The sequence below is a fragment of the Clytia hemisphaerica genome, unplaced genomic scaffold, assembly GCF_902728285.1.
Source record: "Clytia hemisphaerica strain Z4C2 unplaced genomic scaffold, Clytia hemisphaerica genome assembly, whole genome shotgun sequence".
Classification (NCBI taxonomy): Eukaryota; Metazoa; Cnidaria; class Hydrozoa; order Leptothecata; family Clytiidae; genus Clytia; species Clytia hemisphaerica.
Window position 1 is genome coordinate 358471 of NW_027103268.1, and position 72089 is coordinate 430559.

The window sequence follows — 72089 nt, forward strand, 5'->3', positions numbered from 1 at the left end:
CCGGATAATCAAAACACCGGACATGACCAGTCCGGTGGCGTCCGGTGTTTCTTAATTTTTTGTTTCATAAATGTCCGGCGTAAAAAATTCCCTGTATGCAACACCGGACTGACACCGGACTTATTGCGTCCGATGTAGCGAAAGGATACTTTTTGCCACCGGACAAATACACCGGACAGTCCGGTGCGTCGGCAGGGTCCTGGCTGGATATCCAAGCTCAAAATTTTAGGAAAAACAAAGTTTACCTCAGTACAAAGTTCTAAAATTATAGAGCTTGGTCTCCCTAGAGAATGAAACTGAAAACCCAAAACTTTCCTAGCCAACCCAGAGCAGCAAAACAGAAATCAATAAAAAGCAGCCTTACAAGATCTAAACCAGACCCCCGCGCTCGATAGGATCGATCATCGGAACGGCTCGATGACGGATCGATATGTGATCGATGGATTACTTATCGATCCGGATAGGAGATCGATGGAAGATTCAGCCATTAAAAAGTCTTGAGTATCGATCCTTCGTTGATCCATTATCGAGCTAGTATTTCAATCGAGTATATCGATTCGTCATCGATCGTTAATCGATTCGTCATCGATCGTTAATCGATTCGTCATCGATCGTTAATCGATTCGTCATCGATCGTTAATCATTTCGTCATCAATCGTTAATCGATTCGTCATCTATCGTTAATCGATTCCTCATCGATCGTTAATCGAATATGCACCGATTATAAATCGAATATGCATCGATTATAAATCGATTATGCATCTATCATGTATCGATCATGTATCGATCATACATCGAGCCCGTAAATTAATTAGCAGGTTGGGGACGCTTATTATATTAGGTACCCGAGAGTACCATATCGGCCATTTTTAAGCCGGCCCCCTCCGCTTTTTTAAGTTCGGAGCTAGGGCTCAGGCGAAATTCCGTAATCTAAACCTTCCAGCAGATGTTGAAAGTTTCCCCGACCTTTTCCCAGAGCTTTCTTAGCGTGTCGAAAGAAAATTTCTACATCGGGGATGCCAGATAAGTACCGATAAGTAAATCCGGTTTTGACGCCATTAGATCGGTATGGATCGATTAATCAATATAAAAAAACGGTCGATATTTTGATTGGATCGATAGAGGTGTCGATAGGTAATCGATAGGTAATCGATAGGTGTCGATAGGTAATCGATAGCGAGAAAGATCGATTAATATTAGAGCTCGATTTTTAGAAAGAGTTGATAGGGTCGATAAGATCGATAAAAGATCGATGATAGATCGATGATAGATCGATAACTAATCATAAGCTTAAAAAAATCTTGAGTATCGATCCTCTATCGATCTCCTATCCGGATCGATAAGTAATCCATCGATCACATATCGATCCGTCATCGAGCCGTTCCGATGATCGATCCTATCGAGCGCGGGGGTCTGGTCTAAAACCATTAACATCCAAAGATTACACCGAGTCCATGAACAAGTTTGCATGCATTATCATGACTAACCATGTTTTCTTGGAAAATGAACTTGCCTCTGTTTTCTTCTTTTTCATGTTTTCATGTAACCGAAAGTTCTACCCCCATATGGAAAATAAAGTAACAAAAAGAGCCAACACGAACGAACAATTTATCCTTTTCGCCGCCAAAATTTACTTACACTTCAAAGATCTACCATTTTGGTTTTAAAAGTTTATAAAGCGCGCATGCGCATATTATCTTTAAAGATAGAAATCTAATAGTAATCGATAAAGTATCAGATACAACTTGCTCTCCAAGCAGTAGGGAGCAGCGTATACTGATGGGCTATCCATCATACAACAACAGCGTAAACTGATGTGCATCGTTTACTAGTTACATAAACGGGTGTTCAGCAACAGTCAATTCAAGTAAGCAAGTTGACAAAAATACTCCAGTATATTCTGCTTTGACATTGACAAAGAGATTCTGATCCTTTAATACATTCAGATTATCTGACCCAGTTGAGTACTTTAGCAATCCTTTCAATTCATTATTGTTCATTCGATGTACGACGTTTGATAATATTGGTCCGTGTGCTAGGTTAGCACTGGAACAAGATATGTTTCGTAACATATTTTCAGGACTCATATCATCAAATTTTGTTGTGTTAACAGGGGTTTAAACAATTCTTTGTGATCTTTTATAGTTTGCAATACACCAACCATCTCTAGGCCTTGTCTTAATTGGTCAAAAGACGTGCGTCGTTTGATTAAAACATCATAGACGATTAATGATTGGAGTATGTGTTGCTTTGTGCTTTCCTTAAAAGGTAAGAAGAATCAAACATAACTCAATGATTCATAGCAGCTTTTAAAAGCCACCAGATATGATCTTATCCTCAGTTATACTTTCTTCAAAGGAGCTCTAAAGAACAAATAAAAAGTCTCTTATAATTATTCCTGCAATATTTCAGTTGCTTCATTACTGTCTTACTTTCCCAAAAAGCTCACAAAGATAAAGGACAAACAATACGAAAATTAATCCCAATATTGCTCACTGTGTACAGAGTGCCATGACTACATCCTAAAGAAAACAGTTAAATGAAATTAGCATTACTGTTAAAACGGAGGTTTCTCCCGACTCTTCGATATATTGAAGTAATTCTGCGTGTTTTGCTCTTTCAGTGTTTGTTGATCTGCATTGATGATCTATTGAAGGATTATTTTTGATAGGTTAAATACCTTTACAACTGACTGTCGTGGTGGAAAAACCATTTTTTCTTTTTAAAAATACGAAAACTTTAGGTACAAAAAATAAATTTTCCCTCCATACAAAAAAAAACTTTGGCTCAAATAATAGATTGTGATAAAAAATATTATAATTAGGAAATAAATTTCAAAGGGCGCTATAGGAAATTAATGGACGTCAGTTAAAAAATAAGAAATATAGAGAAATCTTCGTTACCTGGTATAAGCGAGTCGTCCTCATCGTAATCTTCAAATTCATTGTCATTTTCATAACCAACAACATCCCGTTTTTTCTTCAGCTCCTCTCTCAAATTGTTTGATTCCATTGCACACGTGCAAGAAAAGTATGCCACAACATTTTCAAAGGAGTCAACAATATTCTCCAGTTCGAGATGCTTTGTATCGATATTATATGCAGCTACTCCTAGATCTTTTTCAACGACGTCCCATAAACATCGAATAGAAACTATGTAGAACCGATCTTTAAAAATTGGAATGAGGAAATTCCTCAATCCATTTCTTACAGTGCCATCTCTCAGTGTTCTTTGAACTGACATCTTGTTCACGCGAAGTGAACACTGTTTGATACTATGCCTTATAGGGATTGATTTTCGCGGGAACTTATTTTCGCGAAACTATTTTTTCGCGAAATAATTTAATTCTCGCGGGACTTATTTTCGCGAGGATAAAATTTCGCGAATCAGCCCCTTTTTGACCGAATTTCTTTCATTTTCCTAGGGATTCAGGCATAAATTATGATGTTAAATTTTTCGGGAGGATTATATTTTGTGAATTTCGCGAATCCAAAGGTTTTTAAAATTTTCGGGAGGATTAATTTTCGCGAATTTCGGAAAAACTCGCGAAATTCGCGAAATATAATCCCCGCGAAAATTAATCCCCTTAAGGTAGTACAGAACAGGAAACTTTAATGGGATAAGCTTTCGCGGGGATTAAATTTCGCGGGTTTGGGTGTCATCCGCGAAAATCCGCGAAATTAAGTCCCAATGGAAATTTGGAAGGGCCTCATCCGCGAAATATTTCTAAACAAAACTCAAAATATGTGAAAGAAATACTATTTGAATGTTTACTGGCATCAAAGAAGCGCTAATAATGTGTATTTCAACAACCAAAATGCATGATTTGACAGTCACAAAATCGTGAAAATATTGCCACCCAATAGTGCTACCCGCGAAATTAAGTCCCCGCGAAATTTTTGAATTTCGTGGATAGGCCCAACCGCGAAATTTAATCTCCGCGAAAGTTTATCCAATTAAAGTATGACCCATTACATTTTATATCCATATAGAAGGGTAAGCGAACTTTTCCCTCGGGTTATCTGAGTTATAGTTTTGACATTTTCAAGGGGTATCTAGCATCTACCCATTTTAACAAATTATTATTTTTTGCTTGAAAAGTTTTGTCCACCCACTGTATGGATTTTAGATGTCAGAACACCCAATAAATAGTAAACAAATTAGTGCAGTCAATTCGATTAAACTCTCAAATTCAAATGTTCAATAAAAACCATACCAATTTCTGCATTTTGAAATCTTGGAGCTTTGAATTCATGTCCAGGTCAATTCTTTATAGCTGAAATAAAAAGAGATACCACATAAAGATATATTACTGTGTGTACATCTTAAATAGTATATTTTGCAAACAGTGACTCGTATCTTTTCAACAACTTCGATTGAAAGTAAAGGTATTCATAACGTGAATACTTTATGAAAAGTATGACTTACTCTTTTCATCCCCTAACTAGATTAAAAAGTTTCATCTCCAAAGAAGTGTCAAGTGCAATGCCAAAGTGTTACTTTCTGCTTGACACGTTTAAAACCTTATTATTGATGTCAAAAAGACAATCGTGACCACTATGTCAAAAGATGCCGGCTAACTTTATTGGGAAGGAACTTTGGTTTTTAATGTGGCTAATATGTGTAGCCGTATCGATTCATTTAATGATCCCTTTGTAATCTAGCATAAACCATCTCATTATTTTTAGTTATCTAATATATCTTTAAAGTATTTCTCCCCTTTGTGAAGGGTTTCAGATGAACCAGTAATGAAAAAGTCTCAGATAAAGAATTTGAGGAAGTCATAAATGATCTAATTGATCATAAATATCAGAATCAATAATCAATAACTAATCCAAGATAATGATGCAAAATCAATTGTTATTGATGAGGTATCAATTACTATCGACTACCTTTCGGAATAGGTTCTGACGATTAACAATCGATCATTATCAATTAACTTCCAGTGTATCGATGGTAATTGATTTTTCATTAATTGTTATCGATTTGTCATCAATCATCCATTGATTATTAATTTTGGTTTTATTGATAACACACAATGTCACATACTGTGACACAAGCACCATGGCAACACAATCCCAATTTATTAAAAATCTGATCAGATGTTACCAAAGATTAATTGTTAATTCCCAGAAAATACAGTTTGTCATCAAGAAAAGTTTCTTGATTGACATACACAATAATGAACTCTTAATATACGACACATACGTACAGCTACTTAGCTGTGAAACTCACACAAAAATGTTAAACAAAATCTTCAAAGTCCAAAAGGTTGATTAAAACTTTTACATTGAACTTTTACTAATCCAAAAAAAGTGTAATAATACCATAATATTTAGAAATATTTTAATCATTGGCACAAGAAATTATGTACAAATAACATGGACCAGACTCTCACTAAATACAATCTGCAGCTTTCTTTCACTTAATAACCAACCGAAAACCAATTGATGGATTGGATATCAATCGACGGATTGGATATCAATCGACTTTGATACTTCAATTGGATTAATTTTCACGAGGATTAAATTTAGCTTCTTTGATTGTGGTAAACATGTTTAAAGTGGTCCTTTGACATTTTTTGAAATTTAAGGGCGGTCTACTGCGAAATTTAAAATCATCGTAAAAATAATTGAATTTCGAATTTTGGATGTTTTTAGATCCTTAAGTCTTTCCAAAGAAATGTCTTTCTGAACATCCCCTGAAAATTTCAGAGTGATATCTTTATTATTCAGACTGTGGTGAGCATTTTTTTCCTGCTTGGTGCTTAAAAAATCCCCCTAGCAACGGAAAAAAATCTCTTTTTGATGGGAATGATTTATTTAAATCAAGAATAGACTCTACAGAAGCTAGAAAATTGCTGTACTTTGGTTGTATGTGGTTATGTTTGATTTCTGCGTAAAACTCTCAAGTTGCCACCATTTTGTTTTGCGCATTTGGGCATTTGGGCTATCCCCCCCATAGGGGGGTTTAACAAAAGTATCAACAAAAATTGATAAATAGAAAAGAAAAAAAAACAGAACAAAACAAAGCCTTTCTGTGACATCAGTTTACAAAATAATTACGCCTTAAACTTGAGCTGTCTATGCAAAATTAGCGTATAAAGTTGCTACAAAATCTCATCAAAATTGCAAATAATTTCTGAAAAAATATAATACCTTCGTAAATCTTTTTTTTCTTACGAGAGTATGTCCATTTGATATGAGATAACTGAGAAAATAAATTATTTTTGCTACTTCATAATATTCTTTAATATATAGTTATGTTTTATCACGCTTATGTAAAAACAAGAATCGTGATTGACAAAAATACCAGGAAATAACTGATTGTGTACAAAAGTGTCTCAATATTTTACATAAGTTATGGAAATAATCCCCTCCAAAAAAGTGGTTCAGACTAAGAAACTGTAATATTAAATCATGAATAAAAACCTTGATGCTTTTGGAAATGTACTTGGATTTCGAAAATATTTCTTCATTGTCATGGATGTACTTGCGTTTTGAAAATAATCTTCTATTGTAATTGGGGACATGTTGAACCTAAAAGAAGAATGTGGTAGTATTTCAAGTTGATATTATTTTATACTACAGTATTGTGTTCCAGCCATCGCATTCTCATTTTCGAATTCAAAGTTATTGCATATCAATAAATATATTTCTATATTCTTCTCATGGTTACAAATACCAGGTGCGCCAGAAAAAAGTATACAAGTTTGAGAGGGTGGTTTGAGCTTTCGGGTCGTATAGAGAATAGCCTAACTTAAACTTTGGTGTATCATACATCAAGTTTGAAAAAGAAGATCAAAAGTTATCTCAACAAACCCACATTTTTACTTTTATCAAAATGTCAAAATTTCCAAAAATACAGCGAACAAACTCAGAGTCAGAGTTTTTTACAAAGTGGAAAGCGTCATAAACTACAAAACAACACACATACAAAGACATTATTAACTATCTCATAGCATTTTAGTTTATTCTCAAAAGAATCCTAGGTATGTAAGTCCCAAAGATCCTGATATGGATATGTACTCGCACTGTACTCGACATATACATATTTATTTCAGGACCCACATAGGGTGTATGGGTAAGGGATGAAATCTATGCACTTTTTTTATAAGAATAGTTTTTTCGTTGAGAATGAAATATTCTTATGAATTTCTAAAATATCCTTATGTATTCTGATTTTTCTGTTTGAAGGTATATTAGTTATTGTCGTGTCATTTCATGAATTTAAAAATTTGTATCTTCTTGTTTCTTTGGTTTTGTGGTTGATAAAAATTCTCCTGGGAATATAATAATTCTCACAATTTGGGCAATTTTAACCCAAATACTCTTATAGAAGCTAGGGTACCTTAAGGGAAGAAATTTTTGCGGGAAGAAATTTTTGCGGCATTTAATTTTCGCGGTGTCAACCGCGAAATTAAATTCTGCGAAACACATTGAATCTTGAATTTTGAAATTTTACCCCTAAAATTGGCACTTTTAGGCCAAAGTAGGTTATAATTTGGACTAAAAATGCCCTCAACCGCAAAATTAATTTCCGCGAAATATTTAATTTGCAAGGTCTAAACCGCAAAATTGAATCCCGCAAAAATTTCTTCCCGCAAAATTCCCTTCCCTTAATAAGGTATATCACTTAAAGGAACTAGTTTCGGCATGAATTTAATTTGGTAATTGCTGAAAATTTTAACCATAAAATGGCGGAAAATATTAAATCTGGCGGGAACTTAATTTGGAAAATCTGCCAAAATTAGTTTGTTTATGGTATCAAAAATTGTGTATATCAACATAAAATATTTACTTGTAGTCTGGTTGTTTAATCGCAGCTTTGACAAGGTCATCAGAGCTGATGATTTGATTTCTCATGACATCTTTTGTCAGTATCCTGAGTAAAGAACAATATTATAATCCAAATAAGTGTTCATCATTACAGCAATAGAGACAAATAAAAAACCTGACAAGTTTTCATTGTTACGTACTTCTACTTTATAAGAATAAAGTTAACGTGCATGTCTCTCAGAAATAAAAAGCTCATTATCCCAAACAGAGGGTGTAAAGCACTTGAAGCCAATAGACTCAGCTTCGCTTGTTTGAATGACTTATCTTTTCAACTTTGTATACCTTCGAGGTGAGCTGTTGGTTAAAGTCAATTGTACGCTGCTTTCACTAAACGAAATAAATAAATGAATGAATTATAACATTAATCTATTCCTTATCAACTCATTCGAACATATTATTATTCCAGGTTTGCATATAATGAGTTGCATAACCCTCTTCTATATCTTTGGCAAGAGTTCTTTAACAACATCAAACAACATTTAGTCCGAACTAGCGAAAAACCACACACAAGTTGTTCCATGAATGGTTTTGCAGTATCATCTTATAATTAATTTTGCCTACCTTAAACTTGATTGAATGATGCTTTCTTTATACACTTCATTCTAAAAACAATACATTGGCGGTGAGGGAATTGCTAAGTTAGATAATCTGTCTTCAGATGGGATTTTAAAAGCTATTGGATTCCAGGTGGGAATATGGTTTAGCGAGGACTTAAATTCTTAGGTGAGTCTTTGCGAGAGTGAACATTGGGGAAATTATATGGAGAGCCTTTTGTCTCATATGTACCTTTTTAATAGGGGTAGGTGGTACAATATCATTTTCTTCATCTTGGTTGTCATCTTCAATCTTAATCGTATTGTTTGATAATCGATGAACCACATCAAAATGAACTTTGGTTATTGCATTTTCCTTTTTACGTGTCATTAAAAAGAACAATTTTTACTTGGCTTGGGATGAATTATAAGCATGATTAATAAGCATATATATAATAAGCATAAGCAAAGCCTTGATGATTTGATAAATTAAGCATACACGGCATACACTTACTTACAAAAAAACATGTACAAATTTCGTCAGCACTTTTATGTCTCTTTAAGATAAACCTCAGACTTACAAAGAGAGATTGATTTTTGAAGAAAGACAGTTGTAGCTGTTATCAAACGAAAATACACCATAACAAACAATAGCACACGGATGGAACCAAAATACCCAAAAACTTACATTGATTGACCTGTGAATCCGGGCCAGTTTATATTTCCACCAAATTGATTGCTGAAATGATAAAAATCATACATGTTTTTTCTGTGATAAGGGGCCGTCCACATAGTACGTATGCACTAAAATGTCGAAAATAGAGTACCCCCTCCCCCCCTGTACGCAAGCGTACGCAAATGGCTATACCCCCACTGGTAAGTACGTACTTTTTTATTCAGCTCCCTCCCCTCGGTTGAAGAAAATTTCGAATTCAAATCGTTTGGATTATCTATGTATTTTATACTTGTATACATGAAACTCAATGTTTATCAAGAATAAGTAAAACAAGTGTAAAAGTCGACAAAACAACAGAACAAGCGAAAAAGGGTTACGAGAAATTTTTCTCTGTGTACGTACATTTTCCTTTGACCCCTCCCCTCCCACTGTATGCAACCATACGCTTTTGAGAAGACCCCCTTCCCTTCTAGTGCGTACGTACTATGTGGACGTCCCCTAAGCATAACAGTTACAAGCATATGCAGGCTCAGTTTTTGCCACCCAGACGAGACATGGACACTGTCATTTAAATGGTACAAAAAATAGCTGTTTTTGCACCATTTTTGGCATGGTGCATGATTTGTACCATTTAAATGACAGTGTCCACATGGCACTATTGTTTGAGAACAATAGAATGCTAACCATAATGCAAGCCTGATGATATAGGAGCAGACACTTGCTTATAAAAAAACCATGTTTCGATAAAAGATTTGGTTTGAAGTCGAAGTAAGAGTCGAGAAGGGGTACCTCAAATCAAATTTATATTTCCAGTGGTAACAATTTCAAAAATGAAACCTACTTATAAAGTTGAGCATTATTGGTGCTTGTGGCAAAATTTTGTTGATGGTTCGTAGGTGTCCTGTAAGGAAAATAAGATTTAAAGAGGTCTATGGTAGATAATGACTTTTCATTCAAATTCACCAAAAGTAGTTCTTGCAGTGGCGTAGCCAGGATTTTCAAGGGGTGTCGCAAATTTCAATTTTCAAATGGGCGGTTAGAGGGCGGTTTTTAATTTCATTAGGGCGGTGTTAAGATTTAACGCCCAAATATTTCCAAACAACCGGGGGACGTTATGGGCTGCAGATCCCAATACCTGTGAACCCCAAACACAGGCCACGTTGCACGTGGTTAACCGGCAACTCACCATTAGACGAGTTTACCATTTGTTGAATGGGTGGCAGAGCCACACATTTGATCGAAAATATTCAAAGAGTGAGTGTCTCGTTCGTAATAATAGCTTGTGGTTTCTAAAAGAATGATATTGCCCTTTGGGAAATTCCTTTTGTCCTAGGGAAATTCCCGGACGAAACTAAAATGGTACCGCTATATATCACTCTCTCATATGTACTATCAGGTACTATTGGGAAACGTGGGTGGATGAAATTATTTCGAAAGGTTTTCAAAAGTGTAAGTTTTCGTGGGCGTGGACGCCCATAGCTTAAATTGGTATAGAAGTGGGTTTGATGGAACATTTTGTATGGGGCGTGTTTCAAAATACAGGCCAAGGTGGAACTGGAACGCAAAGATTAAAGTCTCGGATCTTAGCTTGTTTAAATCATAGAAGGTATGTTTAAATCCACTTGGGTTTAAAAAACATAGATTGTTGCTCTACTAGTATCTTCTCCATCTCATCATTAAACAATTCGGGATAGAAAAATTCAAAGTAATTTAATACAATGCATAGTATTTTACTATCGAAATATATATTTTCATTAAAAACAAATGTCAAATAAATTAAGATTGTCCAAATTGATCGTTGGTGACTTCCGTTTTGTATACGTTAGCTTTATCCGTCAATGCATATCGGCTCGGTTGTACATAAAACGAGAGAAAAATAAAATATATTTAAGATATGTCTGATGTGAGGCATTTACATTAAGATCTGTTTCGCTCAATATCAGAGCTCATCAGTATGCCTAGAATAATTCTGCCGTGATCTAATATGAAAAAAACCATTTTGAATAATACTAGTAAAACAATACATAGTTTGACTAGATCACGTCAGCATTACACGGACATAGACAGATGATGGAAAGACGGAAGAATATACAAAGGACTACAAAGGCACGAAAATTTCCCAGGAAAACCACCAGCTAGAATTTCGTTCTATTGTGCCTGCTGGATCTTTCCATTCTTGTAGGATAAGTGACACGAAAGTTTAACCCTGGTCAGCACCTAATAAAGTGTCCATACACTCTCTGTGTCATAGGATCGACCGTTACTTGGCGGGTTGGAATGGAGAAGGAGAAGCAGTATATAGAAAGAAAGAAAGAAAGAAAGGAACAAGAAATGAAGAGGAGATTTTTTTTCAATTTATAATTTTTTAAATTTTTAGTTGTTTTTTAATTTTTGTTTTTTTTTTTTGGGAAGTAAAACAAATGAATGATAACTCACTTATTAATTCGTCTTTGATTTTTGGCTAAAAAACTTTTCACAAACTGCCATCGGGTCTGGAGTTTTGTCAAGATGAACATTCAGAAGGCAAAGACCATTAAGTCTATCTTGACTCATTTTACTCCTCAAACTATTTTTAATTTCAATTTCATGTTTGAAAACGACCTTTCGCATTCACAAGAGGTAATTGGAATTGGAATAGTTGCCAAAATTCTAAGAGCAGTTTTAATGTTAGGAAAACCTGAAAAACCTTTCAGTGTGCGTTTAACGTCTCAGAAATATCAGTTGGTAAGTCGTGTACGAAAGTCGACCAATAAGTCTCCCAAAGATTTATTTCATCTTCCAAACGTAATGGAAAAGGCATATCGTCAGAGTAAAAGTTAAAAAAAGCGTGAACACGTTCACGGAGTGGATATTTCTCTTGCTTACTCAAAAGATTTCTAGGTAATAAATGTAAACCTTTGTAAGCAATTAAAGAATTTTCAGAAAACCGACTATTCAACTCTTGATGCAGAGTATCTAGAAGAGGAATCGTCAATGAAACTCGATAAAAATCTGATATGGTTTCCGCTTGATGATTGTCACGGAAAATTTGCCGCTTATTAGTTCTTGGTTTAGAGGCATTTATATTGAGCCTATTGGCAAGTTTTAAGGAAAATTGGTACCAATCATCATGATATTTATCAACATTTTTTCTCATTTCTGAAACTTGAGTAATCAAAGAGGTGATCATGTGAACAGCATTTGAAATATCATTAAGTTTAGATTGAAGAAGCTGAGTGATCTGCAATGAAAGCGCAAGAACACGGTAACAAATGACTAGATTCACAATGAAATCAAAAGTATCAATTGCTTTGAAAAAAGAAAAGGCATCTTTCCTGGTATTATCATTATACTCTCTTTTTGAGTTAACTTTCATCTCTTCTAGAGCAAACCAGAGAGGTTCAAAAAGTTGAATGAAAATTTCGAGGTCTTTGATCCGTTCAACCCATCGAGTTTTCGAAGGATCTCTCAATTTTTTTACTTTTGAGTCGAGTCCAGAAGAAAGCCATTCAGAATCTAAATCATCTGAAACATGTTTTTGAAGCCTAAACGATTTCACATGTTTTTCAAAGCATCTTTGTCTTTGCTCTGAATTATGGAAAAAATATGACAGTTTAGTAGCAGTTTCTAACATGTTGCTAACAGAAATAACTTTAAAGCCCTTTGAAACAGAAAGATTCAGTCTATGGGAAAAACAATGGACAAATAGAGCTTTGGAAACAAGTCTGAGAATATGGGCAGCAGCACCACTTTTGTAACCAGCAACGTTACCTGCACCATCATATCCTTGACCTCTACACTTTTTAATGTCCAGGCCCAAATCAGAGACTCTACCTTGGACAGAATCGGCAATAGCTTTACCAGAGAGACCATTTTTCAAATGAACAAACCCAGTGAACTCTTCGTGGATGATGTTTTTCTCATCAATAAATCTCAACACTAGAGAAAGCTGTTCTTTTTGCGAACAATCCATTGCCTCATCAGCAAGAATGGAAAAAAAATAACTAAAATCTTCATTCGGTTTGATTTGAATCAAAACCTTTTCAAGGACAAGAGCACCCGAAATTGATATAAATTCATTTTGGGTTGGTGGAGATAGGTAATGGGCATTGAGAGGAGCACATTCATAGTGATCTTTTAAAATTGTATCCCCTCTTCGAATACCAAAATTAACTAATTCAACAAAATTTCCCAGCCCAGCCCTAGAGGAATACTCCCCAGAAGGTGGATGATTACTCCGATGATCCCTATGACCTCTAAATGAAATCCCCATGTGGCCACAAACAATAACAGTATCAATGATAGATGGAAGTATTTGTTTGGCTTTTTCAATAGCTTTCAAACTTTCTTTATTGATAAGCATATCAACATCTTTAGATTTACCCTCAAAACGACGTTTAAATGAAAGTGACAATGCTGCACACTCTTCGTGCAAGGTCTGATTAACACACCCAGAGTTGTTACCAATGTGGCGTTTGAAAGAAGTAGAGAAAGATTTTCCAGGATAAACAGCCTGAGAGATAAAGTTCTTGTGAGCACTTAATCTCTGACTAAAGCATGCAAACAGGGAACAATCTATACAAAATGCACCATTGAGAGATTTAGAATACCTAGCCCATGGATAATTACTTAAGTACTCTCTGTCAAAACGTTTTTTTTTTTTTTTTCTTTCAAGGGGAAACTAAAATTTCTATCTGGTTTGAAACAGTTCATTAATAAGTCATATCTTTCCTCATGTGTTAAGTTTTTGGATATGGGAAAATAAAAGGCAATGTCATATCTGTCACTAATAGGAACATCTACATAATAAGAAGGTTTAAAGTCCATAGCAGACCCTTTGTTGAAAAGATTTGAAACTTGAGAAACAGAAGAACTTGAAACAGGCACCCTAGGCTGATTTAGAGAGGAAATTGAAGCCCCTGACCCACTAGGAGAAATGGAAATTCCAGGCTCACTAAGAGAAGAACTAGATGCTCCAGGTTCACAAAGAGAAGAAATGGAAACCCTGGACACACTAAGAGAAGTAGAAACTTTAGGTTCACTAGGAGAAAGTTTTGTAATACAGCTTGCACTCAAAATAGGATCTCCTACAGCAATAAGAGATTTCTGAGAGGATGGAGGAATGTTTGAAATCTTACTAGAGGAAATAGTATTAGAAGAAATAGAATTAGTCATGGATAGAGATACTGTTGAATTTGACATAGTTGTCAAAATAGTTGATGAAGATGAAGTAACAACTGAACATGAAGAAGAAGTAACAATAGTAGATGAAGAGCTAGAACAGGGCAAAACACATGCTTTTCTATCAAAAGAATCGTAAATTGTTCTGCCTTGAAAAGGAGACTTTTTTTTAGACAATTTGAAAGAAGAATTCTTTCTGGAAGCTTGCGACGTAGAAATTGTAGCGGTTGGAAAAGTAGGTTTCTTAGGAAGAGGCTCAAACTTTATCTTACTTTGATTAGGAGAATGGTCGGAAACTGACCTTTTCAAATTCTTAATTTGATTTTGAAAACGATATTCACCTAGTGTAATAAGGGGTACAAAGTGGTTAAGTGTATCTCCAGAACCCTCCCTACAAAAAAGTATATCAAGCCAATCATTGGGGTCTCCTTTTAGAGCCTTGCTCTTGGTAAAATAAACGTGGAAGAATCATAGAATTAAACATAACTTCATATGGATACTTCCTTGCTTCAAGAATGGGACGATGGACACGTATGCGTTGATTAACAACAGAAGAAAAAGAGCTAAAATACAGACATAAGAAGCCCATGATTTATTTGAACACTTGCTAATGGCTTCAGCAACAATCACATCCTCAGAATAAGGAACCCCATCATCAGGCTGAGATGAGAGAGCAAAACTAAAGACATTTTTATAATTCTTGAAAGTTTCACGAAAAATAACAAAAAAAGTAGAAAAAAATTTGGATGACTAAAATAAAAATTGGCATTAAGAAAAAGCTCAAGACATGATACTACCCGCAACTTGTCAGCTAATGTTGAATCTCCCACCAAATGGATTGATACTGAACTGAACAGACAATTTCCATCGGATTTCGAGCTAGAAAAAGGGAAAGAAATGAAATTTAGTTTAATAGATGTGATCAAGATAATTTCCAAACCCCCACAATTTCTGAATGCCCCTTGAAGTTAGTTTATCTGACTTTCAATACATTCAATTCAAACGGTCGTAATCAAAGAAATCGGTCATCAATTTGAATCGATATAATCGGTTATTATCGATTATATTTATCGATAATTTACTGCTCATCAATTATCTATCGTTGGCCAACCGATGGCTTGTCAATTTTCACAATATTTTTTATCCGATGAAGTATCGATTATAGATTTTAATCAATAACTGATCGATTGATTTTATACTAACCATCTCAATTTCATCGATTACAACCGTCTGGAATAAATGTGCAATCTTATTACAAAAATGAATAGCTCGTGTTTCAGGTGATAATTTTGAAAAAAAAATCTAATTCAAAATAGAACAGATTTAGCCTATGAATCCTCACTAAGTAAAATAAAAATAAAAATTTAACCCTTCAAAAAAAAAAGTTGTCGTCAAAACAAAAAACAACATCGTAACCTCTCTAATTTAGTGCTAACCAAAATAAGCTCTAACCAATCAAACTTTTCTTTTTGAGAAAATTCAGCCAAAATATAATAAGTACGTAAAACTACGTCCCTACGGGATGCATGAAAAAAAACACGACACAAGATGTAATATCCTAGCCCTGCTCTCCTCACTCAATAACATAATAATTGACTCTTTTGTTTCAATAAAAAAAAGTTACCATGGTAAATCAATCACAGTATTTAAATCTCAATTTAAAAAATGTTGTGGTTTTTCTCTCTATTTCTAACAAAAAAAAACACCAACAAAGCTTTGTTGTGAGATGTCAAATAAAGCAAGTAATTTGATATTTTTTTCATCTGACCACAATAAATAACCATCATGATTAAGTCAATTATCATAATAATGAGTAAGAAAAATTAAATCACCATGATGGTGTCAAACAAAGAAAGATAACCATTACCTACCTCAAGGGAATTAACTTGTGAACTGAGGGGTTGTCAACCAACTTCAGACACCAATCAACAGAAAAATTTCTGGAAACTTTCTTCACAGTTGATTTGATCAAATCTCGTTTCTTTACCGCTTGTACAATTTCACTCAACAGGTTATCATACAGACGTTGAACTTGCAATTTATCACCATTTTTAAGTGCAAGTGACCCTTCTTCAAAAACATTGACCGAAGCCATGGCTTTTGAGTGTAGAAGAGGCCTTTCAAACATGCGAAACGATTCTCAACTCCAGGTTTCCAATTTTTACGGTCACCGACGAGACCTCTTTTGTTCTGCTAACAATTTAACAAAGAGGATAACAATAAATATTAAAGTCGGTAGCCGTGTCATTGTTTTTGTGCAGACGATGAAGGCCAAAGTGAAGAAAAAATTCTTATTTTACGGTCCCGGAGAGCCGTCTTCATTTCGACTGAGCTCTACTAAGCTAAGGAATCGCAATACTGAATTTTCATTCGGTGCCGTAAATTTATTAAAATCTAAATATCTCCGCCAATTTAAAACATCGCCGCCAATTGAAAACCGCCCATTGAAGGCGCGTGATTTTCTAAAAAAGCCGCACGCCGCGCGTACGAGCGCTAGTCGCCGCGCGTGTCCGTACGAGCGCTAGTCGCCACGCGTCGTCCTCTTACCAGCGCTTTTTATTTCTTGTCTTTCAAAAACTTTTGTTTGTCAAAAAAGGGTGTCGCTGAGTCTTCAGCAGCGACACCCTAGTGACGCCACTGATATTTGCGTCTAAAGGAAATATTTTAACACCAAAATTGGATAAATATTGCATATAACTCACTCTAGCTCCTTGGATATCTAAAATAAGTTATGAAAACGGGGTATAGGAAACTTTCTACACCTAATGCCGTTCAGAAAATGCAAATACATCTGTGACTTTAGAGGCTGGGTAAAAGATATAGCATCTTGAAGGTCAACCAGTATTTTGGAGCCCTAGAATCAGCATTGACAAACCGAAAATTCTAAATATGAGAAAAAGGAAAAATTCTTGGAATTCTATTCCTATCACCTTGAGTTAATAATTTATAACAAAAAATTAACATTTAAAAATTTTTGCTGAATCAGCAAAAACGGCAAATTATGTCATTTTTTTGCAAAATATAGGAGAAAAATATCTTTAAAGCTTAATATTTTCAGTTTCAGTTAAGCTTTTTTTCTAAAATTTTCACAGCTTATTCCATACATGAATGGAACTATTTTCAAAAGAGATTTGTTTTCAAAAACTTGATTAAGACGTTGTTAAATCAAAATTGTCATTTTGAAAATTTCTAAATTTTCAGTTTGGACTTTGCAATATTGAAAATCTTGAAATATTTCATAAAAATCATAAATTTTACATCCATCGGGTCGTAAATTTAAGGGAAAACACAAATATGTTCATAGTTTTTCCCCCTTTTACCACCGGGCTTAATAATTTGATTTTAGCTACACCTCCGTTTTGGGGGCCCCAAACCTGCATTTTGACAACCAGGGGTATACTGTAAAAATTTTATCAAATAAATTTATGCCCAAAACCCTCTAAATCATATTTCAAAACTATGGTCAAAATTTTGTAAACATATCTTAAAGATATCTCGAGAAATCGCTAAAATTTCAAACCTCCGTTTTGGGGGCCATTAGAAAAAAGCTACCTATCTTTAAGCGATTGAAAAATATTGTTGAAATTGAAAATTTTGAAAAAGAACTTCCAGGAAATAAAGTAGAGATGTTAAAGGTTTTCATGCAGCAAAAATTTTTGTAAAATCTCTTTTCCTCTAGATTTGAGAGAAGTTTCAAATTTGATTGCCGTTTTGGGGGCCACATACTGTATAGACTACACTCACCCAGACCTTACTAATTGATAAAATTGATTATTATCCATATAGCCAGTTTAGTCACACTAGGAAATCTAGCTTTCAGAAAAAACAACATCAGTCATCTACAGGATGTATTTCCAACAACAAGGATGAGAGTTACCTGAATCAAGTTCGCAAGACAATTAATCAAAACTTGAAAGTTTGAAACAAAATAAAACGTGCAGCAGCCAAAATCAACCAACCAAAATTTGTCATTCAATTCCCGAGACAGCGCTTCGATTTTTAAGGCCTAGTTTATACGCTAAAGTAAAAACAATTCCGCACATGTAAATGGGTCAGTGTTTGAGGTCCGGCAAAATTTCCGAGAAATAGCCTATCCGGCAGTGCGCTGATCTAGGTGGGTTCCGTCTCCTCCGCAGATCTTTTTCTTGGGAAGTTGATCTTCAAATTAGTTCTCAAGGTCGGCTTGGCTAAAATTATTTCATCTATGGCTCAAATTTTAGGCAATTTCTCATAGTTTTTGAGATTGTTAATTTCATTTAAAAGCGCCGGGTTATTTTTCCATGAATCCCTTTAGATGATGATAAAGTTGTTGAATGCGTCCCCAATAGGCAATACAAAATGTCTAGGCGTGACAATAGACCAGCATTTAAATTGGGAAGCACATATATCTGAATTGTGTCAACAATTTTATGCAAAAGTTAAGAAACTCTATACTATGAGAGCCATGTCAAAAATTACCTTATTGACAATTTATTTCCAAGGTGTTCTGCCGTCTGTCCTCTATGCAATACTTATTTGGGGTAGCTCAAATCATCTTCAAGACTTACAAAATATTCACATGAAAGCTGCTCGTTTTATAATGCGTATTAAAAAGTCTGTACCCGATTATGAAGTCATGAAAAAGGCAGAGTGGAAACCAATTGAGTATTATTACAAGCGCTCAATAGCATCAAAGGTATTCAAAGTTTTCTATAATCTGTCACCAAAACCACTTTCTTCACTGATTTCAAGAAGTGACAAACGCAAAAACTGGAATTCATTTAAGCTTGAATTGCCCAGATATAATTATGTTGGTTACAAGAAATCATTTTGCTATCGAGCTACTAACGTTTGGAATGTTTTACCAGTCAAACAAAGGCAAAAGACTTACAACCAATTTAAAAAAGGTTTGACTGAAAAAGAACTTGATAAAATCACCTTTGGCACCTTAGCCACTGGTAGAGCCTTACAAAATGATTTTATATATTACTAGAATCATCAAATTATTCTAACTCTTCTAGATTATTTATTTATTTCTCTTTGCCTCGGTGCAGTTGTCAAAATCCAAGTTCTGTAGGTTGTGTCTCAAGTTTTGCCAAATTAATTCTATCCTAATACCAACTTATTAATCAATCCTCTTGTTCCTGTGTCTGGTCTAGTCAGGACAATCTTAATTCTTAAACTAATAAATCCAGGTTTATATATACTTTTTTATAAAGACTTTAATACTAATTGATTTTAACATATTTATACAATTACTTATTTTATTATAATCATGCAATAAATATCATCCATTTATTTATATTTTTATAACTATCTTATATTTTATTTTACAATTTTAGTAGGTCCACATCAGTATTTTACTGCATTGTATATTTTACAAAACTTAGACCTTCTTTACCAAATAAATTAATAATAATAATAATAGAAGTTTTGCAGCGCAATTTTTGCTTGAGAGTCAGGTAAATGATATAGCGCTTTCACAGCATTAATCTTTGATACGCATTTTGGCGGGATGCTAGTGTGACTAACTGATAGCGATCATTAAGTAAGCCATTAAAGGTTCAATTGGCGGGCGGTATTGAAAGGTTTTGTGACTCAAATTGTCATATCCGCGCTGAAACTAAAGCGCCAGGCTTCAGAGGGCTAAAATATCATTAACTGCCCAGGTATAGGGCACTAACGTCATTTGCGGCTCGCTCGGAATTGAATTGAAGTCGTTGCATTGAAGCAAAGAGACTAAACTAACGTCAGAAAAAAACACTTTTTAGTCATTTGCGGCCCGCTTGCAAGGTGTTAAAAATTTGTAGAAGACATTGCATTGAAGCGAAAAGAATTGGTTGACACTAGAAAAAAACTTTGTTTGAATGTCCGATATGGATAATAATAGTAATAGCGTTAAGTTTTCATTCGTTCTTGTCATTAATTCTGCCCTTGCAATTTGATTATTAGCCCTCATCGGTTGAATAATCGCGGGCAGAAAATAACAACAACAACCTCAAACTGAACGCTATTCTTATATTATCGATTAAAACTGATAGCTACTGTTATCGATAATTATTCGATTGATTTTTAAAATACTGATTAAAAACGATAATTGATAGCTAGCTAATCAATATATACTCACAATATTTTAGCACTCAATTAAAATTATCACCATAGATTTTTAACGGATGATATCAATGGCAGTGTTAATAATTGTTTATAATCGATGATACCTCAACCCTAGGGATTTTTAATCTATATCATCGATGATTGCTATAATCGATATCTTATATCTGATCGATATAATTGATACTCACAATTTTTTAGAAGCCGATTAATTATTGATTATCATTTTAATTGATATTAATCAATCGATTAATTATTGATTAGCTATCGATTTTATCGATTAGTAACATCCAGTCAGGACCTCATTTCACTTTATCGATATTACGCAAACGGCAGTTTGCGCTAAATTATTTTGGTTTCACTTTCAATTTCAAGCAAATGTCTTAGCAACAGGGCGCGCGTACATAGCAACGGGGCTGGGTAGAAAAATCTAAACATAGAATTCAAAAAAAATACCGATCATCGTATAGAGCACTAAAAAACACCCCATTTCTATGTTTAGTTTGTTCTACCTTGGATTATAACTGAAAATATCTTCAAATAACCTTTGCCCGCTATCAGCCCGCATGGTAATCTTTGCCCGCTTCAATTCTTAGATATAATGAATAAGAGAGGTGCGCTTAGCTAAGCCGTGCTCGCGGGCGATAAATTTATGTTTACTTTTCTTGTATATTTTAGTGGTATTTATCAAATGAAAAGGATGTTGACATAATATGCACGGCGCTGACAAAATATGCACGGCATTGATTATGACATCATTAAATATGTCAATATCGATTCAACGCCCGTTAAAGAAAATGATTTGTAAATAGTTCTTTTTATCGTAAAATTTAGAAATACAAGCAAAAAAGAGTCAAATTTAATATTTGTTTCCTATCTAGATTATATTAGCGTTAGAATACGGTAAATTTTCACGAAAAATATTTCGCGATGGCGGTGCGCCCAATCGCGCCCACGGGAAAGTTCCAATTTTTAATTATCGGGAAATAGGGGAAACCCGTTCACCACGTGGATAAAAAACGTACGGAATGAAACCTGACAGGAGGATTTAAACAGATTTATTCAAATAAAGCTATAAGAGGTTCATTACTTGTGGATCTTAAAACCTACATAAGCAAAAACCAAAGTTGTTGGGAAGGAAAGAGTAAACGCAAGACAAAAGGTTTGGTTGTGTTGATCAGGTATGTTTTTAATCTATCCGAACTAATGTTATAAAAGACCAAAGAGGCCCTGACTGGTAACGTCTGGACTCACCACCAAGACTCACATGTATGTATGTGTTTGATTGCATGTTGCTAATTCATACAATCAAACGCAATTCTTATCAACCGAATCTTGAAATTGCAGTAATATTTGATTGAGATTTGATCCTTCAAAAACTGAAAAATCTAAATATGTCTCCCTGCAGTGCCAAACCAAATCTAAAGACCAGACTGGCTAGAAACAAAAAAAAGCAGACAGAGAGCTACAAAAAATAGTTTAGTTAGTTTCACAAAAAAGTGGTAGCGAAGAGAATTGACAGAAATTAAAAGACCCAAAACAACACATATTTTACCTGGTAGTTGGATTACATTGGTCATATTTCAATCATCAAAATTGAAATAGAATGCACAAAATTTTTGCATACGTGCATCTGGGAAAAGGATAATTGCATACGTGCATCTGGGAAAAGGATAATTACAAGGTCTCAAAAGAAGGTTGTCTATTGCTCATTCCGACATTTTAAATTTTCCGGGGGTTTTGTTGTTTGGAATTGATTAACTAACAGTTAGGTAGGGTCAGGGTTGCTAGTAATGGCTTGTCACTGTGCCGGGTGCATACTCGGCGCCTTGGGCCCCGCAGGGTTGCTAGTAACGGCTCGAATTTCAGTCAGGTTATGAGTCGATGTCGGAATGAGCAGTAGACAACCTTCTTTTGAGACCTTGTAATTATCCTCTCCCGTGCATCTGCGAGGAGGCGCCATTTTGAAATCGGGGAATTCCGCCTATTAAACTGTCCTGTCCAGTATTTTCAATCTTACCGGAAATGGACTAGGATCGCCGGGCGGAGAGAGGAGAGAGGGCGGGACTCTAAGTCGCCCCGCCCCGTGTATCCCAGAGGCTTTATCCCCATTATGGACGCCAGAGAATATTATCTGGCGGCTATCATCAGTAAGCATCAAAAAACTTAAAGTTATAATATGCAGGGAACGAGGTTGGGTGGTGCTAGGTAGGTACTGGGGGGAGCGGTTGGTTCAACTGTGAAGAGAGTTCCTAGAACATTGAGTTTGAAGCCCGAAGGGCTAGAGTAGAATCTCTAACCTTTCTATTCTCAGGCAAGAAAAACTCTGAAAAGTGAAGCCAATTTAGGGTTTAGGGTTTATATCCCCCGTCAACGCGTCCATCAGAATCATCAATAGCGTAAGGGGGTTAGATAAGCCATGGGGTCGAGGGTGTTATTAATATTACTAAAAAACAAATCCTATGAAATATCAATGAAATGATACCATCAGTCAATTTTTATTTTTCACATAATATATTTAGAATTCGACAACTTCTGAAATACTGCTAATTAAGGGCTCTGACCATAGTGAATTTTTATAATTTTAATATTTGCCACTTACAAAATATAAATTTCTACTAGATGTAGCACACAAAATTGTGGCATTATACATGTTATACATTTCCTGTTAAGCCAACTATCCTTGAGTCTGAAAATTTAAAAATTGCAAAGTCGGAATGAAAAAATTTGATGAAGAAGAAAATGAAGACTTTTGCAAAGAAGAGTATTTCAACTTTGAAGAGCTTAGTTTCGGCGAAGAAAAAACATTTTGAAAATTTTTTTGCGATAGATGGTGTATTTTTTATCGAACTAACATTATTTTTCGGAAAATTTTTCTAAAAGCTTATTTGTCTCAAAATCTTGAAAATAGTGCTTTTTGACCAATTTTCTATCTCGATTTTTCATAGAAAAACAGCCATAACTTTTGATGCATTAATTTAGAAAATTTTTTCTGAAAAATTTAAAACAGTTCAATTCTTTGCAGACAGTTTGAAAAAACTTCGAAACAAAAAGGTTAATTACCCATTAAAACTTAGCACTTTTTATAAAAGAAGGTGATGCAACATATTATTAACGTCTTTTTAAAGTTCATAACGTCATTTTTGCAATTAAATTCTTAATAACTCTTAAGGGATTTGATTAAAAAGCAATTTATAGAGGCAATTCTTTGTTGAAAGTGTTAAAGAACCTAAAACAGAGCCCTTAAAAACATGGTTAAAACCATCTATGTAAATATCTCCAAAAATCTAATAGAAGCCTAAAAATATGTAAACTACACGTTTTTATAAGAACAAGATTACGAGAGGCTCAAATTTAGTCAGAACAACTTTAGAACAAATTATGAGCATTTCCAGCCATTTCAGGAAAGTAACATAAGTTATAACTACAGATAACGAAAATATGATAACAGCTGAGCCTCAGCAAAAATTTATTTTTCTCTTAAGAAAGCGTTGTAATATATGATACATGAAAAATGTAATAAAACATCTGGGATAAATATATCACAAGTCCATTCGTGTGTTGTCGATAAATTGTTGCACGCACACATTGGAAAAGTTCATAACATATGTAATGGATATTATGAGCATTGAATGCAACGTAGATAGTCTCTTAAAAAAATTCATCGATTCCCGAAACTTTCGGGAAAAGGGCTGTAAATCTTTGAATAGATTATATTAGCACGGTCTAATTGTGTAAAAATTCATGTCCAATAAAGTATTCAGGCAGAATAATCCTTTCTCAAATCCTTTTCGTAAAATATGGCAATATTATAAACGTGAGTCTAATCGTTTTTAGTCATTTTTCATGAATTTAGATCTGGTCTGTAATTCTTTCAACTTGTAAACAGGATCACCAATTTTGATAAAACCAGTCTTTCGAACGCCGTAATTGAATCCAAATAATCCGCCCTTAAGTTTATGTGCATGAGGTGTAAAAGCTGGACCTGAACGATTCCTAAGAAACAAAATAAAAACGGTTGACTCTCGTTGATATGAAATGGGTAAGTTAAAATTCAATAGACCTTTTCATAAATTACGTCACGAACATCGTTTGCCTTGTTTTGAAATTATTGCCATGGTGATTAACTCCCCGCAGCAGATTTTATCAAAACTACTTCCCGTTCATAAAAGAATCATTTAATGTCTCAAGAAACACAATCACCATGGTAATTTTTTGAATACGAGGCAAGTGATGTTCGTGACGTAATTTATGAGAAGGTCTATTTAATTCAATATAGAACGCATTCAATCAGGATAGCACTTTGACAAATAAGTGTCGAATAAGTTAAAGTCACTTTCTGATTTTTGTGTTCATTATCGATTTATTGGCTGTCAATAATTATGAGTAATGAGTCCGATACAGATTAACCCGGACATTTATGTTCACTTTAGTGACTGAAGGTTCAATTTTCAACTTCTTCAATTTTTGCCTGCTTTATCTTCGAGCCTTTTTGATCAGACAATTTTTCATTCGAAGAGGAAAAGCTCAATATAGTAAACTAAACTAAAAAGGCTTTTTCAATGACAGAAGACGATTGAGAGGTTTTAATTTTCAAACAAGCTGATTATCAGCTTGAACAGTTTTGACGACGCAATGACAAAGGTACTCTGTACCAGAGTGTATCTCAAGTTCATCGTTTCGTAGAACACTCTGTCCGCATTGTCTGTTTGATAAAAAAAATTCCCGTCCGGAAACCTCTGCGATAAAGTATAATTTTTAAATAGCAACACTTCTCTCGTCGTCTCACCCGCACTCCATCGCAGCAGTAGGTTTGAAAAATTTAAAATCAGCAAAGACAATGACTAGCAAACCCTCTACGGCAATGAATTTTGAAATTAGCCGTAGATATCGGGTCTGTGTACAGACTATAACAATGATGAGAAATTATTTCAAACTATTCCTAAGAATAACGACTTACTCATTTAGATATTTCAGAATACTTTTGTCGCTCATCGCACCCTTGTCTGGAACAACGTTGATAGCCACACATCTGAAAATGGTAAATAAATTTTAATACCAATGGAAATAAAATCAATCGTCATAAATTTGGGTTATCGATTGAAAGTCATAAGAATTTATTCTAAAGTGGCAAAAAATGCAACCATTATTTTCGCAAATTTTCAAAACTTTCTTTTTCACTATGTTACTTGGTAATTTGAATCATAAGAAGGACGTCTAATGACACACCCCTGTCTCACAGCCCCGGTGGAACTTTTTTCTTCAGTGGAGATAAAAATTCCTATCGAAATCCCAATGGGGATAGAAATTTTATTGTTCCAAGGTTAAACAAGCTAGATGCTGAATGGACCTACCTGATGATGAAAGTTAGATAGCAATGCGAGGAGAAAAAAATCAGTCAGAAAATATATCGTTTAGCGAAAATGCATAACGCAATAAATTCATCATTGATTGTTGATGGGGGGAGAGGGAAGGGTTGTAGGGAAAAATAAATAGAAAGTTCTGGTCGCAAAAATCAGTTTCATTGACAATTGAATCATGCTTGATGGTGAGCATTGTTATCAATAATGTTTTTGTGTGAAGAACATAGAAATACAAGGAAAACATATAATGAAAATCTGCAAAGACGGCGATTTCCGGCATTTTCAACCGGAAAAAAATTTTTCTCAAAAATCGAACTCGGCCATGTTTTGAGCATTGCAAATACGCATCTTTCTGCAAAAAATCAGAAAAGGCTAAAGATGAAAATTCGAGAAAATTAAAAAAAAAAACGGTTTTCCGGCATATTTCTGGCATTTTCGGCCGGGAAAAAATATTTTTCGAAAATCGGGCTCCGTCACATTTAAAGGTATTGTCATTTTGCATCAGTGTGCAAAATTCATGAAAAAAAATAAAGTACAGCTCGAGAAATTCGAGAATACCGTTTTTTTTTCGGCGAAAATAGGCTTCCGGCGAATTTTTAGAAAGTTCCGGCTTCAAAAATCACTTTTATTGACAATTAAACCATGCTTGATGGTGGGCATTGCTATCAATAATATTTTTGTGTGAAAAAACAAACGAAATATAAGGAAAAAGTCCGATGAAAATCTGCAAAAACGGCGATTTCCGGGATATTTCCGGCATTTTCAGCCGGAATAGAATTTTTCTCAAAAATCGGACTAATCCATGTTTTAGGCATTGCTAATACGCATATTTGTGCAAAAAATCAGAAAAAACTAATGATGAAATCTCGAGAAAATGCCAAAAAACCGGTTTTTCCGGCATATTTCCGGCATTTTCGGCCGGAAATGAATTTTTTTCGAAAATCGGGCTCCGTCACATTTTGGGCATTACCATTTTGCATCTTTGTGCCAAAAATTAGGAAAAACTAATGAGCCAATCCCGAGAAAAGCTAGTAACGAACGGACGAACGGACGAACGAACGAACAGAGGTTAATTTATAGGACCTACAGCCCACCGGGGTAGGTCCAAAAATCCAATGGGGATGGTCTTGGAGTGCAATTTTCAGACATTGATTTACGAGTGGGGTTGAAATCAAAGTCAATTTCCCAGTGGGGCTGAAATTCCAGGGTATTTTCCCACCTGGTACCAAATTTTCGCAAAAGTTGAGATGGGGTCCCAGTATAGATCTTTTTCACTATGTTACTTGGGAATTTGAATAATAAGAAGGACGTCTAATGACTTATGTTCTAAGCCGAAAAAAAAACACACACACTGTATATACCTTTCACTTGGATAAACACCCTCCATTATGACGTCATCACCGATCTGTATTCGTCCCCAAGTGTCCTTAAAAATACAGGTTTAAATTAACTTGAAAAGATTTGCCTTTAACGGGCGTTGTACCCAAGTATTGAAATGAAATTAAGAAAATATTATTTTTTCAACGATAGATATAGATAGATATGCCCTCCGATGTATCGGAATGGGTCCTACCCACGATGGAGTAGGGATTACAGCGCAATCAGATATTATAACCCTGCAGATGCGAGCTGCCCAGCCATGGCGTATATCATGACACTCGAACTACACGGGAGAACGGATGTCCGCACAGGTGTAGAACCTCCTAAGTGTCCCACGACACAACAATGTCTGGAATATCTACCCATAGTCTTGTATCAGAGTTATTATGCTACCCAATTCTCCTCGAATGGCATGGGTTGACCCGGGCGAAAAAGTATTCACTTGTCAAGTGAATTGCAGGGCCACGGTGAGTATTGAGCTCGTGTCTCCTGGGCAGAAGTGAAGCACGATAACCACTATACCACTACGCCTATTTTTTCAACGGAAGACCTAGAAAATAGGATATTGCACTTTCGGACGCTTGCAGGAAGCTTTTCCAAGTATTTTGGCCTGAAAAAAGATTGAAAGAAGTGGTTCATTTGGTGGCAAAAAAAAGTCATTGAATGAACTACCTCTTCGTAAGGTTTACAGCCTTCTAGAACAATGTTTGGACGAAATCGGTCCATACTAAGATCTTCTTCTGTATATTTGTCATTCAAATCAACCAGTGATGGTTGTGATAATATTAAAACAGGACTACCATCTGTGTACATCATCTGAAATAAACGTGCAATTGGTTAAATAAAATAAAAGGTAAAACAGATTTATTCGATTTTTTGCTATGGAAATTTCGATCCATGGAACATTCGATTCATAGGGGTTCAGGTTGTTTTCGTTACCAGAAATTCTTTTTCTTTTTTCTTTTGTCACTTCAGTTCTAGGGACTATCGTTTGCTTTCACAGCATATTTAAACACCGCCATCGACGCCACGCGAGCAAAAATTTTGAGAAGTTCTTTTGTTAATACACGGGTTTCAAATAAGTTTTTACTTTAATTTCATGTATTTCGCACGATAAATTGTCAAGCGCGTAGGGTTAAAAAATCAACAAGAATAGTTTAGAATAAACTCATCAAACTTACAGTATTCGGGGTATTATCATAATTCTCAAAGACTTCATATTGACCTTTGTCTCTCGTTCGCCTCGGTGGCCCATCAGTAGGGAAACAGTACAATTTACATCCTTCCAAATTTAAGACTTGAGCGAACCAATCGTCGGCTTCCTGAGACACGTGAACACCTTGTCCTTTGATGGTCCAGATTCTATCGAAAAAGGTAAAAATACTGACTATTGTACTAGCGTGAAATCGGCCATTTCAAGAATGAATCATTGGTAATCCGGACTGACCGCATCCCAATTTAAAGACCATTAGACTATAGATTTATAAAGCCCGAATGGCTAGATGTCGTGCTTTAAGCCATTGCAGGTAAAATAAGTGGATATCGCAAGAAATATAGTTTCTATTGTTTTCGAAATACCACTAAGCTTCTGATTGGTCAAGTGCTGAAATTCTTTTGTAACAACGGCACACTTTTCAGCAAAAGCACGACATTTAGCCCTTTGGGCTTTCCAAATCAGTGCGTTAGACCAATAGAAAGTCGTTATCAAAGCGCGGTACTCAAGGTTGCTTTGTATTGATTTAAATAACCTTTTCTGAAAAAAATAAATAAATGAACAAAATTGAAAACACAAAAAACAAGCTAGATGCTGAATGGACCTACCTGATGATGAAAGTTAGATAGCAATGCGAGGAGAAAAAAATCAATCAGAAAATATATCGTTTAGCGAAAATGCATAACGCAATAAATTCATCATTGATTGTTGATGGGGGGAGAGGGAAGGGTTGTAGGGAAAAATTAATAGAAAGTTCTGGTCGCAAAAATCAGTTTTATTGACAATTGAATCATGCTTGATGGTGAGCATTGTTATCAATAATGTTTTTGTGTGAAGAACATAGAAATACAAGGAAAACATGTAATGAAAATCTGCAAAGACGGTGATTTCCGGCATATTCAAACGGAAAAATTTTTTCTCAAAAATCGAACTCGGCCATGTTTTGAGCATTGCAAATACGCATCTTTCTGCAAAAAATCAGAAAAAGCTAAAGATGAAAATTCAAGAAAATGTAAAAAAAACGGTTTTCCGGCATATTTCTGGCATTCTCGGCCGGGAAAAAATATTTTTCGAAAATCGGGCTCCGTCACATTTTAGTATTGTCATTTTGCATCAGTGTGCAAAATTTCATGAAAAAATATAAAGTACAGCTCGAGAAATTCAAGAAATACCGTTTTTTTTTCTTTTTCCGGCGAAAATAGGCTGTCCGCCGGCGATTTTTAGAAGTCCGTCCGTCCGGCTTCAAAAATCACTTTTATTGACAATTAAACCATGCTTGATGGTGGGCATTGCTATCAATAATGTTTTTGTGTGAAAAAACAACGAAATATAAGGAAAAAGTCCGATGAAAATCTGCAAAAACAGCGATTTCCGGGATATTTCCGGCATTTTCAGCCGGAATAGAATTTTTCTCAAAAATCGGACTAATCCATGTTTTAGGCATTGCTATTACGCATCTTTGTGCAAAAAATCAGAAAAAACTAATGATGAAATCTCGAGAAAATGCCAAAAAACCGGTTTTTCCGGCATATTTCCGGCATTTTCGGCCGGAAATGAATTTTTTTCGAAAATCGGGCTCCGTCACATTTTGGGCATTACCATTTTGCATCTTTGTGCCAAAAATTAGGAAAAACTAATGAGCCAGTCCCGAGAAAAGCTAGTAACGAACGGACGAACGGACGAACGGACGAACGAACGAACAGAGGTTAATTTATAGGACCTACAGCCCACCGGGGTAGGTCCAAAAAGTTGACTTGAAAACAGTAATAAACAAATTTTGTCCTTAAAAAAAGATGGCTTACGCAAAATCAGCAACATGGTCACCATCTTTCTTTGTCATTTTCAACGGCAGCCGAAGATCAGGCATTCCTTCTGCTCGTAAACTAATTTCATTGCCCAAAATCTCTTGTTCAATTAAAACGAATTTGGGATACTTTCTTGACGTCAAAAATGTTCCGTATTGGTTTAATAAGACGAATTGCCTATGAAATAGAACAAATCTCTCTAAAGGTTACAGAAACCAAATCCGTCCATGGAAAATTTGTAAATTTACCCTCTAAAGAGAGACGATCTCAAAATCATTCGTTCAAAGTAAACTGGAGGAGGATCTCTATAAGGGTACCAAAAATAGAAAAATTATTCGAATTTCGATTTTTTGGGATTGAACATTGTTGTGCTTTGATTTTTGGTGAATTAGGATATTCAGAATTGATGTTTAGCAATACCTTAAAGGTAAAACTGAGTCAATTTGAAAATGATAGTCAGTACCTCTATGAAATTCTTGATTTTCATGACGTAATCTTTTATACGTGAGCACCGAAAAAACACCGGGCGTTTACCACCAGTTTTGAATTTAAACGCCCGGTGTTTTTCGTGTGTTTCCGTATAAAATATTACGTCATGAACCAGGAAAAAATTACGTTTGGGCAAAATTTGTCATTTATTCCCGGTTTTGTTTTCAAGATGTGTTGATGAACTTGCTTAAAAAAACATAAATTAGGGAAAAAGAATTTACCTGTCATGTTTGAACCCAAGATTTGTGACTTCAATTTTTTGTAGTTGTGCAGGTTTACATGATTTAACTGGATGCGTTCGAATCTCTTTAATGTATGCAACAATTTCTCCCTTCACATCAAGATGCTGTTTATACGTCGAAAATTTATGGTATATAAAGCATATGAAAGCGGAAAGGAAAAATGCAATGTACACTTCAAATGGGAAGATGTTCTCCTTAGCCATTTTTTTAAATATTTTATATTTTACTTGCTTGAATCTAAAAACAAAAAGGTTGGAGAATTACTCATACAGCTTGTGAAAATTGGCTTTTTTATGAGAATACCCGTGTCACTTCAACCATTGAAAAGCATACTTTTTTCAAACATCAATACACCTTTTCGACCGTAGTCACACAGTCAGCGCGTGCCACTTAATTATTTAATTATCCCCTTAAACCCAATACAATCCTTTTTTACACCTTTTTCTATTGTCTATAGGTGCGAAAAAAAGACTGGGACAGTTTTAGGGTGGTAAAACGGATAACAAAATGCCAGTGCGGCAATTGGCGGCTACGGTCGAAAAGGTGTATTCGACCATCCGATGTGTAGTAACACAACAGTCTGTTTAGCTGTTACACTGATTTTAATATTTTGCTGCTAATGAGAGACCTATATGGACAAATTACCCTAAAGGAAGAAATTTATCGGTGGATTTATCCTTTCCTTCATCTGCCAAAAAAATATTCCCGCCTAAATTTCGTCCTGCAAGGTAATCTGAAAAGCTTTTTAAGGCTTAAGTAGTAGCGTTGTGGTTCGTCGAAAATTTGGCTTTTTAGTGTCCCGCCCCCCTTGTAAAAAAAATAATAAGAAAAATGAATTTGAGACTCAAAGTTACTAAAACGCAATAAAAAAATCTTCTCAAAAAGTCGTGGGGTTAAAAATTTTTTCAAAAAAGTCATGGGTTTAAAAATCTTTCTAAAAAGTCAAAATGTGTCAACTATTAAATAACCTAGCTATACCTAAAAAAATATTGACTACGAACTAAGCTGGTAAACAGGGTCTCCAAGTTTGATGATACCAGGTTTGAGAACGCCGTAATTATATCCAAAAATACCACCTTTGACCTTTGGATTGTATACGGTTCCAGGTCGTGTCCTGAAAGATATTGAAAACGCACTGTTTTAGTATTTTGGCTGTTCCTTTTAGCTGGACTTATTTTATTGGGTGTTAGCTATGCTAGCGGATATCAACACACATTGCATTGGCATAGTTTGCAGAGGGGTATGAACCCCCCTAGGTTTATTTCATCCCCCCTATATACCCATCCCCCCCCCTTTTGTAATGAAATCTTATCCCCCCTTTTTTTTTACAGAAAATCCGTTTCGAAGGAAACTCGCTTTCCCACCTACCAGCAAAATTATCAACAAGAAAGAGTATGAAGTATTATAGTCACGAGCCAACAATTTAAAACACAAACTGTGACAATTTGTATTTGATTAGAAAATTGACCAAAATTTCCAAACCCCCCTTTTTTATTTGATCCCCCCTACATTCCCATCCCCCCTAGTTTTTTTCGGCAGATCTCGGTCGGTACCCCCCCCCCCCTACAAAGGCCCTCCAGAAAGTTGGCATCCCCCCCCTATTAAAAAGGGAGGGGTGCAAACTATGATTGGGCATCATTATACACAAGGTTGTTGATAAAGCTATAAGCTCTTTAAACTTAAAGAAATTGAATCAAGGGATATAGTATAGGATATAGAGCAAAGACATAAGAAAACCGTACACACAAGTTTTAAGATTTATCGCATCCCCAGAACAACACTTTGTTAACTCACAAGGCTAACATTGGGACATAAATGTTCTTCTAAACTTTTCTCAATATGTTTACTAAAATGTTGTAGAGAAAGATGTTGTAACCGAAGCATTTTCTTAGCCAATCTTTAAATATCAGACTATAGATAATTCTGAATTCGTTCTTTGGTTTTGGCCAAAACTATTTTTGCCAATAGTATTTTAAATACATTTTTATGATGAAAAGTAAAGCACAATACCTAGTAAGAAATTTCAAAAGATCATAAGAACTTTTCTCTCCTTTGAGCGTGTCAACATTGATTGCAACACATCTAGAAAAAGAAAAATAGCATTGTAATCACTTGTACTCTTCTTTTTATAAGAACCGGTGAATGGGCTATTCCAGAAAAAAATTGTAATCCCTATGCTGAGGAGGTCTTTTTTAGGAAAGTTGACCCCCCTGGATTTTTTTTCAATTTTTCAGGACCACCTTGGATTTTTTTTTAAATTTTTGGACCACTCTAGATTTTTGACCGCATTTTACTGACCACCTTGGACTTTTACGTTCAAAAAAACAGAACACCCTGGATTTTTTATTTTAAAGACCACCCTGGACGTCATACCGGGCGTCATACAGGCTCTTTCTGGAATAGCCCAATCTTTGCTGAGGCTTACAAGTTTTCATTTTTCAATGTATTTCAAGCAAATGTCAGAGCAAACGATAATTGAAATTTATAAAAAGTAATTATCCCAAATTCTTGAAATGTTGTGGAATTTTGAAACAAAACAGCCTCTTAATACTTCGTCATTTGAAACAGAGGCACTTTGAAAACTGATAGAGAGAGGGTGAAATGATATCTATTTTTACCTTTCACATGCCCATAAGCCTTTCATTACAGCATGATCCCCAATTTGTATGTGTTGCAAGACATCCTTGAAAAAATCATAAGTCAAACTAAAATTTTGCTCAAGCAAAGGATTGAAGAATCTCAATGCAGTGCCCATTTGAGACGTTATGTCTTTATAGTGGGTCAAAACGCCCTAATACATACAGTTCCTGACAGTTCAATCAATTAGACTGTCTCTATTTTCGATGTAACTTCGACTTTAATGTTTGTAAATGATTATAAGTAGCACAGAGTAAGGCTAGCTTTGAAATTCTCAAGTTCCAAATAATAATCCTAGAGGAAATTTCGATGTTAAGTTATTGAAACACCAAAAAATCGTTATCACTTTCTTTGTCCATTCTAATATTTTTATCCAAAATGTTTTTTTGTTTTTTTATAAGATCCGATACCGATATAGTCGAAACTCAATAATTTGAACAAAGGTACAAACTTTCCAATTTTGAAAAAAAGAAGAAAGTTTCGAGTAATGGAGACAGGTTTATGGGACATTGTTAACTGAAGGGTCCATCAAACTTGTTCGAGTTAAGGAGGAAGAGACATTCGAGAAATATGAAGGTTCGAGATATAGAGACTCCACTAATGCAGTGCAGCGGAAGTCTTTTTCTCTAAACTCTAAACTCTATAACACGAATGTCTCCTGAAGAACAAGTTTTCTGATAGAGAATTATTAGACAATTCTAATTTCTGTTTCCTATGCCACAACTCCATGGATACTCCGCTGTAGTATAAAAAACTACCTCTTGATATGAAGAGCATCCTCCTAAGACGATATTTGGACGGAATCGATCCATGACTATGTCTTCATGTGAATATTCCATGTTTAATGCAGAAAGTGAGGCTTCCGAGGTGATGAGTAGAGGACAACCGTCTGGAAACATCATCTGAAAAAATATGATTCCGAGAGAATATGTTACAACTATTTTCCGTTTAACTGTCGACAGGTCAGTAGGATGGAGGTAGTATGAATGTGTTACAACTATTTTCCATGTAACTGTCGACAGGTTAGTAGGATCGAGGTAGTATGTTAAGAGATTTTTCATGATTTGTTAAGTTACGTAACTTCCGCCATTATGGAAACAAACGTTCGAATCTGAAGAGGCGAACCCTTACGCAAATCGAACGTTTGTTTCTATAATGGCGGAAATTACGTTACTTAACAAATCATGAAAAATCTTTATACCTCATGCATGCATACTAATGCGGGGGGTCCCGTCTATATTGTTACAAAGTTATGATTATGCCCGTTTAAAGAGATAAATTTTGGTTCTTAAAGCTAACTGGCCTAGCTCTAGTTTAGGAAATATTTTTAAAATGGCCATTTAACCTTTACCACGCCTTCTCTCTGGGAACTTCACCCCGTGCACGCCTTGTCTTTTTGGGAAAAATGACAGTTTTACGCTTTCCGTCATAACTTTTGATCTACTAAACCGATTCAAAAAAATAAGCCCATTCTGGAAAGCCCAACTATCCTGCTTTCTAAAAATGTTAAAATAAAGGATTTTCCTCTATCAATGGTGACACAGTAGTCTTCTGCCTTAGAGTTGAAAAAAATTCAAAACGCAATTTGTCATATTTTTCAAAATTTTAAGTTCCGGTTAAAAAAAAAGTGGGGAGAACATTTGCGATACCATAATTTTCTGGCTCATTGTTTCCACCATTATAACTACAACTGCTAGCCAAAAAATCACAATCATACCTTTACTAGAAAAGGCAGAATTCATTTTTAGAAAACCTTGGTTTTCGAGAAAATTTCCACGTAAATCAGAGGCACGTAAGGCAGAGGCCCCTTGAGGTAATTTTTATGGGAAATATCACTAAAAACAGCTAAAAATGACTTTCCTATCATCAACCAGCATGAAAGCAATAGAAATAACATAGTATATACACTTTGAAACTCTTTGCAGCCTTATCAGAAGCCTTAACTTGGGTTTCGGTGACGGTCGATGACGGCCGACAAGCCTCCAGTCCTCACCCTTTATGTACCGTCATACTAAAGAATGAGGAGGCAGAAACTTACCTCAAACACTGACTAAACTACAAACAAGCAATACATAACATTTCCAACCAATAAAACAAACAATTTTCCACTAAATAAACATAAAAAGTTAGTTACAGCAGTCAATGAGCTCATAATTTCCAAAAGAATATTTTGCCTGATTTTCCAGTTTGTTTTGACAGTTAAAATCGAAAGTAGGTGGTTTCAAACTATTGAAATTAGTTTGTTTACATTTTCTCTCCATCATATAAGACATTTCCCGGGATTTAAAGGCGTCTTTAAGGCGGTAGGGCGGCTTTTCTTAACACCCCATGAAAAACGTATATTTACGGCCTCGGCTATATATTAGAACGTAAATTTACGGCCTCGGCGTGGTAAAGGTTAAAGTTCAGAATTCACATCCAATTTGACGCACGTGGTTACTTTCGAACTAACCACATGCGGTTGGTTCCACGAAAGTTTTTAGAGCTTCTAAGGGTTTGTCATGTCGCCAAAGAACCTGGATTTTGATGCGGGACAAATAGACCTTATCGGAGTTTTTGATTTTTCTAAAAAAGCGATGCATTGTGCGATTGTTTCGGGAGTATTACAATAGAAATCTCTTACTCTTAGGAATTCCTCGAGGAAATTCTATTGTAATACTCCCGAAACAATCCCACAATGCATCGCTTCTTTAGAAAATGAAAAAACTCCGATAAGATCTACTAAAAGATATTCTGTTATGCTAACTTACATCAAACTGTTGACCAACATTTTTCACTTTCGTTTTACGTGGTACACCATCAGAAGGGAAACAATATAATCTACATCCTTCCAAGTTTAAGATTTCAGCGAACCAATCATCGGCTTCCTGAGACACGTGAACACCTTCTGCTGTTATAGACCAAACACTAAAAAGCAAATTTATTCATTCATAGTCAATAAAACCTAACGTAATTTAATAGTAAAAAATATTGTTGGTCGCAAACTCAGGTAAATCTGTAGACCTGTTGACGGTCTGGAAAGTACTTTCAATTTACGAGATTTAGCATTTTCCTTGGAATTTGTTTTATTAAGATTTTGTATCAATCACCAAAATCGGGGTCCGTCAGGTAGTAGGCTGTGCCACTTTGCAAGGGTTTTCTTCGAGTAATTTGTTAGAATCGATATTTTACTTTGATAGCTCAGTAATATAAGATTTTTAGACAGTCTCTCTATTGTTTCCAAGAGGTTCAAAACAAGCCGGGTCGGTCTATTAAAGTCTATTAAAACTGCTCGACCTTTTAGTACTTAGTTTAGTCCAACACATACGTTTAAATAGCGATTTATTAGTATTATGATATGAGGAAAATTTGTTTTTGAATCCAGAATAACTCACGTGACATCAGCAACATGGTCACCATCTTTCTTGGTCATTTTCAACGGCAGCCGAAGATCAGGCATCCCTTCTGCTCGTAAACGAATTTCATCGCCCAAAATCTCTTGATCAATTAAAACGAATTTGGGATATTTCCTTAATGTCACAAATGTTCCATATTCGTTCAGCAAAGCAAATTGCCTAAATAAAAAAAAAGAAGAGTGAAAAATGAATGATTCTAACGATTTCGGGAGAACTAGAATATATTTACTACACATTTCTTTTTACAAGCAACTCCAATTTTTTGGTCAGGGCTGGGGTTGCTTAGCAGGTCAAGGGCGATCGTTTGCCATGGTTAGATTATCTAAAAAGCTTTTACTTTAAGATATATTATAGTGAAAATAATTTGGCTAATTTCAGGGCTCCAGCCTTATAAAGAAAAAAATGTGTTCTTTTTTGTATTTTTGGTACTTTTAGACAAAAAAACTTTTATCTAAATGATTCCGATTAAAAAAGAAGTGCGAAAGGGTTTAATTTGTAAATTCTTTATAAAACAATAGCAAAATATACCTGTCAAATTCTAAACCAAATGAACTGACTTCTATTTCTTTGACATGATATGGTTTGCATGATTTCACTGGATGTGTTCGAATCTCTTTGACGTAACCTACAACACGTCTCCTTGGTGGTGATGACGTAATCTTTCTCCAGATGATGTATACCAATGGTATTAGAATCAGACATATGTATAAACGCTGTTCATTTATTAATTTAGTTGACACAACTTCAAGGAACATTTTGAATATTTGTTTGTTTTTAAAAATTCAACTAAGGATAAATTGTAAGACGGTCATTATAAATCAAAATGCATATTAAGATAAACCATCTCTCCGCTTCAAGTATGGAAAGCCCGAGTCCAGCGCTGTCTAATGTAAACTAAAAGCATGTAGGCACCCAAGGATGTTTTCGACTGTTAGCGATACCATTGATTCAATTTTCAGAATCTAGACCAAAGGAAATCATAAAAACCTATCGGTGGATATGGAAAAGATGAAAAATTATGCAAAAATAATCAAATTAATAAAACATCTGCATGATATCAAAAAGTTGCCTGATCCTAAAAGAAAGTTAGCAAAAATCAGTTTAGCTCATAGATAAGCATTCCTATCTGAGATGAGAGGTATGTAATAAAAGATTTTATGGATCAAAATTGAAATTTCAAAATCAAAAAATATATTGTTATCCATTCATTTATTTTTATATAAATTGACAACCAACCAAAAAATAATAATAGTAATAATAATAACATTATCTATATCATTTCATATAAATTAAAAGAGGCTGGCTGAAAGCTGGTGTTATGAACATAGAATTTATCTACTATTCAAACAATTTCTCTTTCAAAAGAGGTCAAATCATGTCTCAAATATGCAATATTTCACTACAATTTGACACAATAAATTTGACATAGTATATACAAAATTCTGTCAATAGGTTGTTTTGTATGAAAACTGACACAGGTTTTCGAAACGGATTTTATGATGGTCATTATAAAGATAATGCCATTAGAGTTCAAATTTCAAAGTGCAATATTAAGTGGAAAAGCTTATAAATGACCTCCATACATGCAACTAGAATGATTTGAAACGAAAACGAAATTGTACAGTCACAAAGTAATACAGAAAATTGTACAGTGCGATTGCTACGATTGTAAAGCTTGTGTAATTTCAATTTTATTAGTTAATTGGCAATTTTTCTTTTAATTAAGAGAATGATAACATCATAAGAATTAAAGGTTTTGTTTTTAAATAAGAGTGATAACGTTTGCTTACTCATCAATTTTAATTTACATGGTTTTCACATTGGATTGACACGGATGTCGAGCAAGATTGGTCAGAAAGAGGAAAAGAAAAATTTTTTTTTTCTTACATCAACATAATATAACAAAAGCAAGACACTGTCCTGATATGAAACGGAAACACTTATGTGAAAATAAAACCTTTAAATCCTTCAGCCATCCTCTCAGTTAAAAACATCATCATATAAAATGAAATAAATAAAATCCTTACCCACTAAAGGTGTGGATTAAAATATTTAATAACCACGTTCTCCTTCCTGTCATTTTTCCTCGTTTCATAAAAGATTTTAAAGAAACATAATCATAATTGCAAAATAAAAATGAACAAAAATAATACGTATAATTTAAAATTTCGCGTGTGCTTCTTTGCAGTGTAGATTATTTAGGATCTTAAATAAGATCACACTGTGGATTTTTTGCTGGATTTATTAGTTTAGAAAGATGTAAAATAAGAGTTGAAGCTAAAAAAGAATTACAACACCATCCTGCAAATTTCCTTCGAATAATTAGCACTAACTGAATAAATTCTACATCTAAATGATTTTCCCAATGTTAAAATTTCTTCTTAAAAATATTAAAAAATTCAGGGTAGTAACATTTGAGATCCTAACATCTTTTAATTCAAAAAAGGGAGAAATGACGAAGATCAAGAGTTTGAAACGTAAACAGTTTTACAAGAATACATAAATCATCCCTTAATAAAACATGATGAGACTGGTTAAAGTTTATAAGCAAGGAATGGTGTCAAAACGTCTGTGTTTTGTAAAAGAAAATCAGTGTAACGACTTTAAATAAATGACATCAATCCTTCTCAGTAAGAATACACCCTAGCCAAGTCTCCTCACGCTTTATGGGCTGATACGAGACAAAGAGGAGGATTTTTTCACGCCATAAACACAACAAAGATGATAAAAAAGATGATGAGAGTGAAAAATATTTTGATGATAAGCCACCTGTTTGATGAGATGTTTTGAAAATATTTGAGTAGTTCACTGTGTGCTGCTTCCACGTTCATTTCTGTATCCTCGACATTTGCATCAATTCTGAAAATAGTGAAAACAAGTGATACTTTTAGGGACCAATTTTTTTTAGCCGTTTTTTGGCCCAAATTCGCCCAAATTTTTTTTTTTCTAAAATCGGGCTCCGTCACACTCGAGGGTTTATAGTTATGCATCTTTGTGCAAAAAGTCCGAAAAAAACTAATGAGCCAATCTCGAGAAAAGCTGGTAACTAACGAACGAACAGACAAACATACAACGGTTAATTTATAGGACCTCCATCGGGGTAGGTCCAACAAGAATAATTTACATTTTTATTCCTCACCGACTGTAATATGGACAGATCCAAACAAAGTTTTTATAAATCGTGTTGGCAAAGTGATTTTCTTTGAAGGAAAAGCAACCAAAATCTTAAAAACCTGTATACAATGTTTAACCGCTTAATACTAGAAAAGAAGAGCAACATTTTGTCTCCCACAAATACTTTGAAGTAAATATACCACACATTTTTTTATTAGAACATTTAAACCTTTTCAAACTTTTAGGCGTTCTTAACTTCTTGGGTTTTAAGAGTATAAATGTTCTAAAAATTGTTGACATTTTCAGAGTATTTTTTGAAAAAATTGCCTAAGGAAATCTATGTTTCAGAATAAACAAAGCCTTATAATGTTCTTAGAACGTTCTTAATTTTTTTTGGTTTTGAAGCGTAAAGTTCTTATATACTTTGTTCATATAACAAAAAACGTAGTATCAAAAAATTATCAAACTGATAAAATGAATATTGCTTCTCTGACGTACCTTTTGATTTGTTCTTCTTGCTCACTAACCAAGTGTGCCAGCTGTTGAAAAATACCACCCAATTCGACAATAGTCTGTTCAATACTCTCCATTGCTGTGGCTCGACTTTTGACGTACTCATCATCCTCTTCATAAAGCTGTGCTTGATTATTGGACGCTAACAGCGGTTCCATGTCCAGAGACACTGTATCAGATTGTGATGAGTTCCCGCCTACATTTCTGTGCAATAGTGAGTTTGATGCGACTTGTGTGGACGGTAAGGTTTCAGCGACGGCTCCTTGTGAGAACTGATCCCTCCTATTTTTTTGGTGTTTCATATTCTACAAAATTTTGTATTAGATTACAATAATATTTAGTAACAGAAAAAGCTATGATATTATTTGAGACATATACTTTCACATTTTAAGGAGTATAATGGAATCATCTGGAATCATTAGGTTGTCCAAATTTGAGATTTTGAAAAAGGAAGAAAACCACCTATATACATACCTCTGTCCTTACTTCAAGGACATGTTTAAAGTCTTTTGACATATAAGCCAATTTACTCTAGAAAACAAAATATAATAAAAAGGTTTCAAAGGATTTCATTTTGTTGTGGGACTATTCCTCGTGAACAATAAAGTAAATTTTGAAAATGATATAACTAGAGAAGACTAAGTATTTTAGAAACGACTCCAAAAACAACTGCAATGTATTATCAATGTCCAGAACTCTTCAAGAGGTTTCTCGAATCACCAAAACACATGTCAAAGGCATACAGTCAAAAAATCATACGTATGTGTTCGGTCACCTATAGAGTAACTAATCATTTGCATTATTTTAAAAAGTGAATTTCAAAATCAGAGTTCTATTTTTATTTAAACAAATGAGAAATAATTTAGACTTACTTGAAGTGACATGACCACTGTATGTGAATGTGCCTGCACATTTTTACTGTTCCCGGAATCACTTCTATTTACAAACTGTAAAAAAGAACAATTTGAAGAAAGAATTTAAATCTTTAACAGATTGATCAGGGTTTATCACGTGCGGAAACAGTTGGATTTGGATACGGGGTCTAAATATTTTAAGATGTTACATTCTAACAATGTCTGATGAATCAAATAACTAAAACTAGATTATGTGACCTTGGCTTAGACAATTGACCCCCTCTCCAGGGGAACTAGTTTGATTAAGTCTTAGATTAATTTAGTAAACATCTGAAAACGAATGTCCGTTACCTGTTGCAGATCACTGATCTGTTGGTTTAAATGATTTATGTCCTATAATATGAATCAAAAAGTATTGTTAAAATCACTAAAAACCTCAAAAGACTTACCATGGTACCAATAGATTCCAAAGTTTGAACATTTACTACTTTTAAGCCTCAGTTGTGTGAGACAACTTGTATATACACTCTGTATTGGATAAACAAACAAAATGAAAGCACCTGTTTTATAATATAAGTCAATTCTTGTATTTCTTTAGGTTTGTCGTTGAATAGTGATTTTCGTTTTGCCACTAGAAAATGAAAATCAAAACAAAATATTAAAAAGCTTAATTAAGATTAATTTTCACATGGAATTGAGAGTCTGAAGCTTTTGAGTGGATTAAAAACTTGCAAATCAATCTCTTTTTACTTAATTTCTTTTACAAAAGGACAAAGTTTAAAAATTACAAAAATTTATCCACTTGAAATTTAATCCACTTTAAGGAACACTAGAGTCAATTTTCTACAGAGCTCTCACGAATGAAAAAGCTTTAATAAAGAAGACTTACATATTGCTAGTTTTTCTAGTTTATTAAAAGTATTATTTATGTCTCTTCCAATTTTTCGTGAAGCCATTGTAAACGGACTAGGTTGTACTTTCTTTCCATTGTTAGCCCCATGCCTGCCAGCATGACCATTTAACTAAAATGCCAAGAACGAATGGAATTAATTTAAGAAACAGAAAGCAAGAAGACTTACACAATAAAGATTTGTATAAAATTAAAAATAGATTCTACCAGTGCTTTAAAAAAAGAATAAAATGAATCCCATTAACTTTTGCACTCCTTTATTAATTTTGACGCCTCATGTACTTTTCTGAGATTTGTTCTTGGCAAATAACATATATGTAGACAGGCAGCTGACGACATCTAAAATCTGGACGACTTTGGGACAAACGTCGAGTTGATTTTTCTTGTTTCCATATATCTACTGATCCTAAAAATTTTACTCGGCGTCCGAAAATTTATTTAACGGACATGTCCGGTGGTAATTTGTCAAATGATGACGTCACCACCAAAAGTGAAAATTTGATTTCAGCATATAATAATGAAATATATACCATTCAACGCATTTTTCGATCTAGTTTCTGAACCACATCAGTCTCAATAGGTAAAAATTTAGATTTCAAAAGTTATGACTTAAATTTGACATGTGATTTTGGTCAATCATGACCCTCTCACCCCCTAAAAATGTCAAATTTCAACGTCATCAAATCGAAAAACAATTTACACCATTCGAAAGCTCGTCAAAAACTATATAGAAGACAATTAAACGGGTATATTCGATTTCTCAGCCTAACTCGAGAAAATTGAGATCGTAATTCCTTATAAAATGAGGCATTTTTTCAAAAATGACGTCATAGAAGAGCTAGGGACCTCAATAACTTCTCATATTCAAATTTTTACTTATTAAGATTGATGTGATTTGAAATCTACATAAAAAAACGCTTCAAATGGTATGTAAAACTTTGAAATTTTGCAACATCAATTTTTCACTTTTGCTTGTGACGTCATCAATTAATAAATTATTCTCGGACACGTCCGGTAAAGATTTTTAAACACGCCGAGTAAATTTTTCTGACTCTCTAAACTATAAAGATTTCTAAATAAGTACTCAATATTTGTCCCTCGAATTTTCACTGATTCACTTTTTTTGATGTCATCAGCTGCCTGTCTAATGTAGAGAAGCCAAAGAGAAGCACATGCACCTCTATGAACTGCTCTTTGTTTGGTTTAAAATTTTCTTAAAAAAGAGTTTTTTCAAAGGGCTCCCCTAACTTTGAATTTGAAGTTTGCATTAAGGTAGCACTAAGGGCTTGATGATAAATATAACAGAATAGGTTTGCTAAAGTTATTCATGATTGCCAAGCAAAAAACTGATATGAAAAAATGATCAAACCTGACTTGATTGCAAAGATTTGACTGCAGATAAAAATTCTCCTGTTCTATCACGACATGACATATCAATAGGATCAACAATCACTTGATTGTAATTTTGTGAAGTTTCTGTAAATGTTTTTCCACTATTTGTCAAAGGTATTCCGTAGCCTGCATTGAAATTTTCCTTGTTGTCCTCTTTGCTTCCAGATTTCGTTCGACGCCTCCTTGTGTTCATTTGATATGTGTATTATTAAGGGACGCATGTATTTTTTTTTGGCTGTTAATAGAGTTCGATAAAGTTGATGTTATCTAATACCATTCAACTTTTCTCATTACTGGTCACTGTTAAATTTCCTTTTTAAGAAACTCTCCAAAACAATACTTTACTATTCTGACATAGGCAAAAAGGGCCAATATTCTATTACCACTTGTTTTCAAACAACATTTGAAGCATCCTATATGCTCAAATTGAAATTTGACTACACAAAACAGGTGAACATTATTGCAGATTTTTGTCAAAGAACTGAAATCTTTTAGCAACTTGTTCGAAATTATTTATCTATAAAACCTTTTCTTAATCACAATGCAATGATTAATACTTTTAAAAATATATGGTTGGCTATAAATCATACGCTTGGTAAGCGCAACCCTGGACACCACTGCAACGTGAGAGGTCCAAAATGAGACTTGTGTTACTAAATCCTGATGCCACGGGTGACTGCCAATAAAGAAAATCCAAGTTGTAAGATAAACTCTGAAAAAAGCCATTTAAAACAAAGCATTAGAAAAGAATGTCAGGATGACAGTTAAATGTATTAAGATAAGTGTTTCATACAAAACAATTACTTTTTTTGAAAGAGGTATATACCATTGACTTCAAATTTCTGTGAAATGGCTGCCCTGTTGCCTCCTGTTTTCGAAAAAATTATGTAAAGACTTTATTAACATTTGCACATGGACAGGGGGCTGGATATAATTACGCAATCGAATCTCAATCGAACGACTGATTCTTGGGTAATATTTGATTGTGTTTGATTGAGTTCGAGTACCATTTGATTGATTCGATTGATTGTAAATTACCTTCGATTGATCTTCGATTATGTTTGATCGATAAGTTTGATTGCAAATAAATTAAATTTGATCACTCCTTTAGAGCTTTTTTAAAAGCGTTGACGGTCGAGCGCGTAAGTATGGTAATTGCGTTCGACAATCGAATCGCAATTATTCGATTGTGTTTGATTGCATTCAATTGATTTGGCGTTCTATTCATTCGATTGACACTGTCTGGAAACTGCTATGAAATATCTGATAAAAAATAGTTTTTTCAATGCAGATGATATTGCTTTGTGATCGAGATTCTGATGGGAATTGATCCGGCACCATTTTGGGCTAATACCTTTTCCTCTACCAATATGAACAAAGGTATATGAGTCAAGTGTTTTGATGCGGCCCGCACTCCAGATGGACCAAATTGAAAAATGGTAAAAAAAAACACAAAATCAAAAATCTTACAAACAAAATAAGTAACTGTGATTTTTTTTTTAAATAACCCTTAAATTTTCCAATTTCAACTTTTAAATCAACCGAGTCGCACTTTTAGACTCTGTAATCAGGTGATTATATCGAAACACAACTAGTGAGGTTTGTCACGGAAGGACAAGTGTTAAAATATAATGGACCTTCTTTTGAAAAATAAAATGATTAATCAAAAATGAAATGTTGTTTTAAAACAAGTACATACCCTAGTTAGTTTAATAGGTTTATTCATTTTGAAATAAGTCAAACAACAAAAAAGTACTGCAAGCAGAAAATTTTTTCAAATATTGAATTCCTTCCGTGACAATTCAAGACAAAAAGTTTTTTCACCAGTTTTGTGCAAGTACACTATTCTTGATATTATTGCAAGTTCTAACTATTGGTACCCCCTAACAAAAAATGAAATTACATTCCAAAGCAACCTCCTTCATATTCACTTACAAGGTCTGAAATTATTGTCCTTCCGTGACACTTTCACCTTGTCCTTCCGTGACGGATTAAAAATATCTTGTTATTTTTAGAAATCTTGGACTTCAATGGGTCTAATCCATTGCAGGAGAGTGTCCTACGAGGTTTAGAACCATTGGGAACCAGTTCAACCCTGTATGGAGCTCAGAATAAGCTTAACTAAGGCTCCAGTAAAGCGCTGTAAGCTTACAGCGTAAGCCCAGGCGGTTCTGGAGGCCTAAAAACTGGTTTTCTGGAAAAACTACTGTTCCCAGCCGGTTCTAAACCCTCAAAATCGCTTCAGCACTATGGAAATATGCTAATTAGAGCCTTTGGAAGTAGCTCACTTGCTTGCAAGGTCGCGTTTTTACGTTTTTTGCTTAAATAAGCCTTAAAAACTCTTAAATAGAGCTTTTTAAGCGTTTTTAAGCTATTTTAGTGAAAATTCGTCGGTTCTGCCCCCTTTGCTGGACTTCAATGGGTCTAATCCATTGCAGGGGAGTGTCCTATGAGGTTTATGACCATTGGGAACCAGCTCAGCCCTGTATGGAGCTCAGAATAAGCTTAACTAAGGCTCCAGTACAGCGCTGTAAGCTTACAGCTTAAGCCCAGGCGGCTCTGGAGGCCTTTTTTACATTAAAGCGCAATTTCAACCGTTCGCACAGACGTTTTTCTAGGGTGGGCACAGGAAAGTTTGATCACAAGACCTTTCTAGAGGAACTTAATAATGTTTTGAATACTGAGATCAAGAACGCATCTAATTTTATTCGAATGTCTTTGACCAATATGAAGACATCAGAATTGAAGAAGCTAGCCGACAAAATTAATGACATACTTTTATCTAGTCCTCTAAATTTTCCATTTTCTCAGTGGTACTCTATCGCCTTAGACATTATAGATTGCCGTGTTTATTCACCTCCTCCACCCAAAAAGAAACGTCCCCCGCTTAAAAATGTTTTACATATAGATTTTTGCAACAAGGGAATAGAATTAGTCAACTTGCCATCCATCTTACATGAAAGATCTGTTTTAGAGACAATCCCTTCTATCATCGACACCTTTTCTCCACCAACCATTGTTTATTCCTTAGAGCCAGCTATTGGATCAAAAATCTTCAATTTCAATCAATTTGTGTCAAACTTAGACGTTGAAACTTTTCTTGCTGATCCTTCCTCTCTCCCATGTGACTGTGGTAACTCTGAATTCAAAGATGAGCATCATGGTCATATCATTTCTGGTGATTTGAGAATAGTTAGGGACAATAAGCTTAGAAAACTTTTTACGAAAGGTCCAAAATACAGGGAGAAGAAATTTATAAACTGGAATGTTGTAGAAGAAAAACTGTTGACAGCAATTAGGAATTGCGCAAAGGATTGGTGTAACAAACACAAGAAAAATATTGTGTATCTTAAAGGATGGATTGCTCTAGTTTCTGAGAAAGTGAAGAAAAAAATTGAAAGTTTGAAAAGCAACAATAAAGCTAAACCTTGCTTTTCTGTTTTAAATTCAAATGGTGGTCGCGAAGCTCTTCTTCAACTTCAGAAACGGTTTGTCATCTGCCCTATTGATAAAGCTGCAAGTAATATAGCCTTTGTTTGTAAGAGATTTTATGCTCAAGTTTTGGTTAAAGAACTCGGATTAGATGGGATTGAGGGTTGTGCCACTTATGAGAAAATCTTTGAGCCAGTTACGGACATTATAGAGAGGGATATTAAAACTTTGAATGAAAATTTCTGCATTAAAGTACCAGAGGAAAATAAAAATTACCACACACATCTATTGGATGCCTAAATTACATAAAAATCCAATAAAGTTTAGGTTTATTATAGCTGCCCCTTGCTGTTCCATCAAGCCGCTTTCTAAAGCAATTACAAAAATTCTGAAATTATTCTTTCGTCAGATAGAAAACTACTATAATGCTAAATCTTTTTTCTATTCAAGTGTCAAAACATTTTGGGTTATTCAAAACAATGCCGATGTTATCAAATGCATTAACAAATTGAACAAGCGAGGTTCTTTTAGATCTATGGCCACGTTTGACTTTTTTTCAACCCTTTTATACCAAAATTCCACACGAAAGTTTACTTGATGTGTTGAACACTCTTTCTGATTTTTGTTTTCAAGGAGGTGCTAATGATGTGATTTCTGTTTCTGGTACTAGTGCAAGATGGGTGACAAAGAAAAGTAATGCCGGTGTAAAATTTTCAAAAGATCTTTTCAAGGAGGCTCTCTCATATCTTATGGGGAATTGTTATTTCACTTTTGGGGTTAATATTTTTCGTCAGATCATTGGGATACCGATGGGGTCGGACCCAGCCCCATTTATGGCTAATCTTTTCCTTTATCATTTTGAGTCGAAGTGGATCAAGAGCTTGAAAAAAGAAAATCTTCAAAAAGCCAGACGATTTAGCAACACATTTCGTTTTATAGATGACCTTCTTACCATCAACGATAACAATCTCTTCTTGGAAAATTTTGAGTCAATTTATCCTCCAGAATTAAAATTAAATCTTGAAAGTTCTGGTGATCGAATTACTTTTTTAGACATTGAATTGAGAAACATCAACGGTCGTCTAGATGTTAGACTTTTTGATAAAAGGGACAGTTTTTCCTTTGAGATTGTACGTCTTCCTTTTTGCACTAGTAATTTGCCTTCAACCATGTTTTACTCTTGTTTTGGTGCTGAAATCATCCGGATAGCACGGGTTAGTTCATCTTTGGAAAATTTTAGCTTGGCGGGTAGAGTTTTAATGGACCGTGCTTTGAAACAAGGCGGAAAAGTCTTTCGTTTACAAAAGACATTGAAAAAATATATGGACGCCAGCAGGTATTCCATCCCCTTGCTAGCAATATAACACTATTCTTAGAAAGTCTTCTCTAGTTTTATTTAATTATCATCATCATCTAAAACATTTATCGGATTTGTCGTTTTATTTTAACATTTTTAGTTTAAAAATTGTGAATGTCTCGTTTGAACTTGTTAGAAAGTCCAGTGGTTGGTAGCCCTCCACTTGTTTGCAGGATATGTGAATTGGCGACTCACATTAGTAAAATTTAGGTTAAAGAAGTTCACACGTATTGATATAAATTTGTGTGTTTTTTGTTTGAAGTCCTCATTTCCTTCTTCTTTTTCTACCGTACGGCCACTCGGATAAGGCACGCCGAACCGGGCTCTCGGCCAACTTTTCAAACTTTTCGATTATGCGTCTTTCTTTCTAGATTGTGCTGATGACGGGTGTCTCTAGAGTAGCAGGGCAAGCTTACTCATGGCAACACCTGATGCCAGACTTTGGTCTTCATCTATCCCGCACTCCATTTATTTCTCAACTTTCTTTAAATTCACTTACCGGTTTAGTATATTAAAGTCCAACAGAATTCGAATATACCTAGAGGCTGTCTTCGTCTTAGAAAATAAGTTTTTATTGTGAGCAACTAAAAAATACCTGATAAGTTCATCATTGACGACAATGGTATAAAACTGTCTTCAGCAGCTCTCGATGAGTAACTGGAGCGCACAATATTTTCATTCCTTCTCCCTATGAACAAAAAATGTTGCTATACTGAATTGTGGCTCAAGAGTATTTTGAAAATATGAAAAATGTATGTTTAGCTCTCAACAAAGCGGTCAATCAAATCTTAATATACGTAATTTTGATTGTAGGAGATAATTTTTGTGTTCCACAAGCACCGGGGAGAGACTTCGTAAACGAATTTGTGTAGCTGGACAACGTTCTTTTCGGTTCTGAAACAAAAAAAAATAAAACAACGATATTGACGACTAAGCTTTTGTATTGTAATTTAAACTTGATGGTGGGTTTGAATACAATCTCATGTTTGTGAAAAAAGAAGCAATGTTAACGGGGAATCATATCGGGGAGCCGTAAAATTTAAATTCAAATAATTCTTATACTAACCAGTAGGCTTTTTTTGATAGGACTGTCATCTTCTGTCGTAGAATAGCAACATTTTGATAGATAATTGTAGTCGTCTGAAAAAAAATTAAACCATATTTTAGAAGTTAACCTAAGATAGATAGATAGATATATATTTACCAGGGTTTAAGACTCCTAAGCAATATTCACATTCTCTAATTATAAACAGATAAAAACACTGATATATATAAATATTTTTCTTTTTATGAATGTTACACAGTTTAATGAAGACTATGAATAAAATCCTTTTTTATAGGAAAAAAAAGATATAATGTTTCTAATTTTTTGGTATACTAATGCGTTTACTTTGAGTAATTAAAAGCAAACAGAAGAGGTCTTATTTTATGATTGGACAAGAACTTTGGGTTTAATACGGAAGGTGAGCCCAAGAAATAGTAACTAAATACTAGAATGCCCAGGGGACCTTGGAAATAAGACGCAGGTGTTATTCAATTGAGGTCCAGGTGTCCGAAGCCTGTTTCAAGAGTGATATAATAATAAGCAGTACGAGAGTAATTATAACAATAATAATAGTAGAAATAAGTCAAGATAGGGAAGGCAACCATGGCAGAGAGAGGGAGGAGAAGGAGAGAGAGAGAGAGAGAAAAAAAAGATAAAGATGGTAATTAAAAAAAATAGACAAAAAGAAAAAACAAAAAACAGTAGATTAAAAAATAAAAATATAGAAGTTATAAATAAAATGCTTCGTTGGACGGACAAAGGACCTTAAATAAAAATAAAAAACCGTGAAATGGGAGTCAAAAGTGAAGGGTATGAAACAGAATGTTAAGGAAATTTCAACCATATGATAGTGGAATAGTACTATGGCAAGGGTTAGGAAAGGGACCCAACTATCCTAGCAAATATCTAAAATGATTGAACAAGAGAAAAATTCTCATTAGAGTTCTTTTTCCTACCAAGTAGGGTAGCAGGGTAATTGAGTCTATATTCCATATCTTTGTGAGTTTGAAGGAGTGATTTTCGATGGGCCAGGGCTTTGTTACGTCGAATTGTGGTGGACTTGGAAAACTGTTGACTAACGGAAATGAAGGAACCTCTGTTAACCTTGTTATGCTTTATTAATGTGTCCAAAATACTATTAGAGTCTCTCCACAACAGAAATTTGACACTTATGGAAGGAGCATTTGATCAATTGTTGTTGTTGATTTGTCGGTTTCGCTCGAAATTACGGTGTCCTCTTTCAACTGCTCCTTAAAGAATTCCTCACCGATGGTTGATTTGTTGGCAATAAATTTGGCGAGACTGTCAATGGTGATGTCGGAAGAAGTTTCGTTTTTAGGGTCATATGGAATGTTTTTAAAAATAATTGTGGATCTAAGATTACGATCAGTCTGTTCAGCGAGATCAACTTGCAGTTTCTCAATTTGTTGTTGAATTTCATTGTTGTGGTTGTTGTTTGATGTCTCGTTTTTGTCAGCAGCCTCAATCTGATTATGTTGATTGTTCTCCAGCAGAGTAATTCTGTCTAGAGTTTTAATTTTGTCATCATATTTTTGACTCAACAAGTTTGAGTTTCCCATCGATGGAATCCTGGAAATCTTTGAGCTTTTCATCCAGTATGTTTGAAAATACTTCTTTTAGTTCGTCATTAGATTTAACGTGATTTTCGAGCCTTTCTTCCAGCATATCTTGAAGAATGATGCAGATTTTTGTTTGAAATTATGTTGAAGATAGGTTGAAATTTCCTAAGCTTTAGTTTAGCGTCCTCATAGCTTGGCTAACATTTTGCGAAAAAAGAAGTTAACCTGTTTAAGTATCACAAACTAGAAGTCATATTCAAGGTCTCATACAAAAGTTCTATAAGTTATAATTGGATTAGTGTCTTTCATAGACAATGATAAAAAATTTAATCCATACCATGATATTTCTTAATTTCTGCTATATCATAAGCAGGCCAAGTGGGTTCCATGGGAGCATTCTCCAAAGCCAGCTGCTTGGTAGCATATTTAGGCCAGTAAACCTTCGAATCCAACGTGTTGGTGCAATGCATTCAGGAGAATTTTTCTCGATCTTGAATAGTGCATAGGACATTTTGCTAAACGATGAAGAAATAAAGAAAATGAGCAAGTTCCAAAAAGATGTTACCAAAAATCAGTTTCAAAACTTGTAACTTAATATATATACAAAAGTATTTGTAATATGACAACGAAAAAATATCATTTTTGACTAAAGTAAATAAAAAGTAAGTCGCTTTTTGTCACTTACAACCCTTTATATTGTGCTTAAAAGACACTAAGTTAATGTTCATTGCCATTGTTATGTAGACTACTAAGCATAAGGTGCCCTGCTTCTATAAGGTATAATGTTAAGGTCCTCAAAAATGTCACACACTCAGTACTGAATTTTTCAAACTGATCCAAAATTTGAAATTCAGAGCCAAGAAGATCAGAAATTAGATTTTCGTCTTCATTATTTTTCAAAAAATTCTTTTTATTTGGCTTGAAGGATTATTTTAAAGCGACTGGACTTGCAATTTAGAAAGCACCAGAGGCATACAATTTTTTTAAAACAATAAATCTTTGGAGTTTTCGAAAGATTTCGAAAATTCCAGGACATTTTGAAAAATAGCAGAAAGCTCTGACAGTAAGATATAAATTGACAAATTTTGGTTAGAACAAGTGATATTTTTATGGACCTACTTGTTTATCAAAAATAATAAAGGAACAATGAAACACATAAGACATTGGTCAAAATATAAAAAGATATAATGAAAGCATATCTATTGGGAGAAACTATCAACACTATAGAAAACGACTTTTGAAAAAGAAATTTCATCCCTAATCACAAATACTCTTTCAACTTACGACTTTATGAGTAAAAAGACATATATCTGGTCGAAAAAATGAGTAACTTAGTTAAGAACATTGGTCTATGCTTATAAATAATGATTCTTATAGCTAAAAATGCGTTTTTTGAACCGAAAATTTTTTTTGTGAAAATCTGATCGAGCCATCTTTTACCTATGATGGTACTTTCATGCAAAAAGATAAAAAAAAAAATTGAAATAACTAATAATCCAAAAGAAGCATCTTTTTGCAAAAAATCAGAAAAATTAAATGAGCCAATCTCTAGAAAAGCTGGTAACGAACGCACTAACCAACTAACTAACGAACATGGGTTGATTTATAGGACCTCCAGGTAGGTCTAAAAAGATTCAATTATAGTGACCATGAAATAGGAAATGAATTTGTTACATAGAGAAATTCTCAAAATAATTTCGTTTGAAGTTTAGCATTCGTTGTTTTTCCTTTGCTGATTATCGAATTTGAAGGAAAATATGCATGTGGATCCACATTTTATGGAAACGAATTTACTGAGAACTTTTCTCCGTCTCAAATTTACATTGTGTGAAATCTATTTACAACATTAATAATATAATTACGAAGTCGTGTTTATATGGTAGACAAACGCATTTCTTTTGCAACTGCTCTTTAAAATGGGACGGTTTCAAGTTGCCTTTTAAAAGGTATATCCCGAGCACTTTAGAATCGATGTTTAAAACATTGAAGTAGGATGACAGATCAGATAGTATATAAGTATCAAATCGAAATGTTCTGGTATGTCCTATTCTTTTCTTTAATTGGATTAGCAAATCAAATGCAATGAACCATGAATCTTTACCATTCGGTTCATTCTTCAATACAAGTGGTTCAGTCAGGTCTACTACCTTGCATCGAGCTCATCTCATCGCTTAACAATCTGACTCAGTGGGTTATTTCTTCCTCTAACAAGACGTTTTATATTTTGAAGATGGTTTTCGAACTGGAAACATGAAAATTTAATCAAAGGTAACTGAAATCTAACTACATCATCTGGGAGATGTTCCACATTATGCACGTTATAAACACAAAATGTTTCACCATAGTAAACATGAGAAATGTCAACGAAACATTTTAAAAGACGTCGAGATGCTCCAATGTTTTGGTTTCTAATAATGTTATCTTCTTCACTGATCAATCGAATAGCGATGGAAAAACTAAGAAAATGCTTGAAAGCAGACAATGATAAATATGGTCGTAAAACTACTAATCCAGTGTACAATAAAAACGACTTAAGTTCGGTAGCTTTCCATCGATCTATTTCAGTCAAGGCATTTCGTGCAAATTCAGTTGGAAGCTTAATGGAATTCAAATCGTTGGAAATGGCGTTCAAATAAGCAGCAGACAACTTCCCAGATTTGATTTTTCGGTAGGAACCTCTCATGTAGTACAAAATTCGCCTGGTGATACCAAGGTAAACCAAGTGCATTGGGTTAAGAGTAATATCTTTGATCATATCGATTGGTAGGTCGGTAAGCTCAGAGATGACAACCTCATCTCTTGGTGGGAAAACAGATGTATCATCGTCATCATCATTATTGAGGTTGGTTCATTTTCTTCGATTTCTCCATGATTTCAACCTTAAAATTTAAAAATGTATATTCTAAGCTGTACGACATCTAAAATAAATTTAAACTTTCCTCAAAACATTAAAAAAATTCACTTTATAGTATTTCTAATACGTGGTCACTCTTTAGAGACAGCACTTCCTACTCCTAATATTATTTATGGAAAAGATAAAGTTCAAGAGACTTCAAAAGGAACTGTACTGAAAAGTGGTCATTTACTGCTCGATTGCATTTTTCATATTTGTTTTGGGATTTTTAATTCTCAGCTTTAAAAAACTTGTATCTATCTCAACTACTTAGAATATAACTAAATCACCTGTCTTTTTTTCTTGTCCTTTTTCATGGCATGTCTATTTGAGCTTTGATGAATGCTGAAAGGCTGTTCAAATAGTAGTTCAAACTTTACTCTGGTAAAAAGATGATTGAATATGATCAGCAATATAAAAAATAACTTTGAATGTGAACATACTTATATTGAACCTTAGGCAATAAATTAGAGCTGAAATAATTGGTATAAAGACCCCTGTCTACACCATCCAACCGAATGAAAAAACAAACACTATAGGCATTTAGATATTTCCAGATTGAGCTAAAATCACTTAATTTAAATAAAACTCACCTCATGAATATTGTGCAAGAAATCAATTGGGTTTTGGATCAAGATATATCTAAAAACAAAATGATACTTGTCATCATTGTCTTTTTTTGACAGGGTTAGGTTCTTAGGCTTCATTGTCCAAGAAAAAGGAGCAGAGTCATAAAGGGAGGTATAGAGACCCTGTACAATCGTTTTAGAGCTTCTCACAAGTGAAAATTATCTCAACTGCTTAGTTCCATCCCTTACTGGTACTGATAGAGATTTCAGTTATAAAGACATACCTTAGCGAGATCAAGGGTATTCAGGGTCAGTCACTGAGAGCCACAAAATTCAGCTTGCACAACCTGAAGAAAAATTAAACACTTTGAAATATTGTAAAATCTCCAAGAGGTGAAACAACTAACAACATTTTCCTGCAAAATTATTCCTAAAACATGACTCTGGCCAAACTTAGTTAAGCATAGTGGTGGGGGGGGTTGGACTTAGAAAAACCTATAGCAGGAATGTCTCTGTTGGATTGACAAAAAAAATCAAAACTATAGAAAAACAATAACTCAAAGGATTATAAATTTGGTTGGCTTAAAAACAGGCTGCTTGCTAAATGAGTTGTAAATTTTTTGGGAGACAAGAGTAGTTTTTTCACTTTTTTTTTGCCTTGAATTTTCAAAAATTTGATTTATGATTTATGACATGTTTATGTAGTTTATTGCACTTTTGTTGCTGATTATTGAGCTAAAAACTTCAGCCTTGCATAAGATCCTTCTTCCTAATACAGCGAAATATCTTGGTGTGATGATTGACGATAAACTTGAATGGACAGGGCAGGTAAATTATGTTTTAGGAAAAGTTGAGAAAGCCACTGGTATGTTAAGAAAGGTAGGTATTTGGTTTTGAACTCTATCAACCGTGTTTTATATTTCAGCTTCATTCAATCACAAATTCAGTATGGACTGTCTTCATGGAGTCACCTTCAACGAAGGGAACAGTTCCTATATCTAATATAATCGACAAAATAATACACATTATAAATAAACATAAGCCTGATGGAATTGAACACTTTAAACCTCTAAATCTAAACAGACTTTATATCATGCAATGTTGTAAACTCATTTACTCGTATGTCAAAGATAAAACACTCCCAACCTCATTACATTGCTTATTTAATCGTCCAGACCACATGCATGGGACTAGACACGCAGACAATCATGGTCTCTTTAATGTTCATCTTTGTAATGCTAATTTACCAATATCCTTCTATGCTACGCAGTTTTGGAACGATTTATGTCACCTCACTCGTGATAGCTTTTCCATTTAATCCTTTACTACACATTTAAAACGCAATCTTCAAAACTCTGATGACTAGCTAGTAAACTTTTATTTATACCTTAGCACTTTCATTGTGTTCTCTATGTTCTTTATGTTCAAACTTAGTATATTCGTATATATTTTTGGACCTACCTCCGGGTACCCCGGTGGAAGTTCTATAAATTAACCCATGTCCGTTCGTTTGTCCGTTCGTCCGTCCGTCTGTTACCAGCTTTTCTCAGGATTAGCTCATTAGTTTTTTCTGATTTTTTGCACAATGATGAAAAATGGGAATGCCCAGAACGTGACGGAGCCCGATTTTTGAGAAAAAATTTATTTGGGCAAATTTGGGCCAAACAAAAACTACCTAAACATAGGGTTTTTTGGACTTTGTGCAAAATCCTGTCATTACTTTTTTCTGATTTTTTGTACAAAGATGGAGGGCAAGATTCTCTAAAGAATGGCAGAAGTGGTTTTTCCCGGAAAATTCTTATTCGCCTTAAAAAACGGATTTTCGTATTTTGGGGAAATTCCCTTCAACCAAATAAGAAAATATAGCTTTTCTCAAAGTTGACTCGTTATTTTTTTCTGATTTCTTGCACAATGATGCAAAATGGCAATGCCTAAAATGTGACGGAGCCCGATTTTCGAAAAAATAAATATTTGGTCCAAACCCGCCCTAAAAATAGGGTTTTTTGGACTTGTGTAAAATCCTGTCATTACTTTTTTCTGATTTGTTCTACAAAGATGGAGGGCAAGATTCTCTAAAGAATGGCTGAAGTGGTTTTTCCTGGAAAATTCTTATTCGCCTTAATAGACGGATTTTCGTATTTTGGGGAAATTCCCTTTAACCAAATAAGAAAATATAGCTTTTCTCAATGTTGACTCATAATTCTTTTCTGATTTTTTGCACAATTATGCAAAATGGCAATGCCCAAAATGTGACGGAGCCAGATTTTTAAGGAAAATTTTTTTGGGCAAATTTGGGCCAAAAACAGCTTAAAAGGTTTTTTGGGGCTGAATGGTTTAAGTGATTTTCGTATTTGGGGAAATTCCTTTTTACCATTTTACATTATTTTTCCATTCTGAATTTTTGTACAATTATTGTCACTTTTTTCTTATTTTCATCTGATGTTAATCATTAGGTAGGTCCATTCAGCATGTTGCTTGTTTTTTCTTATTTTCGTTGTATGACGTCTTTTTTCCAACATTATCTATCAATTGTAGCTGTTAAAAAGCTATTTTTATTGTTCATATCCTTAAAACATGTACATTGTTACCTAACATACAATATTTCCCTGGCGGCTTTGAAAACCTCATACAGGTTACATTGCCAGGTGATAGGTTGTTTTGTAATAGATATTATGGTATTTGAGAGAGAAAAAAATAAAAGAACGTTTTCTGACTTTTAGCTTAACACGCGTTGTTTCTGAATTTAATTAGCTTCTTCAGATATAATATATAACAGAAAGGCATTAAGGAATATTCTTAAAGAGTAAGTTCTTATAAAAAAGCGTGCATGGAAAAACAGAAGTTGTCTCGATAGGGTACATCTATAGCTGAGCTTTCTTAACCTACATTGATATTGGCATTTAGGGTTATGAGGTTTATGTACATACTATTTACAGGGTATTTACAATATAAAAACAAAAGAAATCTTAAAAAAAAAACAGCACTTGATATTTACAGATATTTATTAAGTTCAACTTCAAAGTATAGGTTTATGTCGTTTATGCTATATTCGTGCGGATTGTGGTCATTTTCATTTGTCTTGCTTTTATTTATAAAGTCTATTATCTTTAGGAGCGTGTGTCTTTGTTGTTGTGTATGTGGTGTATGTGTTGGTCGATTTTGTATTGGATAGAGTTGGGGAAGTGGTGTCAATTGGTACAATGGAAGTTGTAATTGGTCTACAATGCGTTGAACTTGATCTTGGTTCATTTTTGTATTATTTACCTAAAGAGAGAAAATTTTTGCGAAATTCAATTTCATGGTTTTGTGTGCGTAGGGTGTGCCTATCGTGAAATTGAATTCAGCGAATCACACTAAGCTCTAATTATTTTGAAGAACAAACCCCTTATTTTGAAGTTTTAATGATTGATTCAATTTTAGACCGAACATGCTCTCAACCGAGAATTTAAATTCTGTCTCATTTTTAAGTGCATGATGTCCAAGATATGCAAATAAATATAGAAAATAACTTTTTTTACAGCAAACCATCAACTTCTCCAGTCTGAACAATATCTTTAAATGACGAGTTATTAAGAAATTTTACTATTCCCTATTCCTAGGTCGAATAGGGTGTGAATCTGTTTTGGTGGACCGAAACATCCTCACACCGAACTCTCGTCAAATAAATAGAATAAAAACCTGGGTAACCTAGTCTCTCGTAAATAATATTAAATAATATCAATCTATCACATTTCCATTAACGTTTTCTTTGCAACGCGAGATTGCAAAATCTATCAAGAGTGACATTTTCATTTTCAATAATCAAATCAACCAACGACTTAACGGAGCGCCCTCTCCTTGTATATATGTCATCATTGAACGTGAGCTTTTTCACATTTCTGTGAACATTCATGCGAATAACATGTGCCAAATAACTACGTTGCTGATTTCTAATAAAAACACTAACATCTTTCGTACCACATATTTCATGTAAACGAACATTGTTCAATACCATACGAAAATCATTCTCCTTTTCGTTAACATGCTTCATACCATTACGAACCATACGCCTCAAAAACATGCGATAGGTATATGTGAAGAAAAGAATTATGCTGAAGGATGGGGTTCTCACTCTCTTTTCAAAATAACAACCAGTAAAATTTTGTTGAGGCTCGGCTGCTAGCCCGTGGAACGATCTTCGACGTCAAGGGGGGCGAACGAAAAAAAAATGGGGAAGGAAAAAAAAGGGGGACGAGAAAGTTTGCACATCTATCGAGTTAAAAAAAACGAGATAAAAATCTGCAAAATGGCAATGCCTAAAATGTGACGGAGCCCGATTTTCGAAAAAATAAATATTTGGTCCAAACCCGCCCTAAAAATAGGGTTTTTTGGACTTGTGTAAAATCCTGTCATTACTTTTTTCTGATTTGTTCTACAAAGATGGAGGGCAAGATTCTCTAAAGAATGGCTGAAGTGGTTTTTCCTGGAAAATTCTTATTCGCCTTAATAGACGGATTTTCGTATTTTGGGGAAATTCCCTTTAACCAAATAAGAAAATATAGCTTTTCTCAATGTTGACTCATAATTCTTTTCTGATTTTTTGCACAATTATGCAAAATGGCAATGCCCAAAATGTGACGGAGCCAGATTTTTAAGGAAAATTTTTTTGGGCAAATTTGGGCCAAAAACAGCTTAAAAGGTTTTTTGGGGCGGAATGGTTTAAGTGATTTTCGTATTTGGGGAAATTCCTTTTTACCATTTTACATTATTTTTCCATTCTGAATTTTTGTACAATTATTGTCACTTTTTTCTTATTTTCATCTGATGTTAATCATTAGGTAGGTCCATTCAGCATGTTGCTTGTTTTTTCTTATTTTCGTTGTATGACGTCTTTTTTCCAACATTATCTATCAATTGTAGCTGTTAAAAAGCTATTTTTATTGTTCATATCCTTAAAACATGTACATTGTTACCTAACATACAATATTTCCCTGGCGGCTTTGAAAACCTCATACAGGTTACATTGCCAGGTGATAGGTTGTTTTGTAATAGATATTATGGTATTTGAGAGAGAAAAAAATAAAAGAACGTTTTCTGACTTTTAGCTTAACACGCGTTGTTTCTGAATTTAATTAGCTTCTTCAGATATAATATATAACAGAAAGGCATTAAGGAATATTCTTAAAGAGTAAGTTCTTATAAAAAAGCGTGCATGGAAAAACAGAAGTTGTCTCGATAGGGTACGTCTATAGCTGAGCTTTCTTAACCTACATTGATATTGGCATTTAGGGTTATGAGGTTTATGTACATACTATTTACAGGGTATTTACAATATAAAAACAAAAGAAATCTTAAAAAAAAACAGCACTTGATATTTACAGATATTTATTAAGTTCATCTTCAAAGTATAGGTTTATGTCGTTTATGCTATATTCGTGCGGATTGTGATCATTTTCATTTGTCTTGCTTTTATTTATAAAGTCTATTATCTTTAGGAGCGTGTGTCTTTGTTGTTGTGTATGTGGTGTATGTGTTGGTCGATTTTGTATTGGATAGAGTTGGGGAAGTGGTGTCAATTGGTACAATGGAAGTTGTAATTGGTCTACAATGCGTTGAACTTGATCTTGGTTCATTTTTGTATTATTTACCTAAAGAGAGAAAATTTTTGCGAAATTCAATTTCATGGTTTTGTGTGCGTAGGGTGTGCCTATCGTGAAATTGAATTCAGCGAATCACACTAAGCTCTAATTATTTTGAAGAACAAACCCCTTATTTTGAAGTTTTAATGATTGATTCAATTTTAGACCGAACATGCTCTCAACCGAGAATTTAAATTCTGTCTCATTTTTAAGTGCATGATGTCCAAGATATGCAAATAAATATAGAAAATAACTTTTTTACAGCAAACCATCAACTTCTCCAGTCTGAACAATATCTTAAATGACGAGTTATTAAGAAATTTTACTATTCCCTATTCCTAGGTCGAATAGGGTGTGAATCTGTTTTGGTGGACCGAAACATCCTCACACCGAACTCTCGTCAAATAAATAGAATAAAAACCTGGGTAACCCAGTCTCTCGTAAATAATATTAAATAATATCAATCTATCACATTTCCATTAACGTTTTCTTTGCAACGCGAGATTGCAAAATCTATCAAGAGTGACATTTTCATTTTCAATAATCAAATCAACCAACGACTTAACGGAGCGCCCTCTCCTTGTATATATGTCATCATTGAACGTGAGCTTTTTCACATTTCTGTGAACATTCATGCGAATAACATGTGCCAAATAACTACGTTGCTGATTTCTAATAAAAACACTAACATCTTTCGTACCACATATTTCATGTAAACGAACATTGTTCAATACCATACGAAAATCATTCTCCTTTTCGTTAACATGCTTCATACCATTACGAACCATACGCCTCAAAAACATGCGATAGGTATATGTGAAGAAAAGAATTATGCTGAAGGATGGGGTTCTCACTCTCTTTTCAAAATAACAACCAGTAAAATTTTGTTGAGGCTCGGCTGCTAGCCCGTGGAACGATCTTCGACGTCAAGGGGGGCGAACGAAAAAAAAATGGGGAAGGAAAAAAAAGGGGGACGAGAAAGTTTGCACATCTATCGAGTTAAAAAAAACGAGATAAAAATCTGCAAAATGGCAATGCCTAAAATGTGACGGAGCCCGATTTTCGAAAAAATAAATATTTGGTCCAAACCCGCCCTAAAAATAGGGTTTTTTGGACTTGTGTAAAATCCTGTCATTACTTTTTTCTGATTTGTTCTACAAAGATGGAGGGCAAGATTCTCTAAAGAATGGCTGAAGTGGTTTTTCCTGGAAAATTCTTATTCGCCTTAATAGACGGATTTTCGTATTTTGGGGAAATTCCCTTTAACCAAATAAGAAAATATAGCTTTTCTCAATGTTGACTCATAATTCTTTTCTGATTTTTTGCACAATTATGCAAAATGGCAATGCCCAAAATGTGACGGAGCCAGATTTTTAAGGAAAATTTTTTTGGGCAAATTTGGGCCAAAAACAGCTTAAAAGGTTTTTTGGGGCTGAATGGTTTAAGTGATTTTCGTATTTGGGGAAATTCCTTTTTACCATTTTACATTATTTTTCCATTCTGAATTTTTGTACAATTATTGTCACTTTTTTCTTATTTTCATCTGATGTTAATCATTAGGTAGGTCCATTCAGCATGTTGCTTGTTTTTTCTTATTTTCGTTGTATGACGTCTTTTTTCCAACATTATCTATCAATTGTAGCTGTTAAAAAGCTATTTTTATTGTTCATATCCTTAAAACATGTACATTGTTACCTAACATACAATATTTCCCTGGCGGCTTTGAAAACCTCATACAGGTTACATTGCCAGGTGATAGGTTGTTTTGTAATAGATATTATGGTATTTGAGAGAGAAAAAAATAAAAGAACGTTTTCTGACTTTTAGCTTAACACGCGTTGTTTCTGAATTTAATTAGCTTCTTCAGATATAATATATAACAGAAAGGCATTAAGGAATATTCTTAAAGAGTAAGTTCTTATAAAAAAGCGTGCATGGAAAAACAGAAGTTGTCTCGATAGGGTACATCTATAGCTGAGCTTTCTTAACCTACATTGATATTGGCATTTAGGGTTATGAGGTTTATGTACATACTATTTACAGGGTATTTACAATATAAAAACAAAAGAAATCTTAAAAAAAAACAGCACTTGATATTTACAGATATTTATTAAGTTCATCTTCAAAGTATAGGTTTATGTCGTTTATGCTATATTCGTGCGGATTGTGATCATTTTCATTTGTCTTGCTTTTATTTATAAAGTCTATTATCTTTAGGAGCGTGTGTCTTTGTTGTTGTGTATGTGGTGTATGTGTTGGTCGATTTTGTATTGGATAGAGTTGGGGAAGTGGTGTCAATTGGTACAATGGAAGTTGTAATTGGTCTACAATGCGTTGAACTTGATCTTGGTTCATTTTTGTATTATTTACCTAAAGAGAGAAAATTTTTGCGAAATTCAATTTCATGGTTTTGTGTGCGTAGGGTGTGCCTATCGTGAAATTGAATTCAGCGAATCACACTAAGCTCTAATTATTTTGAAGAACAAACCCCTTATTTGAAGTTTTAATGATTGATTCAATTTTAGACCGAACATGCTCTCAACCGAGAATTTAAATTCTGTCTCATTTTTAAGTGCATGATGTCCAAGATATGCAAATAAATATAGAAAATAACTTTTTTACAGCAAACCATCAACTTCTCCAGTCTGAACAATATCTTTAAATGACGAGTTATTAAGAAATTTTACTATTCCCTATTCCTAGGTCGAATAGGGTGTGAATCTGTTTTGGTGGACCGAAACATCCTCACACCGAACTCTCGTCAAATAAATAGAATAAAAACCTGGGTAACCCAGTCTCTCGTAAATAATATTAAATAATATCAATCTATCACATTTCCATTAACGTTTTCTTTGCAACGCGAGATTGCAAAATCTATCAAGAGTGACATTTTCATTTTCAATAATCAAATCAACCAACGACTTAACGGAGCGCCCTCTCCTTGTATATATGTCATCATTGAACGTGAGCTTTTTCACATTTCTGTGAACATTCATGCGAATAACATGTGCCAAATAACTACGTTGCTGATTTCTAATAAAAACACTAACATCTTTCGTACCACATATTTCATGTAAACGAACATTGTTCAATACCATACGAAAATCATTCTCCTTTTCGTTAACATGCTTCATACCATTACGAACCATACGCCTCAAAAACATGCGATAGGTATATGTGAAGAAAAGAATTATGCTGAAGGATGGGGTTCTCACTCTCTTTTCAAAATAACAACCAGTAAAATTTTGTTGAGGCTCGGCTGCTAGCCCGTGGAACGATCTTCGACGTCAAGGGGGCGAACGAAAAAAAATGGGGAAGGAAAAAAAGGGGGACGAGAAAGTTTGCACATCTATCGAGTTAAAAAAAAACGAGATAAAAATCTGCAAAATGGCAATGCCTAAAATGTGACGGAGCCCGATTTTCGAAAAATAAATATTTGGTCCAAACCCGCCCTAAAAATAGGGTTTTTTGGACTTGTGTAAAATCCTGTCATTACTTTTTTCTGATTTGTTCTACAAAGATGGAGGGCAAGATTCTCTAAAGAATGGCTGAAGTGGTTTTTTCCTGGAAAATTCTTATTCGCCTTAATAGACGGATTTCGTATTTTGGGGAAATTCCCTTTAACCAAATAAGAAAATATAGCTTTTCTCAATGTTGACTCATAATTCTTTTCTGATTTTTTGCACAATTATGCAAAATGGCAATGCCCAAAATGTGACGGAGCCAGATTTTTAAGGAAATTTTTTTGGGCAAATTTTGGCCAAAAACAGCTTAAAAGGTTTTTTGGGGCTGAATGGTTTAAGTGATTTTCGTATNTTTTTTCCTTTAAAAGTCTGAAAAGTCAAGTTGGTATTGATGGGGTAGGTCCCCCTTTTTTTAGAAAAAAGAGTTATCCTCTGTTGGTATTGATACCAAAATAGGGGGTTGGTACCCTTTTTTTAAATATATGATTCAGAAAAGTTGGTATCCATATCAAAATGACAGCAAAACTTTCCTAATTTTTGCCCTTATAGCTAGAAAATACCCTGAAAAATTTAAACAGTCTATATTTCTTTATTATCTTGGTCGTTTTGTATAAAGGTAAAACTTAACACCAAGCAAACTTGATCAAGCAGGATGTAATGTAAGTATCAAACAAACCAGAGTAAACAAATCTTATTTTTGTTTTTGTTTTTGTGAAAATTTGAATTTCGAATGTGCAAAAGACATTTGAATTTTCGAAAAAAATATTCGAAGTATTCAAATCGAATTTCTGTTTAGTGTTTCTGTTTTATTAGTTGGAGGCAGAAAGCTCTTTACAGTTAAAAAGTTTTTTTATTTTGATCAGATTTACTCTTTATTTTTCTTTCTAATTTAGATGGATGATTTAACTTTTTTTCATTTTAAATAAAGTACATATCGGTCTAAAACAGGTTTCAATTGGATTTGTTTTAGCTTTTGCGTAAAATGACTGTAAATGAGTAAATAAGTATAAATGACTTTGAAATTTGTTTATTTTGGACTTTTTCAATAATTTCAAGTTTTATTTTTGATCAAGCCTGAAGCAAAAACATTTTTTCTGTGATAGCATTTGGTATATGGTAATGAGTGAATCTATTCTGTTCTAAAATTATGTACTAATAATAGCTTCTCCTAGTTTTTGCACATCAATTATATTCAGATAATATTGATTCAGATTGATTTTGCTAGCTTCATTGGGTTTGTTTTTATTATATTGTCAGTTTTCAGTCATATTCTATTTTAGCATATGACATTTTTTGTGTTGTGTTGAAGAAAGAGTATATATTTCAAAAATGAGTTTTTTTGAAGTTTCTCTTAGTACCCTGTTTGTGTGGGAGGGGTGGGTCCCCTTTAAAGAGCTTTAAACTCAAATTTGTCAGATTGGTATTGGTACTAAATTAGGGGGTGGGTCCCATGATATTTTGTCAAATTCAAAAAGTCATGTTGGTAGTATCGATACCAAATTAAGGGGGTGGGTCCCCCCTTTTTCTGAAAATTATGATTTTCAAGTTGGTATCGATACCAATTTTGGGGTGGTGGTGTTAACTTAGCTCAAAAGATCAAAAGTCGGGTTTTTGGGCTATGGGTTGGTATTATAAATGTTAACCCCCTGGTAATTGCAGGTTTAATTCTTGGAAGTTAAGCACGCAATCAGACGATTTAACAATAATGGAAAGAGACCAAGTAAAAGAATGGAGAAGTAAGGCAAACAAGCGGAATCAAGCAATGCCGCAGAGCGATTACAAATGGAGAGTGCGAGGAAGTCCTCAAGGAGGACTATATATTTAAAAAAAATATTTTGTAAAACAAGATCGATTAAGAGAGGACCTGAACGGGCCTGAAAACGTATTCTGTATAATAATAATAATAATAAGAGGATTTCCCAGACTGTTCAACTGACATCTGTTCTGTCTTTGCACCAGAGACTGGACAAAAAATTTTATATAAAAGAGGTCAACATAAGGACAAAGAACCTATATGTAGAGACTCCCTGTCAGACAGTTACATCAATATGCCAAAAACATTTTTGTTCAACCACCTTCACTTCAAGATAGGCCTCCATAGAATGAACTTCGGGGCCGTTGACATTCGACTTTCGAATTTTTTAACGGCGTTTGGCCGGCGTTTGGCCGTTATGGTTCTGACCCCCTCCCCCCTCTACGTTAACGGCCATCAAATTCTCTAAAGTTAAAAAATTGTCAAAAATCGATGAAACTCTAAATTTTCTCCTTCACTTTCATCGTTGTTTCGTCAGCCATCTTTAATATCGCTATGGCTTTGCTCAGTTTACATTTTAAAAATAACGGAGATAATTATTTTCTAAACTTTTTTCCGAAAGTTGCGCGAATTAATTATCTCCGTAATCATAATCAAAAGAATAGCGGCATTTCAAAGAAAAAAGACCGACCGTCTGCGAAATTCAAGGGCCATGCAGACCGTCTAAACAAATGGAACACGAGACATAAACATCGGGTCGTTTGTTTTGGTTAAAATTATTCTAAAAAATAGCGAAGTGAATACTTTAGGTATGCGACTTTAGCAGATCTTAGTTGATAAAAGGAGGAAAAGAAATATGGAAAGTAACATTTGTATGGAATAAACGTCTCAAAAATCGATATTTTCTGGTGAAAAGAATTGATATGTGGTGAGTTGACCCCTAAAGAGATTCCCTTCCCTTAACGGCACATGGTCGACCCCCTCCCCCCCTTAACGGCCAAATGCCGTTAAAAATTTGAAAGTCGAATGTCGACGGCCCCTTCCTTTTATAGGATGAACCATATTCATGTGGCTTTCAGCCTTGCACTCCATCACAGAGCCTATTTTAGATATTTTACTAACTACAGTGAGTGGTCCTAAATCCGACAGCCCTGCCTAAAGCCGACCCCCCAAATAACTGCTATGAAAAAAAATTCTATTTTTACAAACATTCCCTCTCCAAGTTGAACAATAAACTATATTGCAAGAACTCTTGAAACCAAAACATCTAACAAGATGACTACTAAAATGTGAGACGTCAATTAATGTGATAAAAAAGTGCGAGTTGTAAAAATAATTACCTCTATTATTCTGAATCCGATGCTCGTGTTTAAAACGTTAACAATTTTGTAATAAAAAATTATCTTTTGTATAAGAAGCAATTAATGTTTTGGTTCAGTGTATCAAATCTCTCAGTTTAGTTGACACTTTGATATCTTCATTGCGTCATAGCAAAAAGTTTGTTTTTATTTTAGTTTGTATCTTTGAATGACCCCATCGGATTTAGGCAGGGCTGTCGGATTTAGGACCACTCACGGTAAACCAGAGAAAAATTTTAAACCTTTATTATTTGAATGCATGCCTTTTTAATACTCAAATATAAAAAAATTAAAAAATTTTAACTTGGTCATTAGTCAAAAAAGTAATTAATATTGATTAGCCTCTGCGATGGAGTGCAAGGCTGAAAGCCACATGAATATGGTTCATCCTATAAAAGGAAGTTCATTCTATGGTGGCCTATCTTTAAGTGAAGGTGGTTGAACAAAATGAATGTTTTTGGCATATTGATGTAACTGTCAGAAGAAGGTCCCAGACTATTTAACCCTTTCCGGACGCATGATTTCACGGCTATATGACGCGAACAAAATTTTGATTTTTGACTGGCTTCACTAAAATGTCAATAGAAAGTGATTGATAAAAGATATCACGATAAGTAATACCTCGTTTTTTTCACATGTAATAGGAGTTTTGAAATACCAAAAAAAAATTTTTAAATATGGCTGACACCTGGTCATGTGACCGAAAAATCGGCAGAGTTTTTTTCGGAAAGGCAAAATTTTTGACTTTGAATAAAGAAATAAAGTAAAAGGTATTTGCTTTACGCCTTGAACTTTGAATATGATTTAGACAATTGAATTACTGACTGGATAAAAAAAATTTCATGTCAAAAGCTTTCCAAGAATCTGAGTAAAGTGATTTTTTGTCCAAACCTTTGAGCAATTTTTCCCTTACAGATTTAGCCTGAGTAACTTTACAACAAACATTGAAAATTTATAATTCTAGTTGTAAACAAGATATCGAAAAGCGGTATTTTGCAGGTTACGGGGAATTTATCTTAAAATCATTATTGAAAACCATGTTATTGTATTTTGGCGCGAAAACTGTTAAAATCTTTTACAAAGCTATGGGCCACCCGGTGGCCCGTGTGTCATATAGGAACACGATTCATGGGTCACCCAGTGGCCCGTGCGTCCGGAAAGGGTTAATGATGCCCTCCCATCAAAATTTCTCTCTGGAAAGTTCCAGAGCTCTTCCGGTGCTTCCGGAGCTAGTGATTCTTAACACAGTTCCGGTGCAGACCAATCGCCAAAAATTGTGCACTGGAACACCGGCACTTTTTGCTCTGGTGGACGTTTCCAAAAATTGCTCCAACAAACGTAAACAGCTCCAAAACTAGATTTAAACATCAATTGGACCATTGTCTCAATTCACTGCCCAATGAGCCACTGCTACCGAATTACTTTCCTCTTAGGAGAGCTGATTCAAATAGCATCCATCATCAGATTACTCAAATTGGATGATTGTTGAGAGACGAACAAGGAAGCCTTCAGAAAAGTATCAAAATGTAGAAGTAAACACCAGCCTAACTTTTTAAAAAGTCTGCAAAATGTATCAGATAAAAAAACAAAACATACTTTTTATCAAATACTTGAATATACTTACTGACAATAATTTTAGCACCGAAATTAAATGATAAAAGTAACTTTCGTTCCATATTTCTGGATATTTTGAGACAAAAAATTCATCCCAGCCTTTTGCCCGATCTCGTTTTCGTGTGGGTTTGGAAGCCCCGGGTTTTCACACAGTGAACGGCAACGTAGCGGAATACCTTACTTACGGCTAACTTTCCAAAACTTTGCTAAACCTTCAAATCAATATAAGTGGTCAAATCTTGAAGTTATGATGTAATCTAATGAAACCTATCCACCAATCAGTGCTCAGAAAATCAAGTGTTAAGCGAACTTTGGAAAGATACATAGCGGAAACCGGAAAGTATGGAAATCGGGGTTCGAAATCGGGATACTCTAAAACCGATCACAAAAAAATTAGCTAGTCGGGCCTGATTGTAAGCAATTATAAGCTAAATGTCGAGATGTAATGCAAAATACTTATCGCAATCTGTATTAGTATTGTTAAATGTATTATGATTATAACCGGCCTAATTGGAGTTGAGTCCCGAGTGGGATTCGACTTTTCAGACAAAGGATTTTCGTCGATTTTGTACTTAACCATAAATTTATTTCTTTACCTTTTTGGGTTTTCTTTGGAGTCGATTCTCTTCCTCTTCTTTTCGTCATTAGGGATCCCTCGTCACTATGCGTTTAAAATAAGTCCATTCTAATTTGCCGGAACCCGATTTCAACGTCATTGTAACACGCCCGGAAAAGTACCATACCGATTTAAATATTTGGAAATGATTGTCCGTGTTTGTAATACTCTCGGGTACCTAATGGCCGCCCCCCCTGCAAATTAATTTTTCGAAAATTTTCCACTACCCATATTAATTCATTCCCGAATCTAGCCACATATTTAACACGTTCGGGACAATCCCGAATTCAACCTTTTTCTTATCAAAATCGGGACCGTCCCGAATACAACCTTTTCGTTAGGAAATACGGGAAAGTTCCTTAAACTGCCGAAACGAAGATTTTTTGTATAAAAATTCAGATATACACGACTAAATGCAACCACATAAATATTAGTTGACGTAATGTTGTACTTTCCATTTTTTAAAACATGAACAGAACAATAATATAAATATTTCAAAATAAAACTACTGAATATAATAATATAGCATCTAGAGTATAAAAATAGATCTTCTGTATTTATCCTTTTAATGTAGTAAAGCTTCTTGGCGAATGTCTCTGGGCTTTCCACTGAAGTAAAACTGTCTCTTATGATTAAGTGAGTAGTAAAACCATTTGTATTTGTTCTTTTTCCATCCCTGAAACAAATCCAGTATTTGCCTTTTCCTTGCAGTTTATTGTCGAGGTTTGCTTTTCACGAGTGCAAAGAAGACAAAATCCACTCAGCGCAAACGATCGGTGATACGCCATTACCTAAAATGTGTAGTAATTGTGTTAACATCCACACGGTACATAAAATTAATCTGTATTTGTACAGGAAAATTCATAAATCATTATAATATGATCTGACATCCCAATCCCCATGAAAACTAAACAGCATAACTTATTTGCATTAAGGATGATGAAGCAGACAAATATTTTAATGGGTCTATACCAACGGAGTACAAGTAGAAACTAGGACAAAAAAGTTTCACTCACCTAGTAAAAACCAAAACAGTTTTGCTACATCGCCATTGTTGTATAAAACATGACCCAGTGGTTTCTTGAAAAATAGTAGCCTATAAGAACACGGCCACGTATTGACATGAGGCAATAAGTCATTGCTTATTACACGAATCATGCCCAATCTCCACTCATTCACCTGAAACGTCAACATATTTTGAACTTTGTAAGTGAAACCATTGAGTTTTTCTTCGGTTATGCAATCATAGAAGTTGAGACGTTCCATGCTGAATGTAGTTTCCGAAATGTGAAAGTACAGCACACGTGGAAAAAAAACAATGCATTTATATACCATCATGCATTTCAAATGGAAAGGTGCCGAATTTGAAAAGGGTCTGGGAATAATGAAGCGAACCACATCGGAGACATAAATAAAAAGGGCGACTTAGTTTGATAACTCATAACATGGCGGAGAAAAAAAGGAGAGGAAGGTCGTGGGAGCTTTTAGAAACAAACATGATAGAAAGAACGTTGTTGAATCAGTGGAATTCATAGACTTAGTTAATCCTTATAATTTTTACAACCTTATGCAAGATGATAAATTCAACGATTGGATGCGTAATAAAGGGTTGTTACCTAAAGGCCGTTGGTGCGAAGATTGTGGTGGATGGGGCTCCCCTAAAAAGCGGGTGAGAAATATATCCGGTGAAACTTTCCGATGTAAAAAAAACAAGAACCATGAATTTTGCATAAGAAAATATTCTTTCTTTGATAACGCTAAATATACCACACAAGACATTATGTCATATATATTAGAATTTGCACTTGGATCTACCATGAAACGAGGTTCGTACGTGTGTGGCATTACCTATGGTAAAACATCTGTAGACTACAGTAAACATATCAGGCAGATATTCATGCAAATGTTTCAACGGTGCAATACACCACAAAATTTAGAGGCGTAATCGAGATCGACGAGAGTTTGTTTGGAAGAAAGGTTAAAGACCATCGAGGCAAGGATAGAAACCCTAAGGTGTGGGTGTTTGGTAAGTTAACATTTATAATAAATTGACATTGTCCGCAAGAAGTTTGTCTAAATGTTTTTTTTTCTATTTAATTTTTGTAGCGGCTAGCCGAATTAAGGAAAAAATGACGTTACATTCACAACATCCAAACTTTGTTTTATAGGAATGGTTGAGCGTGAGTCCAACAGAATCATGTTGTACCCCGTCAAAGATCGTGAGGAAAAAACCCTTGTGCCACTGATCAAGCGCCATTGTGAGGAGAACTCGACTATTTATTCAGATGGATGGCCTGCGTACCAAAACCTCAATGACCACGGTTATAGCCATTTTTCAGTCGTACACAAAGAGGGCTTTACTGCCACTTACAAAAACGATAAAACGGGAGAAGAAGTGACTGTAAACACCAACAAAATTGAAGGTGCTTGGGGCCATGCAAAGAATCATTTCAGAAAAATATACGGTGCCAGTGCCAGAACTTTTTAGTAAGTATATGTTTTATCCAAAACAAAAGCAAGGTTGTTTAGGGAATGAATAATGAAGACACAGTAGAGAGAGTAATGATTATATTTGTTACTCGTAATGTCATTAGGTTTCGGGGTTATTTAAATATTTGCTACAATTGCTATTAATTACTTTAGCGGTCATCTTTGCGAAATCATATGGCGTAACCATCATGTTGGCAAGAACGTTGTAGCAGAACTACAAAATCAAATAGTTCAACTATGATGTGGAAGAAATGGTCCACCAAATTCACGTATGAAAACACGTTTAAAGATTTGTTTCAAGACATAGATGATGACAACGAATCTTTGTATATGTTCGTCGACAACGAAGAATACTTGAAGGTAAATAAAGTTTGAATTCTTTAATACTGTAATTGGTTTGTTCTGTTCCAAGGAATTTGTAGTGGATATTATTTCTTGTGTTTGCAGAATATCGATGTTACCGCGCTGGTTAACTCGAACATTGAGCCCGAAGCACCTCACTTAGAAACACCACCGATTGCAACCCATGATGTAAGTTTCAATACGTTGAATGCGCAAACTTCTTCCAGCAACGGAAACTTGAGCCCCCCAGTCGTGAATTTACAACGCACGAAAAAGACATCTAACCATAGTGACGAGACTGTGCCGTACAACTATGCCACGTTGTTTGACTTGGTGGAGGGAAATAAAAGTTCC

At 34.5% G+C, this 72089-nt stretch overlaps 3 protein-coding genes across 3 annotated transcripts; all 3 read right to left on the reverse strand.

Moving 5' to 3' along the window:
- Positions 1–23739: 23739 nt before the first annotated feature.
- Positions 23740–31045, reverse strand: LOC136801176 (mitochondrial amidoxime reducing component 2-like). The gene is made up of 7 exons (XM_067057814.1): positions 30769–31045; positions 30056–30235; positions 28222–28402; positions 27713–27856; positions 27022–27086; positions 25258–25329; positions 23740–24293 (listed from the first exon to the last, which is right to left on the reverse strand). Exons 1-7 carry the CDS (start codon positions 30990–30992, stop codon positions 24131–24133), a joined length of 1029 nt encoding a protein of 342 aa, XP_066913915.1. The 5' UTR covers positions 30993–31045; the 3' UTR covers positions 23740–24130.
- A 594-nt stretch (positions 31046–31639) lies between these two features.
- LOC136801196 (mitochondrial amidoxime reducing component 2-like) lies at positions 31640–37628 on the reverse strand. The gene is made up of 7 exons (XM_067057836.1): positions 37350–37628; positions 36801–36980; positions 36177–36333; positions 34185–34328; positions 33408–33472; positions 32800–32871; positions 31640–31903 (listed from the first exon to the last, which is right to left on the reverse strand). Exons 1-7 carry the CDS (start codon positions 37574–37576, stop codon positions 31783–31785), a joined length of 966 nt encoding a protein of 321 aa, XP_066913937.1. The 5' UTR covers positions 37577–37628; the 3' UTR covers positions 31640–31782.
- Positions 37629–38011: 383 nt separating this feature from the next.
- Positions 38012–43876, reverse strand: LOC136801185 (syntaxin-5-like). The gene is made up of 8 exons (XM_067057825.1): positions 43582–43876; positions 42192–42324; positions 41863–41933; positions 41654–41695; positions 41321–41395; positions 40923–40979; positions 40434–40753; positions 38012–39680 (listed from the first exon to the last, which is right to left on the reverse strand). Exons 1-8 carry the CDS (start codon positions 43795–43797, stop codon positions 39521–39523), a joined length of 1074 nt encoding a protein of 357 aa, XP_066913926.1. The 5' UTR covers positions 43798–43876; the 3' UTR covers positions 38012–39520.
- Positions 43877–72089: the final 28213 nt, after the last annotated feature.

Coding starts and splice junctions, on each gene's coding strand:
- LOC136801176 (XM_067057814.1), bottom strand. CDS start 30,992: ATGGCTAAGGAGAACATCTTCCCATTTGAAGTGTACATTGCATTTTTC. Junction 25,330..27,021: donor GGTGTTTATCCAAGTGAAAG/GTATATACAGTG, acceptor TACCATTTTCAG/ATGTGTGGCTATCAACGTTG. Junction 24,294..25,257: donor ATTCTGAAATATCTAAATGA/GTAAGTCGTTAT, acceptor TTTGTTTCTTAG/GAATCGTTCAGGTCCAGCTT.
- LOC136801196 (XM_067057836.1), bottom strand. CDS start 37,576: ATGTTCCTTGAAGTTGTGTCAACTAAATTAATAAATGAACAGCGTTTA. Junction 33,473..34,184: donor GATGCTCTTCATATCAAGAG/GTAGTTTTTTAT, acceptor GATTTTTTCAAG/GATGTCTTGCAACACATACA. Junction 32,872..33,407: donor GGCTTATGGGCATGTGAAAG/GTAAAAATAGAT, acceptor TTCTTTTTCTAG/ATGTGTTGCAATCAATGTTG.
- LOC136801185 (XM_067057825.1), bottom strand. CDS start 43,797: ATGAACACAAGGAGGCGTCGAACGAAATCTGGAAGCAAAGAGGACAAC. Junction 41,696..41,862: donor TGACTTATATTATAAAACAG/GTGCTTTCATTT, acceptor TTCATATTATAG/GACATAAATCATTTAAACCA. Junction 39,681..40,433: donor CAAGAAGAACAAATCAAAAG/GTACGTCAGAGA, acceptor CACTATTTTCAG/AATTGATGCAAATGTCGAGG.